Genomic DNA, 68,694 nt, shown 5'->3' with positions numbered 1-68,694 from the left:
GGAAGGGCAGACATGGCAAGGTCAGGAAATGTCAAAGCAGAGCTTCTCTCCTGGGTGCTAGCACTGTGGGATAAATGCTTCTGGCATCTGTGCACCAGGAAGTTCCCATAGGAAGACTATTCCTTATCCCCCAAATGCCAAGGCCAGCCTGGCTTGATTTAAGCTCGTGTGGCTGTCTCTGCCCCGTTGGAGAGATGGGCTCATCCCTGAACAAGCTGTTGGGCTGGTGCTGCCAAGTCCCGAGCACAGGAGGAGCCCTGCAGGTAGAACTCGCTCCTCGCAGTCAGCGCCGGGGCTGCGGGGCACGAGCGCTGGGACAGGACCCAGGTTGGCAGGGGTCAGTCCCTGGCTGGCACCTCTTGCTCCTCCTGTGGATCTTCTGCCGGCACCTCTGTCCTTGGGAGCAGCGTGGGGTCCCCCTGCTCGAGCAGTGGGAGCTTGGGTGGGAGCTTGGATGGCCTCTCTGAGCATCTCGGCTGCTTTCAGGAGCTCTGGCAGCTGACAGGGCTCTTTTGCAGGTCCACAGCTCCTCGGTGCTCTGGGCTGCTTTGTTCCCATATTGCTTTTGGTCTGGAGGGGGTTGCTGGGGTGCTTTTGTTTCGCTCCGAAGGACTTTAGTGCTCATTTACATCCTTATCTCACCCTGCCTTCAAAGCAGGAGGCAAGGTACAGGCAGCTTTTACTGCAGCCCATGGAGAGCTGGGTGAGGCTCTCTGTGAGGGAGAGAGGGTATGGGGCTCTGGAAGGGCTTCTGGACACAGTCCTGTGGGCTAAGGAGTGGGCAGACACACGGCTCTGGTGCCATGGTGCCCCATCCAGCACTGCCATCTCACCCACCTCACCACCCCTGTCTCTGTCCTCTCATCCATCCCTAGTGGAGATTAGGATTTCTTGCCCCATTCCCATCCCCTATGGGCTCCATCAAGCTGCTTTGGAGGGTGGCAGTACTGCCTGATGGGGTTGGAGTGCATTTGTCAGCACTTGGGGATGCCCTTGCCCCAAGCTGGAGCAGCAGATTTTTATCTAGATTTGAAACTGTGGTGTTGTGAGGTCAGGAAGGGCTTATTTTTACAAATATGTTGGGGTTGCTGGGTGAGGTCACCTTGTTCTGGCCCTAAAACAGCTCCTGGGTGCGTTGGTGTAGCCCTAAACCCGGCACAAGATCGGGGGTATGTGTTCTCCAGCCCTACTTTTTATTTACTGACAGGGAGAGGAATTCCAGTCCTTTTGACACTGTGGGTTAGGAATTACCTGTCTGTCCTGGTGGGGACCCTCCCAGAGCAATGCTCCCTAGTCAGGAGGCCGTGACTTGGCACCAGCTGTGCTGGGATAGAGTGGGCTGAGGCCGTTCAGGTGCAAGATGGCCAGGGAGATGTGAAATAGTAATAAGTGATGCCTGCAGTATCAGCTGCGATCTCCAGCGGTGCCCTGGGGTAGAAAATTGGCCCTGACAGGGCTGGCTGGTTCCAGCTGGCATGGAGAGCCCTCCTGCCTGCCAGCTTCTCTCTCTGCTGCTTTACCTGTGGTGTTTGGAGAGGTGGGCAGGGAGAGCTGGGCTACAGCATCCTTTCCCAGGCAGATTGGGTATCTCCAGTGGGAGATTTGCAGCTCCTCCCAGCTCTGCACCCCCTGTTTGAGTGCTGGAAATGAGTTTTCACTGCACTGTCCCCACCTCGAGCAGCTTTGAGCTGCAGATTCAAGTTTGCTGCTCCAGCTCTTAGAAAGGAAGGGCCTCTGAGGTGTCTCCCTGCAAGCACTGAGGTTTGAAAAGATGCTGATCTCCTTAGTTTTATTCTTATTTTTGCCTCCTCCCCTTCCAGCCTGTCCCTCCCTCCCTTCCTCCCTCCCTCCCTCCTCGGCCCACAACCCCTTAAAGCGGAAATTCGATAATGTCAGCAGTTAAATGTGGGGATGAGAACTCCTGGTAGCTGAGGCCTTTCTGCATTCTGCTAATTCTCTTTTGAGTAACAATGAAGCCATGGCAACTCCTGGAAAATGTCCCTTCCCAGATTAACTGCCTGACACCAACAGCTGGGGGACTGTGAGCCATCTCAGAGCCACGGGGAAATGATGCCGTGGTGGATGAAACACGTGGATGGGCCAGCAAAAATTGGCTTTGACACCAGGATAGGTTCAAGTAGCCATTAAGAGGGGTGGAGATAGCAGCATCTTTCCCCAGGTGTGGCTGAGCCCTGCTTGCCAGGGCTCAGAGCACACGGTGTGGTCTCTGCTGCTGCTCAGCAGCAGTGTACAGCTGGGAAAGGCAAGAGGGAAGGGCTGCTGCAAAGCTTTCTCCTCCCAGGGGGATGTTTTATCCCAAAGATGACACCTGGATATGCATCTGGGGGCAGTGAAAAAGCCAGGTGCTCCAGGGGAAGCCCAGATATTGGCCAACCTGCTCCCAGCAGTCTGAAAGTGGGCTCTCTACTGCTGCGGGTATGGCTTAAGGTCGTACAAAACCACCCCACTGGACGTAGAATGTGGCTCGTGGCTGTCTCTGATTGCATCCCTGTTTTTTAATTCCTTCTCTTCGGTTCTTGTGGAGATGAAATTTAGTCACTGAGGTACAACTGGACCCCTGTGCATGGGCAGTGTAGCAGAGGAGCACAAACTCGGGGTTGTGCAGGCGGGTCAGCCTGAGCCACGTGAATCTGGAGTGTTCCCAGTGCACGGTGCCATTGGAAGGCACAGATGCCCATGTGAAGACCCTTCTCAGAAAAGCCATTGCATTTCTTTCCTCCCCTCCTGCCCCTAACTGTTGTCCTGGTGTCTTGCAGGCACAGAAGAGTGAGGCAGGATGGATGTGTACGACCCTCAGACGCTGGGTGTTATGGTCTTCGGAGGCTTCATGGTGATCTCGGCCATCGGGATCTTCCTGGTGTCCACCTTCTCCATGAAGGAGACCTCTTACGAGGAAGCCTTGGCCAAGCAACGCAAGGAGCTTGAGAAGACCCAGCAGCAGAAATTAGAGAAAAAGAAGAAAGAAAAAACAGTTGAGAAAAAAGGAAGAGCAAAGAAAAAGGAAGAGAAACCAAATGGAAAGATCCCAGAGCAGCAGCTTGCTCAGGAAGTGACGGAGCCTCCCAAGGAGGTGGTTCCTGAGCCTGCTGTGGTGCCTGAGCCCGTAACCGTTGAGACTCCAATTGCAGCCATGGCAGTTGTCCCCCAGGAAAAGGAGAAACCTGTTCCATCACCTAAGGAGAAGAGGAAGAAGGAGAAGAAGGTGGCAAAGGTAGAGCCTGCTCCTAGCCCGGTGTTGGTGCCGCCCCCTGTCAGTGTCCCCAAAAGTTCTCCCGGCCGGGAGGTGGCCCCTAAGGAGGTGCCCGTTGTGGCAGTGCCCCCAGTTGGCACTCAGCAAAGTGCCCCGGTCATCAGCTCGGTCACCGTCAAGAAAACCGAGGCTCTTCCAGCCCAGGAGGACCAGAAGCATGATGGACCTGCCAAGAAAAAGGCTGCATCCAAGAAGAAGAGCGAGCCAGGTAAGGCCAGACTCCTCTGCCTGTATCCCCTTGGTCCAGCACACGGGTGCTGGAGAGTTACAGGTTCCTCTGGGATTTGTGGTACGGGCTCTGCAGATGGGAGTGAGTGGGAGCTACACGTCCCTGTCCTGGGAGAGGGACAGCTGCCAAGGTGCTGCACATAGGGGTGGAAAGCCAGGATGAGGTGTTTTCCCCATAGAACCCTGACTGTTAAAAGTCCAGAGGAGCTCTCCCACACTTCTCAGTGGAGCTGGGTCACCGCTAGCATTTCCTCCTCCTTTGGTGGAGGTGAAGAAGGATTCTTCAAGCAGAGAGGGTGGATGGAGTTTCCATACTGCAGGGGATTGATCGTAATTAGAGGGAGGTGACTTTGGGTCTGTCACAGGGAAAACTGGCCCATCATCAGTTGTGCCTTACTTGATTGATTCAGAGATGGAAAAGATCAGGTGGTCCTGAACTCTCAGAGTATAAAAAAGGTGTAGGGAGGGGAAAATCAGCTCTCTTGCTGGATTCTTGCCTCTCATTGTACCAGTAGGAACAGTTTGGGATTTATTTTTGATTAGTGATAGTTACAGACACTAAAAATGTGAATGCTTTCAGACCTGTGGAAGGGTTCCCATGTGGACACATGGCAGAAATCTCTCAGGTGTTCTCAAAGATGTCATGTGATGTGCATGGATTTCTTTCTTTCTTTACCAGAAGAAACCCCAACCCACCAAACTAAAATCCATCCCTTCTTGCTGCCCTTCTGCAGCACATCTAAACCTGCTGTGCAGCCTGGCAGTTTCCACACCCACATTTTGGAAGAGGGCCTGCCACTCAGTGGGGCATTTGCAGCTGCTGGGTTAAACCCCTTGAACCTGCTCTTCTGAGGGAAGGATTTTACTGAAGGCCATCTCCACACAGTGATGGGGTTTGGAATGGTTGGAGAAGGTGCTCCTGGAGGGTATTGCAGGGATGGTGGTGTCGGGAAACTGGAGGTGACTGGTTTGTTGCGTGCACCCATGTGAAAAGCACGGCCCTAAATCCGAGCTGTAAGAGCTGAGGGAATGTGGCTGGGAGGTGACCTTTTAGCATTTGTTAAGCTGGGAGGTTTTTGGGTGCTCCAGCTTAGATTCCCTTGGGTGTGAAGTGCCAATCCTTCATGTCCTGAAAGTGAAGAGTGATGTCTTAGCTGCCCCCGTGGGATTTTGCAAAGGAAAGCTCCTGGTAGGATTTGTGCCATGAAGCCAACTGCAGTCCGACCAAGGTGTTTCGAGCAGCCGTGGTCTCTCCTCCTCAAATGCAAAGGAACACATTATTCTGTGGCAGATAAAAGTGGGTGTTCAGAGTGTTCAAGGACACGTCCTCAGCGCTCAAACAGATGGCAAAACTGACAGGAATGGCTTGGGGTACTTTTCTCCTGCGACTCCACCTGGAGAGGGGCGGAATTCCGCTTGGTGTGTCCCTGCAGGCAGCAGGGCTGAGCAGGGGATGCCGTGTGCTGTCCTGCAGTTGCCAGCCTGAGTGAAGTGTGAGCCAAGGCTCGGGCCAGGTTGCACACGGGGGTGGAGCTGCCCCGGCTGTGGCTGGGGACAGACACGGCTGCTGCCAGGGCTTGGTGCTGCCCTGCCAAAGGGATCACTGAGCACTTACTGTCACTGGCCAAACAGACTCCACTTGGGGAAAACTAATTTATTCCCCATTAAAATAGATGAGAAACAGATTTTTTTTTTAGAAATTAAAACAATGCCTTCCCCCCCGCTCTTATTCCCAGGCTCAACTTCACTCCTTCCCTCCTGACTCCTCTGCCTCCCATCCCTGAGTGGTGCAGGAGGATGGGGACTGTGGACAGTTTGTTACAACCACCTTCTGCATCCCTTTCCTCCTCCTGCCTTTCCCCTGCTCCAGTGTGGGGCCTTCCATGGGCTGCAGTCCTTTGGGAGGAACCTTGTTCAGCGTGGAGTCCATTCTCTAGAGGAGAATCTCTGCTCCAGCACCTGCAGCACCTCCTCCTCCTTCTTCTTTGGGCCTTGCTGCAAAGCTTTGTATTCAAGAGACACTGGTGTTAATGACTTCAGGGGCTCTGGAGCTACTGGACTCCAAACTGCTTTTCCTTCTGTGGTTTCCTAGAAAGATGAGCCCACAGGGCCATAGATGCATGCAGGAACCCCTAAACCTGCCTGCCACCCTCTGTGTATCGTGACCATGTTCACTGAGGTCCTACCACAGCATCGTGGTCCCTGATGCTCCCTGGCTTTCCCAGCTTTGCAGGGCAAGGGTTGGAGCCATGTTGCTCCCTTAGCAAAGAGCTGGAACAAACTTGGCTGGTGAAGGGTGGGAGATGACCTCGCTGTCACCAGCACCACTGCGTGGAGTGACATCCTTCAGCAAGGCTGTATTTTGGTGTGGTCCAGCTTCTGACGCCCGACATGTCTGAGTCCCCTGGCGTTGGCAAAGCACTCCCAGCTCCTGCTGAGGGTCTCTCCGTTCGGTAGAGGGTGGTGGCAGCTGCTGGGACCAGCTGTTGAGCCAGGCAGAGGTGACACGTGTGTGGTGTCATCTCCAGCACTTCTGTTACTGTTCTGCCTCAGAGAGGTACCAAATGTGACTCTGGAAATCTGGGTGGATGATGGTTTGAGATGGCAGCTGCGGGCTTGAAGCCAGCTGAGATGGTACAATATTTCTGCTGTTGTCCCCAGAAGTGCCCATCCCTCCTCTCTCCTCCCTAGCACCCACGGATTCGGATGGGGCCCTGTACCTGCCCTACAAGACACTCGTGTCCACAGTCAGCAGCATGGTGTTCAGTGAGGGGGAGGCCCAGCAGCTGATCGAGATCCTGACGGAGAAAGCTGGAATCATCCAGGACACCTGGCACACGGTAGGGCTCTGCTGAGCCTCAGGAAGTGCAAGGGGAGGGAATCACCCCCGTTTCGGGCAGGCTGGCCCTGAGGGCGTCTGGGAGAACAGAGCTGAATTGTCCCTGGAGCAGAGGGCAGGATGTCGCGTGTGGGGTGCAGGGGATGGCTCTGGAGGTGCTGCTCCCCGCTGATGTGCCGCCCCGTGCTGCCAGGCCACGCAGAAGGGTGACCCGGTTGCCGTCCTGAAACGCCAGCTGGAGGAGAAGGAGAAGCAGCTCTCTGCTGAGCAGGAGGATGCAGCTGCTGCCAGGAACAAACTGCGGGAGCTGAGCAAGGTAAGCCCTGGTTGGCTCTCCTGGCATCTCTGGTGTGGCCTCTGCTCAGGGTGGCTTTCCATGTGCCTCCTGCTCCCCACATCTCAGCCCTCCTGATGGGGCTCTTTGGACCTTTCACCTGCTGGCTGTTTTCTTCCCAAAAAGAGGAGGAGATTCCCCCGTGCCCTCCTCTCTTGGGCCTGCTCCAGTCTGGGGAGGTGCCAGCCCAGAGAACCACAGGGCAGTGCCCGTTGGCAGCCACGGGAGAAGCAGGGGAAAACCCTTTCTGTAAGAGATTGCAGCTTTCTCCTCCTTCAGGGAGAAAAGCAAATCCTGCCTCATTTCAGCTCCCCTGAGCTGAGATGGTGCCTTTGTAAGGAACCTGATCCTAATTACAGTGCCCTTCCCTGACTCAGCCCCCCGCCCCCATGTCTTTTTGGGTGTTGAAGGCAGAACAGATCCCTGCCATGCTGAACTTGTGGCTGTCGAGTCCATCTGCTTCATTTTTCTTCTTTGCCCCAAATGTTGTGTGATGTTATTTATCCTGAGGGAGGAAAATAAAATTCCAGGCTGTCTTACTCCTTTCTCTTAGCTGGCCCAACATGGAACAACAGTGGCATCCAGTGGCCACAGAGCCCAAAACAAAATGCAGGAGGAAATGTAAGTGCTAAATGTACCTGGGCGTGGGGGCAGCAATGAAAGGGCTAAACTTTGTAGTCTGCTGAGCTAGGAGGCCACATCCTCTTAAAATGGGGAAACCTGTGCTCTGAGGACTAACTGGGGGCCTCCTTTCCTGGAAGGAGCTGGCGGCCGAGCGGGCCAAGGCGGTGGCCGTGGAGGGCAAGCTGAAGGAGCAGCTGCTGGCCCGCGAGCGGGAGATCGTGGCCGTGCAGGCACGGATGCAGGCCAGCTACCAGGACCACGTCAGTGAGACCCAGCAGCTGCAGGGCAAGGTGAGTCCCAGGCTGTGCTCTGCACCTGCCTCCTTCCTCTGCCAGGTGGCTGCTGGTGGCACATGTGTGACATTCTGGAGAAGGCTGAGCTGCGAGAGGGGCAAGGCCCTGTGGTGCTCCTGGGCCGTGGTGCTGAATTTCCCCCCCAAACCCCTTTAAGGGCCCCCTAAACACCCCTTAAACTCCCCCAGATTCACAAACCCCTTCAGGTCCCCCTACACCCCTCTAAGACCCACTTAATACCCCCCACACTCCCAAAATATCCCCCAACCCTCTGTCCAGATGTCTTTGGAGAAGAGGCACGTTGGAGCATCTTCATGGGATGTCACACCCCTGAGGACTGTCAGCATCAGCAGACACTTCCTTGCATTGCCAGTCCCTCCTGCTCATCTCTTGGGCTTCTACAGGGACAGAAAAAAGGGCAGCAGAAGGGCTGGTGGTAGCATTAACCCCTGTTGGGCTCCTCTAGATCCGGACCCTGCAGGAACAGCTGGAGAACGGCCCCAACACGCAGCTGGCTCGCCTGCAGCAGGAGAACTCCATCCTGAGGGATGCCCTGAACCAGGCTACCAGCCAGATGGAAAGCAAGTAAGGCTGGGAGGAGGGGCAGAGCCTGGGGCTGCCCTCTGGCAGACCTTGGCTTGACCACCCTCTTTCCCAAAGGTAGTTCTGCAGACACCCCAACTAGCTGGAGGTGGAGGAGGGAATGAGGGAGGCAAAGCTTGCCAAATGGCTTTTGGGGGTACACCAGGAGAAACAAGGGTGTTCTTCCTAAGTGAAAGGGCAGGGAAACCCTCTCTCCTTTGGGGTCACCTGTGCTGATGCCATATCCAACAGGCAGTGGAGGGGGCAGAGGGGATCAGAAGGCACTGTGGTGTTTTTCCCCCATAGGGGAGCTCCTACTCTCAAAGTTGAGAAGAAATGCAGGCAGCTCTTTGATGGGAGTGATGCTGCAGAGAACAGAGCCCAGCCCAGCGGGTGCAGAACAAATAGGAGCTAGGTAGAAGAATTTCACACTCCTTTTTATAGACAGTCTGAAATGACTGGTGATTAACAGCAGGCAAATAATTACAGAGTGGACTCCAGCTGTAGTGCTTCCTCTTGTGTCTGGGAACACAGATCCACGTGTCCTCTACTTCATAAGAAAGGAATGTCTCCTGTGATTGAAACAGGGCTTTTAAAAAGTGATTTGTTGGCTCTTCCACCCCCTCCCTGAAGGACCAGCAGTGTCCTAGAAACAGGCAAACAAAGTTCACCATTTCAAGTCCTGAATCAGGCCCACAGGAGGATGTGTTTCCCCCTGCCAGCACCAGGGAGGCTTGGCTGGCCTGCGAGCTGAAGTATCCCTGCTCCTGTTGCTGCAGGCAAAACGCTGAGCTGGCCAAGTTGAGGCAGGAGTGCAGCAAGCTGATGAAGGAGCTGTCTGAGAAGTCAGAGGTGCTGCAGCAAGAGGAGCAGCAGAGGAAGAGCTGGGAGATCAAGGCGACGGCCTCGGAGAAGCGAATCGAGCAGCTGCAGGTCAGGCAGGCGCCGGCAAACCCCCTCCCCTTGCAGGGCTGGGTGGCTCAGTGGCAGGGGATCCGTGCACGTGGGAAGGGCTAGGAGGGAGAGGAATGTCCATGGCTGGGAAGGAAGCTGCCTGGCAGGCTTCCTGGTTGCTCTCCCCTCCGTTAGCTTGTCACATTCCCTGTGGCCCTTGTGTAGCGTCACCGTCAGAGCCCAGCGCGCAGGGTGCCCTGGCTGAAGCCATTCTTCTGCAGGTGCTCTCTCTCTCAAACTCAGATGGTTCTAAGCTTGTTGCTCTCTCTCCCTGGTGTAGGAGATGGACTTTGTGGCTTTTTTGGTTGCCAGCAGGGAGTGGCTGGGTTTGGGGTTTTGAGGGGTGTTGAAAGGACACCTCGCAAGCAGAGCCTCTGAGCACACGGGTGTGTTGCTGGCAGGCAGGCTGTACTCACACAGGGAAGAGCATCTTCTTGGGATGTGACAGTGCTCCTGCTGGGATCCTGCTGGGATGTTGCTATGCTGTGTGCTGGGAGCATTAATCCCAGTGTAGCAGGCAGGGTGAGGGATGTCTCTGAATTGCTTTGGCCTCTTCAGGAAGGGGCTGTGGTGGAAGAGACCTTTATCTGCACATGCCAAAATAGTTTTGTAGAGGAGTTCCTAGAACAAATGGCCTTCCATATCCTTGCTCTTAATTTTTTGTGTGCCTGAGGATGTAGCTCTCCTTTTGGTGAGCTGCATTTGGCTCCTTCTGCTTTTGCAGGTGAGGAGCTAGGAGGGTGATGTGAGCTCACAGCTGGTGTGAAGGCAGGAGCTGCCTCTCTGGCTCAAAGCAGGAGCTCCTAGACATACTTTTGGGAGAACTCCAGGGCTGTCAGCTCGCTGCACACCTTAAATGTTAATTAAATAAATCACACTAGCTGACTCTAAAGTCAGGAATGTGCTTAAGGTGCTAGGGAGAATGTGTTCCAAAGCAACACCTGGAGCTCTGAGCTGAGGATACTGAGTCAAATCCTCAAAAACCAGAGCAGCTCTGCTTTCCTAGTGATGCTGAAAGCATCCCTTGGACAGAGGCAGGCCTGCTGGTTTACCCTTTCTTGTCCCTGCCATGCAAAGCAATTTTTCTCCCTCTGCAAGGGTGCCCCTTGTAAAGCTGCAACTCATCCTCCTCTTCCTTTGCCTTCCCCCTCAAAAGGCCTGCACTTTGCCAGCCTCTTCTTTGCTGCTTTCTATGATGGAAAATAAAAAGTATTGCCTGGCCCAAACTGCAGAGACAGTTCCTCCTCCTGTGGAAACGTGGTCGGGTGTCTCTGTTCTGCAAAGCCCTGTGCCAGCACCTCTCCCTGCTGGGCTGGGGTGGTTTGAACCGGGGTTCTGGGAGGTTTTTCAGAGCTCTCCAGAGGAGAGGTTGGCCATGGAATTGGCCCAGGACTGAGACATTTGGGTATTGTCTGCTTCCCAATGTGAGGGCTGGCACGGGATGAGATGTGAGCCCAGCGCGTGCTGCTTCGTGCGCAGGGGGAGCTTGGTGGGGGGATGACTTTAATACCCTGAAACACAGCTTAAAAATAAGATTATGTGACACATGAAGCTTTGCTTCAAACTGGCTGGGGTGTCTGTCGTGCTCCAGGAAGCCTTCTCTTCCTGCCCTGCAGGCTTACCAACGGGAGGCAGAGGTGATGCTGCAGAAGAGGCTGGATGAGGTCAGCGACGAGCTCCGCAAGACCCAGAGCAGCTACAAGAGCCTGTTGGCAGATGCAGAAAAGACCAAAGGGCAGCAGCAGAGCATTGCTGGTGAGGAACTGGCATCAGCATGGGGAGAGCTGTAGGGCAGACTGGAGGCTCTCCAAAGAGCTTGGAGGATCCATTGGGGCAGGACGGGTAGATCCAGGGATGAGTTAGGCTGCCTGGTGTGGTTGTGAGCAAGACACGGGCTGGTCCGTGGTTCTACCCCAGGGTGTCACTCCTGTGCCTCTCTCCTGTGCTGGCCTGCATCCCTGCCTGCCCTTTCTGTGCCTCCTCAAAGCATCCATGGCCAAGGCTTCTTTGGCTAAGATCCAGAGCAGGGTGGGGAGTCTCCAGGTCTGTTTGCACCTGCCCGACTGTGTTTATCACCCTTCCCTCCAACAGAGCTGCAGGCCAAGCTGCTGAGCTCCGAGGCAGAGGTTAAAAGTAAGCTGCTGGAGTTGGACAGCGTGAAAGGGAAACTGCAGGATGCCAGCTCGGAGAATGCAAAGCTTCTGGAGAGGATCAAGTCCATCGAAGCTCTGCTGGAGGCAGGCCAGATGCGGGAGGCAGAAAAAGACAGAGACCTGCAGGTTGTGTGCTCGTTTAGTTGGGGCGGGAGGAGGGGAGTGGGTGACACTGCTTGCACAATCCCTGAGTTACCTTTGCTCCCGGATCCTCTCTGGGATGCCACAGAAAGGGCTGACCTGTATCACATGCCTGGGGCAGGTAATCAAAGTGCTTCTCTCTTCCAGGCAGCCAATGAAGCAGAAATGAAGCAGCTGCAGTCAAGGTGGGTCCAGGTGCACATCTTGCAGTGGCACCTCCACTTTGCTGTCCATGTGCCCCAGGCTTCCTCCAGCACTGAGCCTGTGGCTGAGGGCTTCCTGCCTTCCAGGCAGGCTTGGGGCTACCCAGCTGGGGAGTCAAGGTCAATCCTGGCCAACAGTGCTGTGTAAAATATTATTTGGCTCTGGTGCTGGCCCCATACAACAGCCAGTCCATTCTGAAGGAGGACTGAATTGCAGGCAGGCACATGGAGCCTGGCCACTCCTACAGCACAGGAGGCTCTGCTGGTGTTGGTGCTGGGTGTGGGGTGTCTCTGGTCCAAGTCCCTGCTCAAGGCTGGGCCAGCCAGAGGAAGTTTTTTTTAAGATGTTTCCAGGTATCTCCAGGGATGGAGATTCACCACCACTCTGGGTCCCTATTCCAGTGTTAGATAACCTCTTCCCCCACCCCCCAGCACAGAAAGGTCTCCTGGCATTTAACTGGAGTTTCCCAAGTCATGAGTCCTGCCTGTTGTTCCTTGTCCATGTGCTGGGCACCTCCAAGAAGGCCCAGGCTCTGCATGGGGGAAGATTTCTCAGATGCCCCCACTGCCAGCAAGCATCCAGCATCCCTCTAAAGGAAAGCACTGTTGAGCTGTCCTGAGATCCCAAGAGATGTGTGTATTTCTTCTCAAAGACCTGAACCTTGGTTTGCTCAGACTGAGGGTCCCTTCAGTGCAGATGGGGGATATGAGGCTGTGGAGGGAACCTGCAGCTCTTTGCTGTCTGGTTGGCAGCCCTGATTGAGGGTTACTCAAGATAGTGGGATGATACATTCAAAATGCAGAGCTGTGGGCTCTCTCAGCCTAATGAGCCATGGACAGGAGCAGCCCCAGTTGTGCAAGCCAGAGTTCCTGGCCTTTATGTTGGGTTGCTTCTTCCTCTTTTTGTGTGTGTACAGCCAGCCAGTAAAGTGATTGCTTTTTATTGCTGGTAAGGGGGTAGAAGACCAGATCCCACTCCAGTATTACCATGGCTGTGGTTTTCAGTCCTGCTCCCTCTTCCTCCTGCTGTGTGTAGATCCCAGAGCAGACCAGGATAGGAAGGGCTGTGTCTCCATCTCGGGAGCTTGCTGCCCGTGAGGGAGGTGACTGCTCAGGCTCACTCCTGCATCCTGCCCTTCCAGACTCCAGGAGAAGACAAACCAGCTCTCAGCTTTGGAAAGGGAAGCCACACAGCTGCGGGAGGCAGTGGAGCAACAGAAGGCGAAAAACAACGTAAGTGTGTGTCAGACAGCTCATCTTGGTCACCTCCTGGTGGCTCCAGGGTGTGGCCAGAGGCTCTTGCTGCCCCACAGAGCCCTGCAGGCATTGCCTCATCTGCCAGAGAGCAGGAATACCCCTGGCAGGCTGTGCAGCTGGTGGGCTGCCTGAGGTGACACGTCTGTCCCTTGTCCTCTTGCAAGGTTTAGGACCTGGTAAGCCAGAGAGATCCTGCCTTGGTAGGGCCAAGGCAATCTCTGAGAAAGCTCCTTCACACCTTCCTGCTCCTTTGCTCCTTATCCCTCTACTGCAGGGCGGTGTCACTTGTGTGGAGGCCACCTTGCATCCCTGCACTTGGCCTGTGTCCCCTGCAGGCATCCTGAGCTTGCTTCTGGAGCTCCTGTCCCATCCAGGGCACTGCCAGAGCAATGTGGGGTGTGGAGCCCCTGAAAAGCCAGGGGAGAAAGGAATGCCTGTGCGCATGGGATGGAAGACTCCTGACCAAACCCAGTTCCCTAAGCAGAGGCTTTGAAATCCCCTGCAGTGCCAGCAAGCAGCTTTGTGGCCCTTGGCATGGCATGTGGCTTATTGCCCTGTCTGTGTGGTCTCCACAGGACCTTCGGGAAAAGAACTGGAAGGCAATGGAAGCGCTGACCACGGTGGAGAAGGCGTGTGAGGAAAAACTGCTCGCTGCTACAAAGGCAAAGGTGAGCCTGGCGTTTCCCTGCTGTTGGAAGGGAAACATTCAGCTTCCCCAAGCCACCGGGGAGGCCTGCCCTGGGTTGCCTGCCTGCTTAGGAACAGTGCTGGCCCAACTCTTCTGCAAGCTTCTCCAAAATTTTTCTTGAGGGCAGTGCATCCCTGGTACTGGTCATGGTTGGGGAACCGGGGACATGGTTGAACTGGAAGTGATGCTTTTGTGGTTCCCAGCACCAGCAGTTTTCTGTGTTGGCTGGTTTCCCCAGCCCTGTAGGCACAGAAAAGCAGGACCAGTGTTGTCAGCCTGGCCAGCAGGTGCCCAAGGCCTCCATCCATTGCAGTTTGTCCCTCTTTCAGGAGGAGCTGGCCCAACGGCTGGACGCGCTCCAGACGCGAACCCAGCAGACGCTGCTCTCCGCCCTCCCGGGAGTCACCGTGTCCTCACAGCAGGTGGGACAGCCTTCCTCAGACCTCCCCAGAGCCTCCCCACGTGGCAAAGAGAGAGGTCTCAGCATCCTCCTTCTTTCTTGTTCTCTTTTTTCCCAACTCAGGATTATGACATGTGGCTACAGGAGTTTAAGGAGAAGACCGTGGGTGTGCTAAAGCAGCAGATGGTCGCAGCAGAGCCACCCGTAAGTGATGGCTGGAAAGTGGAGGGGTGAGGGTGTGCTGGAGGGTCACGTGTCTTCTTTTCATCTCTCCTTCCTTTCCCTCTCCTTTTAGGATTCAGCTCTTAAATTAAAAGAGGCAGAGGAAGCGCAAAGCACTTTACAAGCAGAGTGTGAGCAGTACAGAACGATCCTCGCAGAGACCGTAAGTTCCTGCCCTTTGCACTGTGTTGGCTTCCCACTGGAAACCCCTCTGGAGAGGTCTCCTGTCAGCCCAGGCTGCCCATGAGCTCAGGGTGGGCATCCCTTGGTGCGCTGGGGGAGCTGCTGTGTGGTAGAGTATTTGTCAGTGAGACAGAGGAACAGGATAAAGGAGAATTTCTAGAGCTCTTCTTCAGCCTAATTGTGTTGGAAACCTTGCTGGTGGTGATGGGGTGAGACACAGCAGGGTCTCTGATGACCGGGGTGGTTGAGCCAGAGTAGGGATGAGGAGCCCCCAGCCCCACCTGATTCTAATTCTGTCACCTGTTGATTGGCCCAAATCCTTGAAGAGGCTTTGCATGTGCCGAGGCTTCCAGCCCTTGCCCTGCTCAGCTGGTGGGGGCTGAGGGAGGCTGGGGCTCAGCTGAGGCTCTGCCCACAGGAAGGGATGCTGCGAAACCTGCAGAAGAGCGTGGAGGAGGAGGAGCAGGTGTGGAAGGCAAAGCTCACAGCCTCTGAAGAGGAGCTCCAAAAGGTGCGTGTTGCTGACCCAGCTGGGTTTGGTGCTCCTGGAGCTGGACTTCAGGAGAAGGGGAATCTCTTGGCTATAAATTGGTTGGTGTCCCTCAGTGTTCCTGCCAGCTGTGAACACCGAGACACAGGAGCTTCCTTTTCTTCCCAAATCTACCCCTCCTGTCACCAAGCCAGCTGACAAAAAGCCCACCTCATGTAGAATCTTCCCTCCTGAATGCAGAGCTGCGATTGAGCTGTTTTCCATGGCCTGGCTGCTCCCCATCCAACACGTGGGGTTTTGGAGTTAACTGGGACTGCAGGGAGGTGGGGGAAGCTGTTGTACAAGAGATGTTTGATTTCTCAGCCCACTGCTGGCTCACTGCTGAGGGCTGGTGTGGGATTGCACAGGGTGACGTGGCCACTGGTGGTGTTTGTGATGGGAAGAACATCTGGTGCCCAGGGCAGCTCCCAGAGCAATCCTGCCTCTTAGTGGAGAGGGGGTGAATTCCTCCTTTCCAAAAACTTCAGCATCTGTAGAGTCCTCTTCAAAAACCAGCCTGGGTTTAAGTGCTTTTTCTGGCAGCTTGGCCTCTCTTTACAATGAAGTCCTTGCCACCTCACTGGAAAACTGCTGCTTCCAGACCAAAAAGTGCTTTCAGCAGGAAGCTTGTGCTGAGTCTGGTGCTGGTTTCTCAGGTGTTGAAACCCAACTGCAGCCACCTGAAATGCTGCAGGCAACAGCTGTTGCCTTGCTCTCCACCATTTATGGCCTGTGTATGTTAGACTTGTCCTCCCTGGGAAGGAGAGCTCCATTCTTCCTTTGGATGGGTACAGGATGAAGTGGGAAAGGTGGGAGTCAAACAGCAGCCAGTTTTTGATTGAGCCAGAGGTGCTCAGTGTCCTTCTCTGATCCTTTCAGTCACACCTGCAGCTGAAATCCTTGGAAGGCATGGTGGAGAAGTTGAAAGCAGATCTGCAGAGCACGGATCAGGTGAGGTTTTTGGGGAGGGCAGACTTTAGCCATAGGATGTTTGGGATATATTGGACCTCAAGCAATCAATCGCCTCCTGCTTTCTTCTCTTTTAATGCAGCTAAAGGAGTACACCTCTCTTCTGGAAACACAACTGGAAAATCACTTGGAGACAGCCAGCTCCGAGCGCCAGAACTACACAAAAGAAGTTGAAGCTGTGAGTGTGGAGGCTGCTGCCTTCTTCAGCTTTTTCTAACCCTGACTCCCCACCCATGCATGTTTTGAGGATTTGAGGAGTATCCTGGGCATCTGGGAAGTGCCCCAGGGATCTGCAGCTTTGCAAAGAAAGAGGAAAACAGATGGAGATTGCTCCAGTCTGGGTTGTAGACTCCTAAAGCTAAGAGTCATGGGCAAGGTGATGGGTCATGGAGGTGCTGTCTGCTGCTCCTAGGTAGCCTGTGTGGTTTCTGTGGCTCAGGTGAGACAGACCTGTCCCATGGCTGTATTTGCTTGAGCAGGCATCAGCAGGCAGGTCAGCACGTGATGACACCATGACCTCTTTGGGAAGATGTTGCATCATAAAAAAACTTCCTTGGGCCAAAGAGTTCCTAAACCAAGTGCATAAAAGGAGTTGTTTTTTTTTTTTCCTTTCTTTTCCTCCTTGGCAGCTGAGGCAGCTCTTGTCAGAGTCCCAGGAGCAGCTGGAGGCAGCAAAGACTGAAACACAGAAGCAGAGCAAGGAGCTGGCCCTGGTAAGGAGGGACCCTGGGAGATGCTCTGCTGGGTCCTTGGGGCTGGCTTGCAAAGCAGCTGTGGGGCCAGCACCCTTCCTGTGGGCTGGGGGAGGGCAGGAAGGCACAGCCATTGCACGGGCTGACCTGGTGCTGCTGGGCTCCTCACGGTCAGAGCCGACTGCTGGGACCCAGGAGGAGATTTTTATTTGCCTGTCTTTCCTCCTGTGGTGGGGTGGGAAGGAAGGGAGAGCAGCAAGGCTTGCTCAAGTGGTGTGTAGCAAAAAAACCCAGCTGCCCCACCACTGGGCACTTGTCACCACAACACCACTCTGGGGCAGGGGTTTGGGTATCCATCCATCCATCCATCCATCCATCCATCCATCCATCCATCCATCCATCCCTCCATCTCTGTGCAGATGAGGTAGAATCATTTGCTCTGCACCCCTGGGAGCTGTTGAGCCTGCAGCTCCCAGGTCAGATACCACTCTGCTGCTCTGGCAGACACTGAGGTGGTTTTCCAAGCATTCCAGCTGGTGTGCAAGCCAAAGAGCTGGCAGGCTTTGTCTGTAGGCCCCTGTGGCTCGTGTGAGGGCTGTGGCACAGGGATGTGTCGCTGAGCCAGGCTTGCTGCTCATCCCTCAGGTCAGGCAGCAGCTGAGTGAGGCAAAGAGCCATGTACAGGAGGGAGAAGTAGTGGGGTTACAAGCTGAGCCAAGTGAGCCTGCAGCTCGAGGGGACGGTGGGGAGGCCACTCCTGGGAAGGCTCTGACCCTTAACCACGTCCCACGTCCTGTGTCACCATCTCTCGGCGCATGGAGAACTGCACACAGCTCTGCTCAGGGCTGTCACTGCTGTGTTGTGTTCCATCCTGCGTTGGGGGGCAGCCAGCCCAGCACGCCCCCATTAACCATGTGTCCTGTTCCCACAGGGAACGTAGCAGTTGATTTCACCAGGCTGTTCCCCTTGGGAGCCCTCTGGCAAGCTTTGGGTGATGCAGGCAGGACATGCTGAGAGCCCTTGGGCCAGCACTGCCATGTGACAGTGACCTGTGGGGTTCAGAGTCTCCTCAGAGGAAGGGGACAACACCCTGACAGAGCTGTGCCAGGATCCCTTCCTGGCCAGGGAGAATTAGGATTACAGAGGCTCCATAAATCCTGCTGCAGCTGGGCTGAGGGCATTAGCAGCAGCTGTTCCCTTCCAGGCTGACACCTCTCACCAGAGGCAGTGCTCTGTCTTTCTCCTTCAATGCTGTTAACTGTGGAGCCTTCTCCCAGTCATGGGGGCCTGCCAGGCACATCTTGCTCTATGGCATGCCTCTCGTCCCACATCCCAGCTGGTGCTGCCTGAGGACCAAGCAGAATTGGGCAGTGCTAAGGCAGGCCCCAGGCTTGGCATCAGCAATCTCCCTGTGTCGGAACCCAAAGTGTCCTTCAGACACTCTTGGATGTTCCAGGCCCAGGTCAGAAGCATTTGAGACCCTGGCAGGCAGCCAGAAACCCCTGTGGCTTTGAATCTGATCCATGGAACAATTTACCAACCTTGCCGGAAGAACAACAAATCACAAAAGTTTAGATATTATAGTAGAAGTAGTCTAAAGTGAAAGGAAGAATCTTTGAGTGCTGTACAGAGGGGTCTGAGTTTTGTACATGGGGGTCAGAGGTTCTAAGATGGAGGGATTTGGGCGTGCCCTGTCCTCCTTCTTTCTCCTTCCTATTCTCCATGTTCTTGGTGATGTTGGCACTCACAGATTGGTTTAGAGTAGAAAGTCACTGTTCAATATAGGTGATAGACATTGGGGGAAACCATAAACATTTAACACGTAATGTGTGATATAAAAGATGGCACCAGCCCCTGGGGCAGGCAGAAAGGGTCAGATGCAGAGAGGGAAGGAGTCCGAGACAGTGTCAGTGTGTGTGTGTGCCTCTGTCTGACCTGCTGAAAGAACCACAGCAGTTCAGGAAGAAAATCTTTTAGATAACATACAATAAACTGCCTTGAGACCGGGTGACTGAAGACTGCTGAGTCTTTCTTTGAAGGCCCGGGCTGGAGGAGAGCCTTTTCCACCTCCCGGGGTCACCCCAGTCTGGGGGTGAGCCCTGGCATCCCTGCAGAGGGGGGATGCTTGTACCTGTTGCCCTTTGGAGCTGTGGGGAAAGCTTCTGGTTTTATTTCTTCCGTCCAGCCCAGCTCTTTTGATGATGTCCCTGCTAGCTCATTTCTTGAATCTTTTTAAAATTTTATTTCTGGGTGTTTTCCCCTCTTCTCAACACAGTTGAAAACCCAGCTGGAGCAGAACGAAACGCTGGCAGAGAAGGAGCAAATGCTGCGGCAAAAACTGGCACGGGAGCTGGAGGAGGTGGGTGTGGGCGAGGAGGACACCAGGGTCTGCAAAGCCTTCCTGGATTCTTGGCTGCTAATGAAGCCCAGGAATTAATTAATCTGAAGGCTTTTCCCCATCACTGTCCACACCTCAGACATCACTGTGAGGCGTTCCCTCCCACATCTGAAGAACTTCTTACAGCAGCTGTGCTAAAGCCATGTGGCATCACTGGCCCCCCAAATTCAGCTCTCCCAGTTCCCCCCTGTCTTGTGCCAGCCTTTTCCTTGGAGGGTGACGGGCTGGAGCTGGGTTTCCTGCTGCTCCAAGTGAGAAGTGCCATCTCCCTGGTGGAGGCAATGCCCTGTGTGTCTGCACCACCCAGCTCCTCAGCAGGACACACCCAGCGGGCACTCGGGGATGGCTGGATCAGGATGTGTGGGAGATGCTGGCACTGTTGGCTTCTGTGCTCACCGAGCGTGTCCCTTTCCAGGCCCAGAGCTTAGCACGCAGCTTGCAAGCAGAGCTGGAAAAGCTGAGACTGGCTGAACATGCAGCAGCTTCAGACAAGGAGGAGGCCCAGCATCTCAAGGTGAGTTGGCTGTGCCACGACAGCAAAAGTCACGTGCGAGCAGGACCACGAGCACGATTTATCATTTCTGAGGAGCGAGGCCCATCCCATGGTTACTCTGCAGGAGAGGGCTCAGAGCTCCAGCGTGGCTGAAGGACAGCAGGGCCACAGCCACTGCATCCTTGCAGGCTGAGATCAGTGTGATGCCCTGAGCAAACACTCACAGGCTGGGCTTATCACACACTGGGAAACCATCCAGTCCTAGCCCACGGCATCTCCAGGGAGCCAGAGAGAGCTTTGGGGGGTGCCTGTTCTCCCTGTTGAGGGGGGGACTGAGTGTTCCCCTGGCCTGTGGTCACTGAGACAGCTTGGTGCAGACCCGAGGTGGCCTGAGGCGTTTTGAAGGGGGGAAGGTCACCAGGTTGCAAAGGGAGGCTCAGGCAGGTGCCTTCTCTTGACTGCCATGTAGGAAAGACTTGAAAAAGAAAAAAAATTAACAAAGGACTTGGGCCAGGCAGCATCCAAACTACAGGAGCTACTGAAGGTTTCCCAGGACCAACTGGCCAAAGAGAGAGAAATGGTGAAGAAGTTGAAAGAACAGCTTCAGGAAATGGTACTGGTGGTGGCCATGTCCCTCCCCTTGGTGCTGGTGGAGGCCCTGGGGCAGTGTGCAGCTGGCAGGGGTCGGCAGGGGTTTAACAGTGGAGGCAAGGTGGTCCTTGCTGCCAGAAGCCATTTGGGTGGCTTTTGGGAAACGCTGAGACCACACGAGATGGTGGTCAAGGTCCTCCCTGCCCCACAGGCAGGACCTGGCCCATCTGTGGAATGCTTTGGGCCTTGAGCTGCCATGAGCATCAATAAGGGTGAGGCCCAGCTGAGTAACCCACTTCTTTTTTTGTTCTCCAGGGGAAAGAGGACAGCTCAAAGGAAGGGACTTCAGTTTGATGAGTCTTCACCCTGGACCTTACAGTTAACTTACCAAAATGCCTTACACATTCCTAAAAATAAAAATTTATGCTAAATTTACTGTAGATAAAAGATACAAGCCATTAGTGACCCAAAACCTAGTTTTGAAACTTACAAGAAAACATACAAAAAAAAAATCCAAAAAACCAACCAGTAAACACTGCAGTTTGTAAGAAAATCTTCGTTCTGTTTTGTACAACTCTTCGTTTCCTGGGGAGCTGCTGTGGCCACGCTGGGCACGTGCTGGGGCTTCACCCTCCTGTTCCAGCAGAACCCACCAGTGTGTGAAAAGGGAAGACTGTGCTTGTACATCAACCAGTGCAATTATAATTATATATTTTTTTCCTTATTTTTTTCTTTTATTTTCTTTTCTTTTCTTTTCTTTTTTTTTTTTTTTTTTTTTTTTTTTTTTTGAGTGAAAGGAGTGTGACAGTAAGACCCACCATGGAAGGATGCCCTCTTGGACGGGTGGCTCTTGGCACGTGTATTTCTGGCTGTTGATGCAATTAAAATGATGTAGTGAAGAGAGGTTGTCCTTGCTTTATTTTTCTTGGAGGTTAGTTTGTGTTTTTTGAGTTTGCAAGCCAGGTAGGGCTTTGGGGTCACTGCCTCACAGAAGCCATCCCCTGGTTTTTATTCACTACACACAAAGGAGAGAAACTATTTGTTCCCACTGTGTTTTCCCACTGATGGTCCAGAGCTGGCCTCCCTGTGTGGGGTTTGGCAGAGGGGTTGACACTTTTGCCATGGCAGTAGGGGCATGGTGGGGACAGGGACCATTCCTCCTACTTGCTTTAAATCTTAATGCTCCCCTGTAATCTGTCCCTGTGGGTGCTGTGTGGTGGTGTTGGCCCTTGGTTACTGTCAGGCTCTTTAGCCCTCTGCTCTCCCTTCTTGTTGCTTTCCTTTTTATTTTTTTTCATTTTTTAAAATTTTATTTTATTGGGTTTTTTCCCCTTTCTTTTTTATTTTCAAGCTGGTTTCTTAGGAAATGGCAGAGCCACGTGACAGCTTGGTGCCTGTCTCCTCACAATAAAGCTGCTGAGCCCAGTGCTGGCATCGGCAGACTTTGAGAGAGGGGAGGAAAAGGCCCCTGCAAAGAGCCAAGGCCAGGAAGGAGGATGAGGGGCAGAGCTGCTTCCATTTTGTTCCTGGGGAAGGCCAGTGTGTGACCAACCCCTGTACTGCACACCTGAGACTCCACAGGACTGGGACATCCTGTCCCTCCCCAACACTGTGGCTTTTGGGGCCATGATGAAAGGTGGGGGAGGACTGTGTGCCTCAGCTGGGACCAGGAAAGAAAAAGGGCCAAGAAAAGGGGGAGCTGAGAGCCACCCTTGTGTGTGTGCCCCCACTCCGGGCCCCAGCACAGGTGGCAGAGGGGCTGCTCTCCCCATCCTGGAGGGACAAACTCGGGAAGCAGACCTTTGCCCCACAGCCAGGGTTAGCCTGTGGATTACCTTCCTGGCCTTTGTGGCACACGCAGAGGAACGCGTGAATCCAGGGCCACTGGTGACCCCAGCCTGTCAGCACTGCCACTTGCCCCAGCCCAGCACGCCTGGCCTGTTGGATGGAAGCTCCCCAAAGGCGAGGGAACGCCTGCATTGTGTCAGGACTGCACAAAACCCCCACCCAACCCACAGGCTGGAGGGGGCTGTTGAGCATGGCAGGGTGGCTCTCACCCCAGGAGCCACGGGGAGGACGGGCCCGGCCGCCGCAGGTGCCGGGAAGTGACGCGGGTCCTTTGGTTTTGCAGTTTTTATGCTTTTGCAACAATTCTTGCCTTTATTGTGAGCTGCTGTGCACAGACAGCAGATAGCCAGGCCTGCCCACAGAAGCAGTAACAGGCCCCAGAACAGCCAGTGCAGGAAGGGCAGGCGGTGTTCCAAGTGCACCACGGAGCAGGTTGGCTCCAGGGGGGCTCCAAAGGCTGCCCCAGAGCAGGTCCAGTGTCCCCAGCCCCTGGGCACACGATGCCCTTCTGGCACACAACACCGAGCTGGCTGTTTTAGGAAGAGAGAGAAGGACTAGTCTTGTAAAGCAAAGCTGAAATAAAAGAACTCTTTTTGGGGAAAGTTTATCAGACTTTTTTACCCCTGGAATGATACTGTTGCCATGTTTTAATTCCCTTGGCACCTTGATGGAAGGAGAAAGCCATCCTGAGGGGCCAGGAGAAAGCCACACCTTGCCCAAGAGCACACGGAGCTGAGGCTTGGCCAGCCCCTGCTTTCCCCACAGCTGGTGGGATTTTGCCCTGTGCCCACCCAGAGTCACCTCCTTTCCTACAGGAGAGGCTTGGTGCTTGTCTCAGAGCATGGGCATTGGTGCCCATGACTCAGAGTAGCCCCAGCACTGCAGGCAGTGCTACCTTTATTGATAAAGATCAAGCAGTTGCTCAGCTGGAGTGACTTGGAATAAGAACACTGGATCCTTCTGCTGATTCAGCCATGCCTGCAATTACCTTTCAGCCTGGGTACCTGGGCTTATCAAGGCACAGATGAAGACACTCAAATTTAACCTTCCTTGTAAATTACATTTACACTGCCTGCTGTTTACACTTAGGCCTGAATTATCAGTCTCCATTTCCTGTTCCCATCTTCTCACAGGCCAAATGGACAAAAATGGCTTGGGAAACCATTGCCTGCATGTGTACTTCAAAATGTTCACACTACCTGAGCGAGTCCTGCTGAGCTTGTGTGACTGAGCTGCCTCCCTCACCCGAACTCCTTCACCTTTTTATTCATGTGCCCCTGTTAGGAAGTGATTTCTCCCACCAGCAACCAGCCAAGTTATAGGAAGCATTCATCATGTTGTCTCTCCCTGCTTGTCTTGCCTTTTTAGAAGGTCTGGGAGAAAACTTAAAAATAGTCACAAGTTTCATCCCCTCAAAAAGCAGGAAAAACAACCCTGAGGGGAAGTTTGGCCAGCAAACCCCACAATGTGTGTAAGCCCACAGCACTGTAGCTCTGAGGACTGAGTTACTGTTAGTTCTGGAGCACAAAGATCAATTCACTTTGGGACTTCTTGTGAGAATCCTGAAAGCTCTCCAGCTGCCTGAAGCTATAGCACCACACCCAGCCAAGGCCCAAAGTGCCACCTCTTATCACGCAGTTCTAGGACTAAGATTCTGGGACTTTGAACCCAAGTCTCTGATCCAAGGGCTTTCAAATTGTGGGAAATGCTCTCCTACCTTACAGGTCTGACATCCTTCCTCTTTTGCAGTGTCTTCTGCTCCATTTTCTGACCAAGGAAGGAAATCTCAGGCAGAAGTGACCACAGCATCACCTGGGCTAGATAAAGAGATGCCTGCAGCCTGGAGGCACCAGCTATCAGCTGGATCTTGGCTAGGAGCTGCCTGTTTGTCAGGCAGCACCACTCCCGGCGTGTCACACTGGTTTCCTTATCTCCACCTGGACTTTGGACAGAGATCAGTACTGCAGACACCTGGGCAAGGAGGAGCTGTTTATGAGGATCATTACACACTTGGGTGAGGCCCCAGTTGACTGAAAGACAGGCTAGAAGCCCCCGCAGAATCCAGGCCAGTTTGCTTTGCTCAGAATCAGGAAGCTGCACTCCGATGGGTCCCTTTGCATCAGAAACCTTGTGCTCCCAGCCCTGTGACCCGCGGGTGCCAAGCCAGAGCGGCCAGTCAATGCCTGTCTTTAATGAAGGGCTTCAACCACCCAGCCTGGCCAGAGAGGGCACATGCCCCGTTAGGGTAATGGCCCATTATCGCCCTGGCCCCCAGACACAGCAGCACAGCCCTGGCACTGCTCTGCCAGGAGCAGACACTGCAACTTTCTGTCCCTGCACAGCTGGGAACAGCTCAGGGAGGAAGGGCCATCCTGTGGCTGCCTGGGCTCCACCGGCCTGGCCAGAGAAAGCCCCCTCAGTCCCCGCGGGGAAAGCAGCGCAGAACAACCATGGCTGGGCTCCTGCTGCTCAGACTGCAAACAGGGACACGGCTCCCAGCCCATGGGAATTTGGGCCCAAAGCCCAAAGGCACAGAGAGGTGCTGTCTGGGAGCTGCAGCCTGCAGGGGATGCAGAGCCTAAAGGGAACACACTGCAGAGACAAACCTGCTTTCCCCCCAGATCTCTCCAGCTTCACCTTGCAGCCTGTTTCCCCCACTCCTGCTCCCCAGAGCAGAGCAGGGCAGTCGCTGCAGAAGGCAAAGCAGCTCCCAAGTGCTTACCCAGATCCAGCAGTGCCAGCCCCCTGCACGAGGGCTGATCCCGAGGCTGGAGAGCAATCAGTCACTGACCCAGGGGAGGGAAAGCCCATTTATTTAGGCTGTTCAAATTTGGCACGCACAGAACATATCACAGTAATGCACTGGAGGCTAAGGGTTTTGGTTTTTTTTTTCTTTTTCTCTACAGACATACAAGAAAACTCTATGCAACTCCCATGTACACATTACACAAAGGAAACAGCTTTAATCAACCACTGATGAAACATGGAAGCTTTTAAGATCTCTGTAGCTGGCACAGGAATGTTTTCTACCCCCCATACAAAAGGCATTTCAGGTCAAACTTTCTAGTAGGTGATATTTCCATGCATTTCTACAGAATTAAAGAAGCTAACAGACAAAAAGCCCAGATCAAGCCATATTAGTCAGGCTGATTGGTTCTACTAAGTTAAATCAATAGTAATTATGGACAAATGGACCAAGTGACCAAAGACTGGGGCTGAAAATACCATTTTTTAAGTTGTGGTTCTTTTTCATTTTACTGCCCATAACTGGAGAGCTCTGATATACGAACCTGCATTTATAAAAGCCTCAGAAGCATCTGATCCACTAGTCAGTGTATATTACAGAAAGGTACTTCTAAATTAAACTGTGTCAACAGAAAAAGCAATTTCTATAGAATCACTCAGGAGGAAAGAGACCTCAAGACACTTCATAACAAGAAAATTGAACCTACAGAACAAGTGAACCTTTAAATATTATTACTGTACTGTGAGTTTACAAGAGAGTGGATTAGGACTACTTCTCCAGAAAAAGTGTGTCTGTTTTAAGTCTAGCTTCATAATTAGGCTTTTTTAGTACAGCTCTGCAACTGAGAATTTAACCCAGTTTTGGTGCTAACAGGTTGCTTTAGCTGAAGTTAAACTACAGGTTTTAAGTTTTGTCTTAAATGGTTACAGGGGAAAGTTTTTGAATTTCGCTTGATACTATTTAGAAAAGCAAGAACAGGAACCAGATCGTTCTCACCTCTCCACCTTTCATGATACACTGTTCAAATTTTTGGAGACCTTTAGTGTTAATCCATTGGGGACAGTACTGGGCTGGACAACCAATGCAAGTATTAATACACCAAGATAAATCCTTAATTTGATTTATTTAGGGTCATTTGTACATACAAGCTACATCTCCAAAATCTACTTTATTCTACAAGACAGCTTCCCTACTGTTAGTGAAACCCTTGCCTAGAATGTTTGCTTTATATAACTGATCTATTAAAACATGGAATGCTTGTAGAGTTGTGGCACTGTATGACATCTACACGGGACTTCCTTCAAAAGCTACGACTAGGGAGCCTCCTAGCTTCTCAGCAATGCAAGCTCGGTTCAGGTCCTCTGGCCCATTTGCTTGGCATTCATGCTTTATGCCTAAAAAAAGAGGCAAAACACTCAATAATGCAGTATTTCAACATGCTGGTAAGCAATCAAAGAAACATACCTGGTAGTAATATTAGAAGAAGCAATGCAGTCACTCAAGCAGACAAGTCCTGCCTTAGCTTAGGGAATTTGACGGTTTTTCCCTGACACATCCCAGGGGACATCTGGCTGCACACCAAATGTCACTGAAGGGACATGAAGGGAGAAATTTGTCACTAGCTCAGTGCTCAGGCTGTTGGCCTTTCACGGCAGGCTCTTAGGTCAAATCCCTCATTTCTTGTGCTGCCCTGGATACAGCAGGGGAGGGAGCTCCAGGCAAGCACACAGAGAGGGCTCACTCAGCTCCCGCTGCCTCTGCAGAGGTGGCTGACAGCATCACACTGCAAACCCGACAGGCAGAGACTGAGCTGGGCTACACAACCAACAGTGCTTTATTTTCCTTTTTAAGGCTGGGGAGCCCAACCCATGTCTGCCTTATATGGTGAAGAGCAGAATTTCCTCGGGATTTCTTTTTCTCTATTTCCACATGTGCAGCACACAACATATTCCCATGGCCATTCCATCCTGTGAAGGCTGGCGCTGCTGCACAAAGATCCTGTCAGTCTTGCACAGGGCAAGATTTTGGCCCAGGGCAGCCTGAGAAGCTGAAGAGTGCTACCTGGCTATCAGCCAGACTGACTTACTACAGCATAGTAAGTTTATGAGACTGCATTTGAACAGACACAGGGATGAAAGTGCTCTGCCACTGAGGCAGCCCTGCACAAAACCCAATGTGGTGATATAATCTTAGGGTTTCTAGCCTGTATGGTGCAGATGTGCTGCTCCGTATTGTCCATCACACATTGCAAAACCTGCTCTTGTCCTGAGCACTGTCCTAGTGCCTCTGAAATTTTGTCAGATAATGTAAATTTGTGCCAAAGCTCATTTTAGCTCTGTCACATGACACTTCACTTCTCACTAGTATCTCAAAACAACAACGACAAAAAAAACCCCAAAACTTAAACTAATTAAGCCTTGCTGTGTACTCCCAGAATACAGCAGAGTTAGGAGTATTAGATGCATTACATACCTTGAAACTTCTTTTTGATTGCATCCTTGGAGCTTGCGTAGATCATCTTACTTTTGAGAGGTGCTTGTTCTGGTGCCCTAGTGGGAGACATCACAGAGAGTGAAATTAGTGACACTGAATATCCACCCCAGACAGAAGCAGTATCCTACCCACCATGGACAAGTGGAACATCTCATGGCTCCATCATCAGGCTGCCCAGCTGGCTTTAAGCCTGCCATTTTTCTAGCCTGGGCAATACAAAGGCTGAGACCTCACCCACAGAGCCTGGACTGCATGCTAGGAATGAGAGAGTTGGGAAGGTGGCTTACCACAAGAAAAACATCAGCTCTTCTTTTTTGGATTCCTTGGTCTCAAAGCTTGCATCATACAAGGCATAGCGGCAATCCTTCTCAGGAAGCATCTGCACAAAGTGCTTGAAAGGGTCGGTGACTGTCACTCCGACATCTCCCACCAGAATCTCTTTGCCTTCCTCCACAATAATGCACTTTTTGTCTGGACTGAGGCAGAAGATGACAGCCTTCTTCCTCTTCTTGATTTCCTCGGGCGTGGAGCACTTCCGCACTTTCATGTCGTAGAAGATACGGCACACCTCATCGGCCACTTGTACTCCGGAGGCCTGCAAAGACCACAAACACCTTCAGGCCTTCCACCCCTAATTTTCCCAGCTACATTATGGCACTGCCTTAAATCCAAGGCTAGAAGACAATAGGTTCTTGCAACAGTCACTTGTGGCATGAGAGTCTCGTCAGAAAAGGCTGCAGCCCCCCTTTTCCAAAGCCAAGTGAAGAATCTGGAGTCTCCCTGCTGCCCGCAGCCGGCTGCCAAGCCAAAAACTAGTCCAAAGAAGGCACAATCCCACTTACACCACAACATTGTTTTGGGGGAGTTTTACAGGCACGCCAACCCCTTGTTCTCTGAGATTCAGTTGTGGCAGATCCTTTGGCATTACAGCAGCTTAATTTTCTTCCCCGTTTCAGGCTGGCTGGACAAGCCCACAAGGATCTTCTGTTCAAAGTTTCCCAGCCATTTCCAGCAGGCTTGCTAGCAGCTTTAGGAACAGAGGTAAAGCTGGCCAAATTCCAGACTTGTCACATGGACTTAGTTTAGAGATCAAGGGAAATGTAGTGGGGTACTGGGATTGCAGTGGTAGTTTTTAGCTGAACAAGCCAACTTTGGGAAGCTGCTCCAAATTCAGTATTTCAAACAGAGAATTTGCAAGTCTTAACAGTTAAAGTCTCTTCTTCTCAGCACCTACTCCAGCAGTTTTTAAAGCAAGCTCAACCCTTCTCAACCTTTCTCCCCCACCTTGGAGTCAGCTGGGAAATTGTAGTGAGTGGTATCGTATTCCCCTGTGTAAGCTGGAACAAGAGGTGCACATGCAGCATTATCAATCTGATGTAAAGGCAGCTGCACAGCATAAAGAGACAAGACCTAGCAAGAATGACAAAAGGCTGAACTGCATTTTCAGTCTGATGCTTTTCTGGGAATGAGACAGAAAAAAAAAGTGGGAAGTAGAAGCATTTACATATGAGTTTTGTTCTTAGACTGCACCAAGTTGGAGAGTTTAAAAGCAGCTGTGCAAGAGTGAATACTGCAAATGTGGGAAGCCAGCAGGCACTGCTGGAAGGACATCATGGCCAGAGCAGTAAAGACCAAATTGAAGCCTGTCCAGCACTGAACAACTCTATCTGTTCAAAATGCTACACACAGTATAAACAATGAGATTCCTTTAGAATCCTGCTTCCTCCCTCACTGCTTTTTTGTCTTACAAATTCAAATGACATTACTCATATCCATCTATCAGAAGGAAAACTGCTTTACTCCCTCTGTGTAAACCACGACACGTCACTGCTATGAGCACAGTCAGCAGTACCAAGTCAGGTACAGCAGCAGGTGAAATACACAACTCAAAAAGGCTAAAGGCTCTTCGTAATTTTTTTAAACTTATCTTCAGCCCCAAAATGTGAGCTCAAGGGATTTCTTTTGCATTTTGAAGGAACAGCAGAGTTCAGCTGCAAAACCAGGGGGACAGAGGTGCAGGGGACCTGCTCAGTGCTCAGGCTGTCCTTGAGAGATGGTTATGGAATGGACACCTCCTTTAATGTGTGGGGGTTTTTTGAAGTCTTGATTAGTGCCTACCACAGAGGACTTCAGATAAGCCCAGATTCTCCTCTTTCTACCAATATCCCTCCTCCTGTAACTCTGAGTGGCTGGTATAGCCAGCTAACCCAGTGAGGAGAGGTGGCACAGCTGGCAGAATCTATTACCATGGAGTTTGGTATCTAGAGCTCCCAAGTGCTGGCCACTGAAACCAGGACAATCTCATACACCAGCAATCTGAGACAGCTTTTCTTTAGGGTGGAGAGCAGTGCTTTCTCAGGGTTTACCTAAATACAAGGGGACCTCCCTCAAGTTTTACAATGCATGGTCAGTCTGTAAGTGGTAAGCTATGCAGAATTGCTTACACTGACTTTGGGACAGGAGAACAGCAATTCAGTCACCATGCCTCAGCTGTGTGGCAGGCAGCCATCCTTCTGTGTATCACCAATAAGGTGAGGAAAGTACATGGAGAAAGCCTATTCCAGGATAAATTCAAGCTACAGTGCAAACATGGGCTCAAAGTGACTCATTCCAGTGTCACCTCCTCCATACAGACACTGTACTTTGTCAGAGTGTGACTGAGAGCTAATGAGGAATAAAGGTCTTTCTCCTCCTGTCCCAGTGTTTGGTGTGGGCAAGAACCCTTTTGGGAAGATTCTAAATAACACAAAGTTAACCTAATAAAGCAAACAGTGCAGGAACTACAGCTATTTCATCATTCACTAAGGACAAATCCACAGTGAATTCAAGAGAAGCCTCTTTCTCCCCGAGGTTTATTTTCTAACTAATGGTACCTAAGTAGCTGGCAATGGGTGGCAAGACTCGAGTTTTAGTCACAAAGCCCTCGAGGTTCTTAGAAAATGCACAGAAAGTCTGAACTGGCATGGAAATGAGGCTATTTATAATGAAAAAGCAGTACACGTCACCTACCTCCACCTTTGTAAATTCTTGAGCATTGCTCAAACACACAAGTAATTCCCTTGCACCAAGTCACGTTAACTTTGAAAGCACAGGTTAATGCTCAGCTTAGAGCCAGAAGCAGCAGCAATAGAGCTGCAGGTTGATGCAAACTGTGCATTTGCTTGTGGTACTACACAGCCAGAAACATGTCTCCAAGTCAGGAGACAAGTTGTTTCTTTAAAAAGAATCTGAGCACTGCTGGCAAGTCAGTTCAGATTCCAAAAATGTTGAAAGTATTTAGTCTGGAAACTCAAAATTCACTGTAAAACTTCAGCTGATAACTAGGACTGACCAGCAGCTGAAGGGACAATACTGACAACTGGATTTTTTAGCTTTCCAAAGCAAAAGGCTGTTAGTAGCTGGTGCTACTCCTTTTCACAGCTGCTGTACAACCCCTGGATTCATCACACAAGCTGACATTAGCAGCCATTGTGTTGCCAGGGACAATGCAGATTTGTTCCATCTGAAAACACCCTATAGCTGTGTTACAGTATGGGCTGAGATGAGACAGTGCAACAAACCAATTCCCTCCGAAAACTGCAGGGCTCCCTCTTCAACCCTGGGCCTGTACCAGCCACAAATGGCTTCACAAACATACTTAAAAAGGAAAAAACTCAAACCCCAGGCAGCTTTTGTTTTAAGGTAGCAGCAACCACTCTGTGTAGAACAGCAATAGGATGACTGCTAAGAGCACTGGAACAAGGAGAAATTCCAGACTCTAAATATGTGTCCTCAAGCGACATTTTAACCTTGTCCCTGCTGCCTTGTCCAGAAGAAGAGCTGGTGAGAAGCCTCCACCCTCCCAGTAATGACAGAGTAAACACTTGTTAAGTCTGGATTTTCCCTCTTTGGCCTCTTACAGCACTGCTCAGGAGTCAACACAGCACATTGGTTATTATTTTGTGCATTGTGTCTTGAACACTGTAGAGCTCCAGCAGCCAGCCTGGTCCTGTTCCTTTCCAGGATGGAAGCAGTTATCCAGCTCTGGACTGGCACACGGGGGTTGCTTCAGTGAGCAGCACATACTGCAGGCACTTGTGGGATCTGTGACTATCAGCCAGCTGGTGACATTTCACCGTAGGGGACAGACCCTTAATTGCAACAAGACAGCAGCAAGCAGGCAAGCCACCTAATTACCAGATGGGAAAATGATGCCAGGACAGCACACTCAGGGAGACATTCAGGAAAGAAGAGACAGAAGTTTCTCTGAGGCAATCAGCACAAGTGAGTTGTCCCCCAGCACGTCCATGCAGCTGCTGCAGACACAGCACATGCTGGGGGCTGAGCCCCTCACTCCTTAGCCCATGGCACTTGTGGCAGTGTCCCCCTGGAGCTCAGGCAGCCTGCTGCAGGCACCTGAGGCAGGGACTGCCTTCACTGCCTTGTCAGCAGGACTGCAGGAACACAGCGGCTCCTGCTCACAGAGCCTCGCTCCTGCCTCGAGTGCAAAGCTCTGCACAAGTCTTGGGAGAGCACAATGCCCTCCCTCCACTGGGCAGCCCAAAGAGGGAGCCTTCTGTCCAACTGCAGGAACCAGACCCAGCTGCCTCCACTAAGAGCTCCCAACATTTAGCCTCCATTGCCAAGTAGCCAAACCGAAATTTAATCTAAATTGGGGAAGACTGAAGAATAATCCAAAGCTTTCTCAAGAAAATCCCCACATACAGAAAAGCCATTCCAGGAGTGAGACATGCCAGACACCTGATAAACTGGAGTTGTAGTGAGCCTGCACTAAAACACAACTTTGACACAATGAAATTCAGCTTCTCTTTTGTTAGGAAGTGAATACTGTGAGGACCAGTATTTCTTGAATACTTAAAATATTTCACCTAAGAAGAGTCTTCGTCTTCCTCAACTCTAAGACAGCTAAGACCTTAAACTAATGACTTAGTTTGCCTCAAGACAAGTTTGAAGGACTAAATTTAAGTCTTGATAATTTCAGACTGTTGGTTTTCCCTCCTGTGATTAGAGACCAAGAACTCTCCATAGTGGTGCCTGGGCAAGCATTATCTCCAGAGACATTTCAAGATGCAGTTCTTGACTTGTTTTATCTGGGAACCACGTACAAACATTGTACACATCAAGGTGAACTATCCACAGCTACATAAGTGGAAACATTTGCTTCTTGGAAAAGCATCATCAATTTTTTCCAGAATCTGACACCAAGAATGTATTAAAGCACACCTTGCTTAACTGCAAGGGCAGATTTGAGAACGCTGTGCTCCCATGTTTGCTGGTCACATTATTGGCATGTATTTGGTTCTTGGTTTCTTCAGCAAACCCTGTTTCTCCATGCCTGGCTTACCCTCCCTCCTATCTACCTCTGAAATTCCCTGCCACTGCCAGAGCTGCCTGTGGAGCCATGTGGCATTTCCCTCTGACTCACTAATGTGTCACAGTACATCTCTGCAATAAATACTTTTTCAATTAAACCTATTTCCACCCTATTGATCTGGGACAGCACCCTTCAGGGACAGAGCTGTCCCCTGCACTGCCACACACTGGAATGTCCTGGGCCATCACCAGCAACTTGAGGGGAAAACTAAGCCAAGGTAGTTGTGGGAGCACTTAGCAGAAAGGGAGGGTAACAGCCTGGCTGAAAGAGTTTTGCAAATCGGGCCTCTGGAAAGGTGTCACCTAAGGCCGACAAGCCAACTGAGAGTGTATGTGGTCAAAAAACCATAGAGATATTAAATACTGCTTGGTGAGCACTCAAGAAAACACATCTGATGTTAACACCCCCACTTTACTGAGCAGGAAAGGCAGCAATGCAAGGAGGAAATGCAAGGAGTAGCTACTTTAACTTCATCCCAGAGACCAGCAACACTGTGGGAACACCAGTGACTTCAGGAGTCTGGAAAAGCCCACATTCCCTGCTTACCTACGGCTGGACAGAGACACCTCCATTTGCAGGGGACAGCCTGTACATCTGAAAGGCCAAGGTTTCAACTTGGACCTGAAGGCTGACAGGAAACAGAACTAACAGCCTTTTACTGCTGTTGTATAAGAGGCCATTATTTGCACACCATAAACCAGCAAGAAGTATAGAGACATCTGCATATCAGTTGTAGAAAGATCTTGCCAGCTAGACTCAAGTTTGTATTTTGCATTATTTGGTCTCTTTTGGCAGGGGGAAAGTGTGAGGGAGAGAATCGAAACTCTATTCAGCTTTTATTTTTTCCCCCCAACAAGAAGAAAGGTTATTGACAAGACAAGGAGAGATGAGGAGGAAAGCAGTTGTTAAAAAAAAAAAAAAAAAAAAAAAAAAGAAAAAAAAAAAAAAAAAAAGAAAAGAAAAAAAAGAAAAGAAACCACTATGATTTGAATTCCTGAAGGTCATTTCTTCAGCTTTTAGCCAAAGAGGAAATTATCTCCTTCTCTGAGCCACCATGAAGTTCACTCCCAATTTAATTATCAAGGTAGGCAGAACAAGCAATATCCACAAAAGGCAATCCCAGCAACAGTACTGAAAAACAGGAACTGCAGTGGCCACTAGTAGCAGGGCAGAAGTTTTGAGCAGCACCCATTCCTGTGTTGAAATGTAAGTTTTTAAGGTAATACAGGTGGAAGCTGCTGTGTAACAGGACTCTTGCAGAAAATCAAACCTTTTCAGAAACACATTCAGCACACAAATCAGCTGTTATGAGTCTAAATGCCTATAAGAGTTTTCTTGTGGCCCTCCAGGCACTTATAGGAACCTAAAACTTAAACGTCACCCTCAAAATCAGGCTCTGAAGGCCAGCTCTGGGCATCCCTGATACTTGTTATTGAGGGATCCTCCTGTCCCGAGGAAACTGCTGTGAATACTGAACAGCCAGGTGAGGAAAAGGCCGAGAACAGCCTCACAAGCAAGTCCTGGTTGTATTCAGGCTCTCTCACATGGGATTGCTTAGGTCAGCCATCGCGCCCAGCAGGAACCTCTTGATAGTGATTCTGCCAAGGCGAGTAGGAACATGCCAGACATCAACAGCACCAATTGTCATGAGGCTGTTATCTTGTATACGAGGCATATGTACCTTGTAATTACACAGATCTGGGAACAGCACTGACTAACAACCAAGAAAAATCATTTGCACGGTACTCCAAAGACCTTGGACTCATTTAATCCAGCAGCAAAGAAACTGAACATTGTGGCAAGACACAAAAGCTGAAAATCCAAGCTCTTTTGATACCAAAGGATGCCCTCCTGCTGGCACTACTGTACTTTGCCAGAAGGCCTCCACTCTGCCTAAAACCAAGTTCATTTGCAGCCTCTCAGAAAAGCCAACCTAAACGCTGTTGCAAAAAGGAGATCACTCTGAGAAATAGTAGTTTTGACTGACTTGGGAATTCCCTGGTTCCAAAGCAGGATGAAGCCTGACATGCTGAGTAGTCACACTTAACTAGGTTTGCATACTGCAGAGGTGGTAGCTGGCTTGTTGAGACAAGCCTCTTTCCAACAAGAGCTGCGAGTCTCATCAGACTTTTTAGCAGCTTCATCTGCAACTCTCATCAGCTCTGCTCCACGCTGCAGACCAGCCATAGATGCTCCAGCTTGGGTGTTGGAGAAAGCAGGGACATTAGTAGTACATCCTGTCTGCCACCCCTACGGATCAAAATTTATTTCCCGGATATACCACACGTTCAATGAACTAGTAAATACCAAGGGAAGGCCTCAATATTTAACACCTCTAATACAGGTAAATAACCCAGGCAAGTGCGTGTTGCTGGACAAGTGCTTGTGTATGACTCAAGCAAAAACAGGGCAGCAGTTAAAACTGCATGAGCTAATAATTGAGGCAAATTTGCCAACCTCTGTCTCCCGATTTAAACAGAGATGCAAACTCTGAGCATGGGCAAAGCAAACAGAATGAGCCACCATGAAACTGAACACGCGTTTGGTCTATTCTGCCCCACTTATGCAAGGAGAGCCCTAACACTTTTTTTTTTTTTTTTTGAAAGCCACGAAACACAAGCAAATCAGTGCGGATGCTCAATACTTTTTTGTTTCTTTGCTTCCAGCGTTATGCCTTGGATGAATGTTTTCAGCACTGTGCGGAGAAGCAAAACAGAAAAAAAACCTCAAATCCTTGCAGCAACTACCTCAAAATTTCAGCTTCCTCGAGCGGCCGCTGCGACACCCTGTTTTTTTACAACCAGCGATTCCCCTCCGCGGGTTCCGCTTCCCCCTTTTGTCCGCCGCCAGCGCTGCGGGCTCCGGCCGGGCCCGGCGGCGGGGGGCCCTGGGAGGGCCCGCGCTGGCCCCCGCTGCCCGCGGAGCCGCCGCCGCTTTCTAGGCCAGGCCCGAACCCCCGGGCCGTGGGAAGATGGCTCCCGCCGGGACCCAGGCGGCGTCCGCGCTTCCTCCCGAGCAGGGCAGCCCCCGGCCTCGGGGGAAGGGCGGGCTCGCACCAACACCGCCCGGTGCCTTCCTGCGAGGCTGCGACCCCCGCCCGGCCAGCCCCTGGCGGGGAGCAGCGGAGCCGCCTCCCGTCCCCTCCGGGCCGCGCCCCGCAGTGCGGGGAGGCGCCGCGAACAGCTCCCCCCCCACGGCCCTTTCCCGCCGCGCCCTCCTCACCAACCCCCCCTCCCAGGGCCGAATGGACGCGCCCGCCCCCAGCGCCTGTGTGCGACGCGGAGCGTACCACTACCTTACGGCGGGGGAGAGGAAAAGGAGGGAGGACAGTTCCATCGCTTCAAGGCGGGGTGGGAGTAACCTTCCGTCGCCTCATGGCGGGATGGGGGCGGGGGGGAAGGGAGGAGAACGGATCCGCCGCGTCAAGTTCAAAGGCGAACGGGAAGGACCGGGAGAAAGGGAAGGAGAAGGAAAAGGGGGCACGATACTGCCAGGCACAGCGGCGCCGCCAGCCAGAGAGCCGGCCGGGATGCGGCGGGCGATACCGCCGCCCGCCTCCCCCCTTTTTCCCCCAGGGATGAAGGCGGAGGCGGGCGACGGAGAAGCCAAAGGCCCCTCCGGCGGCGCGCGGTGCCTACCATGGCGTCGGCGGGGCGCGGCGGGCGGGCGGCGGGGCGCGGTGCGGCGGCGGCGGCTCCCTCGGCTGTCTGGGCGCGGCGCGGGCTCCGGCGGCAGGAAGAGAAGCTGCGAGGGCGCGAGCCGGGCGGAAGCGCTGCCGACGTCACGGCCGCCGTGCCCGGAGGAGGAGGAAGCGGTTGCTATGGCGGGAGCCCCGCGTGGCGACGCCCCAGACCCGAGCGCACGCGCGTGCGGGGCGGGAACCCGTCGCCATGCGGGGCCCGCTCCCCTGCCGAGTTAACCAATCACAGGGAGAGTCCGGCTGATTGACGTGGCGGCTGGCCAATGGCGCGCGCGCTCAGCCGGGCGGGCGGGGTTAGCTGCCCCAAGGTGCGCCGGTGGGGTGCGGGGAAGCTCCTGAGGGCAGAGCTGGGGCGCTCGGGGAGCCGGGAGGGCGGGCGGGCGCGGCGGGCACGAGCAGGGCTCGGGCTGCTGGGAGCGCGGCTGGAAGGGACTGGGGCGGCCGTGAGGGGAGCGGGGAGCGGCCGAGGGGGCGGCCGTGGCTCTGGGGCGGGCGCGGAGCCTGCGGGAGCGGCGAGGGGCGGGCAGCCGGGCGGAAGTGTGGGAGTTTTTCTTTTTTTTTTTTTTCTCTTTTTTTTTTTTTTCCCTTCCTCCGAGGGTTTTTCACTACCTACTTTGGTGCGATCTCGGGCAGGCGGTGCTGATTGGCTCGGCTGCTGCGGCAGGGCCCGGCGCTTCCCGCGGGCAGCCGCGGATTCCGGATCCCGGCGCTGCTTCACCCGGCGGCCGCAACAACGAGCGGCTTGTCCTGGGAACAAAGGCGGCCCTGAGAAAACGCTGCTGCCGAGGCCGGGGAGCTCCGACCATCTGCTCCTCGGTGTTCATGGGAGTCCTGCTCGCCCTGACGAAAATACTCGTTCCTTAATGTTTCTGGCCAGCGAGGCTCGGGCTGCATGTAATCAGAGTACAAAGGCATCTGCTGATGGTACGAAATGTATAGAAAGTTAGGTTTTTATCACCGAATTCTGACTGCAGTGATGTTCCCGGCTTGAGTCAATGAGCAAAAAGCTGCCAGCATCAAAAGCTTATTTGTTGAGTATGTGCCTTCCTGTAAGAAGGAAACAAAACCAAGACTCGATTTGCAGGCCTGGGGTATGATCATGAAGCTTCACTATTAAAGGTGTGAGCAACGCTTACACACACCTTACAGTTCTCATCCATATTGCTGTTCTAGTTAAAGGGGGTTAATTTTTATTTTATTTATCCCCTCTTTGGAGGACACCCCAGTAGATGCTCCTTGTAGATGTTTTTAGGCCTGTTCACATGAGAGAGAAGTTGCTGAAAGACTCCATGCTGAAGATGGGTGCATTGAAAAAGTCATCCTGTTTCATTAGGCTCTTGTGCTGGGTCCAGACTTACTTCTGCTAGGGGTTCCTTTTTTGCAAAAGCTCTTGCATCAGATTTGTAATGAAACTAGCAAAAAGACCTACCAGCATGACTCAGACTCCAATTGACCTGAGTGAATAGTTCCCTGATACATTTAATCAACGAACGCTTAAATTTGACCCCAAATCTTGACTTACTTTGGAAGTATTAACAAGAAATAAACAGGGACATGTTTGGGTTTGTTTTTTTGTTTTCCATTTTGAAATGTAGTTCTAAAACAAGTCAAATAAAGTGCCTGTGTAATAGGGAGAGCTTCAGTCATGTCAGTAAGTTTCTCTGGACAACTTCTGGTCCTGCCTCTGCTGTGATTGTGGCTTGGAGAGGAAATCAAGGCAGTGGTGGTCAGCGCCATGTGGCAGTGCCACAGCAGACCTCCGTCTCTGGTGGTGTGTAGCAGAAACCTGGGGCAGCTGAGCTTTCTAGTCGTAATTGATGTGGGTAATTTGTCTGTTACTGTTCCTGGCTTGCTCTTTGTAGATGGGTTTCGCTCTGACAGAGGGGTACAGAAGTGAGACATCCTGGGGAAGAGGGGAGGAGATGATGCAAGGCCACGAGAGCAGCTGGGGCTATTTCATGCTGTGTACTTATAAGGGCAAATGAGGTGGAACTGGCCTCTTGGCTCAGTCTGTTCTGAGAGGTGGTTTTGGAAATGTTGCAGTGGGTTGAGAAAGTTTCTAACTGGTTAAAGGAAATTCAGCAGGGACAAGAACTCCTTCACCAGCAGAGTAAGAGAAAACTTGCACTTTTAACCTGCCTCATGAGAAAGATGTGCCTGCTCTGGGAAGGGCACTCACTCACCACCAACCACAAGGGCTTTTTGAAATGTTTAATTCCCCAGAAGACAAAACAGCATAGCCCAGTGAGGATAAACAACGCGGATGTGGTGCTTTGAGGCAGGATCTGTGCACCAAAATACACGGACGGGTGTGTGGTTATGGTGGTACCAGCCTGCCTTAGCACAGGGCTCCACAGCCCTGCTGTTCCTGCACTGGGAGCTCCAGCCCTGCCCCAGGGCTGCCTGCTGGGGATTACCAGTGTGTATGGCAGGGCTGGGAACCCCTGCCGCGGGCCAATCCTGTGTGCCTGGTTCTGCAGGGAAAGGGAGCCTGCTTCTCCAGCCCAGTGCTGCTCCCTGACCTGACAGCCCTCTCCGCATGTGCCTTTAGCATCACCCGACCCTTTGTAGTGCTGGGGTTCCCTCAGCCCGGGCTTGCAGCAGGGTCCTGTCAAAGCTGTTCTAGCTCTTGCCTTGGAGCCTGGACCCAGGGGGAGCTCCCTGGTTTGGGGAGGGCAGGAGGAAATTTTGTTTTTATTTTTTCTGAGTTCCCCTCTCTATCAGTGCCACCTTTGGATGGGACAAGGACCCGGGCAGAGGTGAGGAAGTTCCTCCACTCTGACACCAACGCCTCTGGCTTAGTGTGTTGCACACCCTGCTGCACCCTCTGGTGTGTGGTGAGCGAGGCTAAAGCCTTCTTGGGGTGAGACCTCTTTGTCCCCAGCCTCTCAGTGCAATGTGAGGTTGTCGCAATGACAGACAGGAATTGCATTGTGCAGAAGGTTTTTTTTACTAGCTTTTCTGCTTTTCATCACTGAACCAGCTTTGCCCCTTTTTCTCACAGTGTTAGTGCTATAAATAAGCTAGGCTGGAAGCTGAGGCTGTACATGTGGATGAACCATCATGAAAGGTGAATCCCCCTCCTGCTCTTCAGGCAAATGGTATTTGCAATCAGCCTGAAATTTCCCACACACACACACGGCCCCCAAAAATTCCATCCTTCAGCCAGGGGAGACTGATAGATTCCAGCAATCCTGTAGCTGGTGGTGACCACTTAGGCTCCTGTCAGAAACCCCGGTGTGAACTGCAGCTGGCAAATGTCAGCCCACTGAAGGATTGCTTCAAAATCCAGCATGGTCAATATAAAAAGTCACCCGTGGTCTACATCAACAGAAACCTGAGATCAATACATCCATTTTGCTGACTTTGTAGCTTTTGAGATGCTTGCTTACTTTATATGCCTCAGCTATTTGAACTCCCCCTCCCGTCCTCCAAGCTACTGACTCATTTCCTCCTCTAAAACCTTCCTTTTTTAGCCTTTCGCTCTGAAGTATTTGGTGTCTGTTTTGAGCTGCATGCTCCATGCCTTACTTAGGCAAACTCCTACATCAAAGCCCTGCAAGCCATGGTTTTGTGCCATGGAAATCGTTTGTTTTCCCTGATAGTTTCAGTCCTGAGGGGCAGCCTTGGCTACTGACTCTGCTCGTCGGCAAATTGCTGCTTTGCTGTTGCAAATCAGGGAGGCAGACAATCGGCAAAGCAGCTGGTGAGCCGAGGCTGCCGCTGCTTATGCTAATTGCTGTTGTCTCCCTCTTAGCCTCGCTTCCCCCATCTGCCTGCATCCACCTGCGGTCTTTTCATCCACTTTTGCCCTGATCTCGCAGTTGGGGCAGGGATCGCCGAGGCTCCTGTTTGGCTGAACAGCCACAGAGCACCCAGACCCTGACTCTCTGCGCTGTCTGATGCAGCAAAGGAACAGGCAGTGTCCCCTGGTGCACGGTGGTGACCCAGAGCTTTGGTCGTGGCTGATGGATGCTGCTGTAACAACACTAGCTGAGTGTGCCTGAAATACAGTGCCTTTTTCTCAGGGCTTGTGGAATATTGGCTCTGTGGTCTTGGCGTCGCAAGGATCAGCAAAGATAATTTTAGATGGGAACAGAAGGTCTCTGTAAACCTTACAGTCATAGCTATTTCACTGGCAGAAAAAAACCCCACGAGGAGCCCATGGCTGTGCATTGCTGAAACATTCTGCTTAGCAGGTGCACTGGAGTAAAAATTTAAAGGGAAATCTGGGGATAGGGGAATCTAAGGGTGATTTCCAGATTTCCAGGAGCTGTGCTGCTCCATCCCTTTTCTGAGGAGGTGGTGCAGCAGACAGGATGCAGGAACCAGAGCCTGGTATTTGGTCCAAAGCCCTATCCTAGACCACGGAGTCAGTCTGGACAAGCTGCTTTCCCCCTTTGCATTAGTTTCCTGTTTTTGAAGTGTTAACTTTGTTCCTGCTTTTTCTGTACTGCAATTTGAGATTTAGTGCAGATCAGAGCTACGTGTTGCTTATCAATACTTGCTATTTTTACAGAAATGAAAAGGCTGTTCCTAAATTGCTATAGATGAATGCCAGAACTCATATTACGTTTAATCTGCCGTCAACTTCCACAATTGCTGCAGGTTGCAATCCTTATGACTTCTGCATGGTAAGAACTGCAGGCCATAAGCAAACAGACTTAAATTTGACCCTGCTTGCTGCTGTAAAACTGGGTGAATTTTATCAGCCTCATCAGAACTGGCCTGGATTGAGTGGGATGGGGAAATGAGCTCAGTGCTTCATTACACCCGGGGCATTTTCTCCACTAGAAAGACAAAGGAGGAAATAACACAAGAAGGCAGCTCAGCAGTGGAACAGCTTCATGTTAATTTAAGTAAGCAAGAATGTCATCAAGCTACTCTCCTACCTGGCTTGCTTTTTTTTTTTTTTTTTTTCCCTTTGGTTTTGTTGCCACTAAAGTCTGAAATACTTTTTATGGTGAGAATGAAATGCCTCTTGCTCCCGAATCAGCTTAAGGGCTGGCCACTGCTCAGCTTTCACTTAATTCCTCAAAACAGGCAATGTACAGAACTTACAATGATATACTTCCCTTGCATACACAGGGATTAAATCTTAAATCCCTGTCAGTCTGAGAAGGGAGGCTCATGTTGAGTACAACGAGGCCTTGAAGCAGTGGGTAAAGCTTTAAGCAACGTCTCTGCCCGCATTACCCGAAGGCGTTGCAGCGCTCCCTGTGACTGTGCTCCGGAGCTTTTGCCGCGACACAGGGCTGTGTGTGCAGCCCCTTCGCCAGCGGGGGAGGGCAGAGCCCTGAGAGCCTGCACGGCTCCCACAGCCTCGGGCAGGAAATCTGTGGCGAGCGTGATAAATTCTTCGCTGCCTTTACAGGGTAACACCCGACCCTTCGGGCCATCTCTGCTCTGTGCATGTAAGAAGATCGTGCTGCTACGCCGAATGCGGCACGACTGCGGGGATTTCTTGGAGAATGAGCATTTGTGGCTCATGTGGGCTTTGTTCCAGGTGTGGAGGTGGTTGCTGCTGATGCCATTAGTAATTGCTATCTGCAATGCCATTAATAATTATTTTATTTCCTGAATTAGTGAAGCCCCACTCCTCACACTCTGTAACCCAGACAGAAGGTTGTTGCAGCAGTTTAGTTTTCTTATGACAGGGTTTGTACTCAGCTGCATCAGAATAATGAAGCCTTTTGGAGATGTGTTGCTCATGCAGGATGGCCCCTTGTTTTGGCTTGGGAAGTGCAGGCCTGTCTGTGTTTGTCAGGGCTGTGGCCACTTACTGAACCTGTCTGAGTTTGGCACTCTGGAATGGGGGGAGCTTGGCTCTTGTTTAAATTGGGAGTTCATTTTAGGGAGGGCTTCTATGGGTAAGATTAGATGGGAGGTGAATTAGCCCTACCCCATGTATAGGGCAAGGTGATGTACAGGCATAGACTGGAAAATCCCCACCCCTAATCTGCTTACTGTCTAACCATAAGAAATGCATGGGGTAATGAAAAAGGAAGCAATGAGACATATTAGTCAGCATGATGGATGTTCATCAACAGCAGCCTTATGGCTGTGGAGGATTTGCTAGAGGGTAGTGAAAAGCCCTTCAAAACTGTCATAAGATAATTAAGTAGCATTGACTATGATTTCTGGGGAATGCTCTGAGAATTTAGGGTGGTTACGGGAGGCCTGAGTTGCAGAGGTGGGTCTGGAGAGGTAAACACTCATTTCCCAATAGCAACCATGGCTGCTGTGACACTGGCGAGAAGCCACAGCACTGGCAGTGCCGTGGAGCACAACTGGAATGGGCTGCAGGACAAATCTGCCCAGAGCCTGGGTCTGGATGGGTCTGAGTGCTATGGGAGCTGGCTGTGCCAGCACCGATGTGGATGGTGCTGGGGAGAGCAAGCATATCAGTGTTTTTGCCTTCTAATACATCAGGTAGTCTCAAAAAGGGCTTTGCTTTCCTGGTGAACCTGAGCCTCACACACGGGTGGATAACACTCCTACCACTACTGCCACTTGGGCTGTGCCAGGTGAGGTGGAGGAGTAGGAGGACACTGCAGAGGGACACACTGGGAAAGAAGAAGGTTTTGCTGTGTTTCCTGTGAGTGTGCAGTGGAAGGGAATCTCTGACAGTTTCCTTTACCTCTCTCCTATCTGTGTTGTGGGCTTGCAGGATGTGGACAGGTTATGAATGGAGTCAAGAGTGGCTTGATAGCTGTATCTGTGCTCTAGCTGTATTTTTAGCTCTGGGTTGACAGCTGGGTCATGGTGAGCTATATATACCTGCTGTGGCTGGTCTTGTCCAGGGAAGTGGCTGTGGGAAGTCTCCACTGAAAAACAGGGTAGTGTGAGCGGAGCATTCCTTTCCCACCAGCCTCCTTAGATCTGTTCTGTGTGCCTGGATCTGTACTGGTGGCCTGTGCTTGGTGTGCTGTCTCTCTTCTGGCACACAGGGTGTAGAAAGGCTGGCTGCTGTGGGGCTTGGACCAGCTGGGTGAGCCTGTGTATTCCCAGGCTTCAGCAAGCAGCAGTGTCCTTCTGAGCCTTTGCATTGCCTGAGTGGCACAGCTCACATCTCTGGATGGGTGGTCACCCAGCAAGCTGCATGTGGGTGCTGGGAAGGAGCATGGTTACAGCAGCACTTCTGAAGGGAGCCAGGAAGCACAGCATGCCAATCGATGGTGTATGGGCTGAATCTGGCCAGCCAGAGCAACTTCTTCCCTGAGCACGCTACCCTGTCGTCCTTCCCTAGGGCTCTGACACTTCTGCTGGATCAAAAACACTTGAATGTAACCAAAACACAACTCCTGGCCAGTGCTTCCCCTGCCAAATTGCCCATCACAGAAGTCTTTCTCCCAACATACGATGCTTTGCTCTTGCAGTGCTCAAAAAGGTACTCCTGACCTTCTCTCCAGCTCCATGGGCTTCCAGGCTCATTTCCCCCCTCCTCTCCCGGATCCCGGCTGTCTCAGGCCCAGATTCACCACCAGCCCTGCCACTCCAGGGTGGAAGTGGCCCTGCAGCTGGGAGGTGTCCGGCTGGGAAGGCCGGGCCCTGGGCAGAGCGAGGCTGTCTCTTCCCTCCCCAGCAGTTTGAGGGCAGCGCCCGTCGGACACCGCTGGGCGGAGGAGGGCTTTGTCCCGGAGCAGCTGCCTCCCGGTGACTGAAGGCACGGCACCATCTGGCGGCATGAAAGGAATTTGTCTGGAAGTCTGTCAGCGAGCAGTCCTGACTTTCTCAGCCAGATGTAAACCAGCAGTTTCCAACTATTTTTTTGTCTCCTTTTTGTTTTCCCCTCTTCTGCGGCTTTGGGTCCTTCTGTGGCTTTGCCCACCTGTCTGATGTTCTTGTTTATCCCCAGCTCCTGTGACTATTTCTTACAGAGACAAACTTGTCCAGCTCTGAGTCATTCCTGGATCATGGTGCGATTTCTCAGTCTGGGAAGAAGTATTAGAGAGCTGCAGAGGCCACTGCCCAAGGGCAGGCTGCTACAGCCTGGGACGTGACAGCTCTGCTCCCGTTAGAGCTGTCCTGGGTCGGATCAGAGGTCTGTCTAGCCTGGTGTCCTCTTCCTGGCAGGAGATTCCTGGGGAGGATAGACAAAGGCAGTCAGCTGGCAGCAGGAGATCATCTAGATGGTCTGCCAGCCTCCCATGTGCAGGCAGGAACGTCCTGAGTTTGGCGTTGTGCCTCTATTTTGGCAACCTTCTGTGGATTTCATCCTTTCTGGTTTTGGCTCATCACCACCTGAACCCATGAAGACTCCTGGCATTTGCTACACCTGCTGGAGTGCAGCTGGGCAGGAGACCTCTGCCTTGGGCTGGGGGCATAAAGAGCTGTCCAAGGTTGCATGAACATCGTTCATCCGCGTGCTGGGGCTGCAGGGCAGAGCACCAGCCAGAAAGGATTGGTGATATGTCACTGTTGTCTCTCTTTTCCAGGTCCCTTGGAGGCACTAAATATGCCAGGAGTGTCCAGATTGTGGGTCTGCTGATCTTCAGGCACAGAGCAGTGGTGGCACCCAGCTCAGAACCAGATGTCAAGGTGGGCATTAAGGTGTAAACCCTCTATGTCAGCTGTCTGTGTGAGATGGAGTGGTTCGGTTCCTCCAGATCCCCTGAGACCCAAACTGTTTAAAGGGCTGCTGGGCACTTGATTTGGACTGTTGCCTAAGAAGGCAGTGCTAAAAATCAGGTAGGAAAAAGTGGAGGCCTCTTGTTTTGTGCAAATCATGGCAGTCCAAGCTCTTTTTCACCCAAATTCCATTGGATTTTGTCTGGGTCTTGCTCCTAGTTTGGGGTGTCATGAAACCTGGATGGGTGACAGTAATCTGGTTGGTGTTGATTTTGTCATTAACCAAACACAGGTACCTCCTGGCCTGTGAATGTGTGTCCCAGCACAGCTTGCATGCCTGGGCTGGAGAAAGGGATGCCAGGTTTGTGAGGAGGAGCTGGGAGTTGTGCTGGGCTCTGAAACAGGCATCCATGCACTAGGCACCATCGTGTTCAGTGTTCAGGTCTGACCGGTCTCGGTGCACTGGGAGGGGGCGGCACAGGACTGTGTTCCTGTTATCCCGAGGGTTCCATGTGAGCAGGGAAAAGCATGGGGCCACTGAAAGCCCATCTCTGCAAATTCACGTTTTGCCACCAGGGAGCTCCCATTCCTTGTACCAGTCCTATTGGTGAGAAAACAGAGTCAAACATGGCAAAAAAAAAACCAACAAAACCTCAGTCTCCATCGGATCCCAGCTCTTGTGTAAGGGCTGGACTCTGTGGTGCTTGCTCTGGCTTTAACAAAATATTGATTTAGTGCTTGGATGGGTTTTGCGCTTTCATTGCAGGTTTCTTAGGAATGGGAGAACATTGAGGATGGGAATATTGAGGCTGGCTAATGTCAGAAAACACAGTGAGCAGGTGGAAATGTGGTGACAGCGATGCATTTTTCCCTCACTCTGGTGGTTTTGGACAGTCTTGATAGAATAGCAGAGCTGGAGAGGGTCTGCCTGCAGCCATGCCCTTGCTGCTAGTTGACCTACAGAGAAGAACGTGGCACTTGTGCTTCTAGAAAGAGTGTTGACACATGCAGTAGGTTTAGTTTGGTACTAATTTGAGTTTTAATCACCAGTGATAGGACCTTTTTTGGTTGATTACAGGGTTGAAGCATTTACTCCCCCAGACAATGTAATTCTGACCTTTCCCATCTATTCTGCCTTCCAATGCCTGGCTTCTTTCCTGCTCTTACCTGGCACTTTCACAAACACATTTTTCAACCTCCCACATCCCTACATTGCTGAGGAGACAAGTCTTTCACACTTGGAGGAAAAGATAATTGGTATAGTTGAAATATGATCGGTATAATTGAATAATGATTAATTAATAATTGGTGAAAAAATAGTAGTCAGAATACTACAGTGAGTTTGGAAAAATGACTGTGCTCCCTTTTTGGGGGCTGGTGTGATTGATGTGAGGTTAGCTGTGGCAGAGTAATGTGTTCTCTGTGTTCCTGCTAGCTGTATTAGTATTAGATCACAGCAAGGGACATCAGAGTTTGCAACCAGAAAAGTGTTTCCAAGGATGAGGATAGCAAAGCAGTAGACCAAATTACTGGGGCAAGAAATTAATGTCCTTTCTTGGAGGTTCTTAAAAAGCAGCATAAAAAATGGGTGTAATTCCTGTCGCTGTCCTCAGATAGTCTGTCACAGGACATCCTCAGCAAAGGTTTCTGTTGCACACAGACAGAAGGATGCAAGGACATCTCTAGAGATCTTCCTGGCAACTCTCCTCATCTTAGGCCTGGACTCTTTCCTGTCATGGATCCACAAAGGTTGTGTGCACTGTCTGCTGGAAACTGAGTCACATCATGCCAGGGAAGAGAAAAAAGTCCTTCAAAATGCAAGCAGTTCCCAGGAGAACAATTTTTCTCCAGGAAACCAAAGACACAGCTCTGGCACTTTTCAGTCCAATGTGGCTTCCTTCTGACTCTGGTTGGAGTTTGCTGTCCAGGGGAGACAAGGAGAAATGTTTCAAGTTAGAGTGAGTTTAGGGACATATGTTGGAAGACCAGCATATGCTGGCATGCATCTGTGTGGGGATATCTATGGGCAAAAAAAGCCAAAGCTCTCCTAAAGCGGGAGAACTTGCTTCATCATTTATTTACATGCTTCAACACTTGCATTTTGATGAGGGCTTAGATATTTTGTGTATTAGCCAGAACAAACACAGCAGAGGGCTCTTCTAAACTGTTGATGAAATCATTGAGGGGCTTTGTGTCTACCTGTGATTTTCCACTTATTTGAGTTTCCTTTGAGATGTGAACCTAAAATCTGGCACTCATGGGCCACATGTGACTTTGTGCTGTTCTTGGGAGCACTGCTTCTCCATAAAACAATGTCTTGACCCCATACAAGCACAGATGTTTGTTTGTCTATGACAGGTGTAGTATCAATGATATTTGCTTGTTGAGCTATCCAAGCCATGCTTTAATGGAAATTCTTTAAAGAAGTTAAAAATAGTTCATTGTAGTACACTGGTTCAGCAAATACTGCAGTAAAACATTTGGAATAGAGACTGAATGACAGAAATAAGTGAGTTATGTGTGGAGGGGAAATGAAAAGCATTTTTTATGGCATGTTGCAGTGGTTACTAAACCTTATGGCTTTCTCAGCAGTCTCAGGATGTTGTAATTTTGTTTTTTTCCTTTAAAAGCTGCTGGAAGAAAGACATTGCATAAGAAACTCCATTTTCTAATTAAAAAAAAAAATTCTCTCATGGTTGCTTAGAAAAACATGAAAACATGAGCTGAATATTCCAGATAGGCTGTTGAAATCAAAACCAAACAGGATGGAAATCTTGGTTCATAGATTTATACTCCAGCCAGCAAACAAACAGCCTTAGATTGGCTTAGAAATTCTGCAGTTTGGAAATGTATCAATGTCTGAATTTTGGGACCTGACAGCAGGCATGAGGGCACATGTGATTTTATAATCAGAGTTTAGTCTCTTTTTTGTTAGACAATATTGACTTTATAAAAAAGTCAATACTTTTCAAAGTAAATACTTCTGTAAAATAAAAGATTTTTTAAAAAAATATTTCTCTGGTGAGAACACTTATTTTTCCAAACTTTCCTTAGCATTACTTGAGTCCCTTTTTGTCTCTCTTTTTGTTCCCCAACTAATTTTATTCTGTTCTGAGTAGAGAACTTCATCCTGAAACTTTTTTGGTTCATTCTTCCTTCCTTTTGGACTTCAATGTTTCTGTCTGGAGATTTCCATTTGGTTAGATTTTGATGTTGACCTCAGATTTGGTGTTTTCTTCCATCTCTTTTTTCTTTGTCACTCTGTTCTTTGCTTTCCAGTTTTGTTTTGAGCAGGTGCTGTACAATTCCACCTTGGGTCGTGGGTGATGTTCCACCTGGATGTTGCCTTTTACCAGCTGAGCACGGGATGTTTCCAAGTGGCTCAGTGCAGCCACCCAAAGTCACATTTGAGCTCATCTTCTCATGACTGGGAAAGCTGTTGCCTTGTTTTGTTTTCCCAGAGGAGATGACTGAATTTTTGGTGAAAAACTTGCACAGTGCAGGAATTCAGAGAGAGGGAATTACAGTTCTCCAAGGAGAGCAGGCCCTGAAGGTCTGTAGAGACAAACTTTGTGGCCCCACTCCTGGTGTGAAAGTAGCTGGAGGATGAAAAACATTCTCTTTATCCCCCACTGTGTTTAGACCTGCACCATCCATTGCTTAGGATATACAAAGTACTATCCCTAGTGTGATTTTTCTTTCCCAGATGTTTTTTGTTACTTTGCTAAGGTAAGAGCTGCAGCTTTGGGCATCATATACACGAGATAGAAATGTCTTAACCATAGAAAGGCTGGCTAGATCTTATTTATCAGTCCTTGTCTTCAGAGCCTAAGTGTCTGTATCTATCATCTTGTAATTTATTCTGTAGCAGACCCCTGGCTGTCCAAGGCTTCAAGGTCATATGGATAATTAGCAGTCAAGCACTTGCATTCCACCTAATTCAGGCTTTTCCCAGTATTATTGACCTCATATGGCCCCGTTTGTGCTGGATGCAAGACAAGGGCCAAACCATCCATTAAACCATGTATGTCAGGCTGCCAGAAGGTAGGGGCAGGGGTAGATGCACTCCCCTTTTAAACCAACATTCCTTTGAGCCATACATCAGGTCATGCCTCAAAACACTTACCTGTCTTTGCCAGCCTTTAATAGGGGCTGAGCACACACATTTCAGAGGAAGCTATTGGGTGGTATATGCTATTAGAAGCACTTGAGCACACAAAGAGAGAGAGAGGGAGTTAGAGGTGGCATGGCCAGCTCTGTAGAGATCTGTAGTGCTTGCTGGTCTCCAAAGCAACTCATTAGGCCTTTTCAAAACACTAATTTCTGAGTTGCTACTTCAGATTCCTAAGTGAGGACTTTGTAGAAAGCATGACCGTAGAATGGGGCTGGTGGGACTCAGAATTCTTGCTGGAGCAAGTAGGAGGTGGAGGTTTGGAAGAAAAGGAGACTACCTTTGCACGCATCCTGAGATGTGTGTGAATTCAATGACTCAGTTGGAAGGAGCCCAGTGAGAACACAAGAGCAGCACTAAACTTTTGTCCAGGTGGGAAGGAAGCTTGGGAAAGAGCAGATGCCTCGCTGGCTTTTATGTCTTCTAGTAGCCCTCAATGCACATGTATTTTTGGAGGTATATCCCTGAAGCATCCAGAAAAGTCAAAAAGATACTCCCCAGATAAAGGAGAAATGTGGGTCCTGTGTTCCGTAGTTTTCCAGCGGGTGTTAAGGAGAGGTGTGGAATATACTGGCCTTGGCACAGTTGCAGACAGGACCGTGGCTGTGGGGATTTGCAAGCAATGTGACCTCACTTGTGACCCCAGATGCCTTTACAGAATTTGGCATCTCCCTGCACTACTTCCCCTTCTGTGTCGGGTTTGTCCTGACTCCTCTGTACTTGGCATTGGGGATGTTGTGTTGCAAAGACACCTCACTGGAGAACATTTCTGTGCTTCCTCACAGCCATGCCCTAAGTCAGCGTGTGGCTGGTTGCCATGTTTCCTGATTTGTGTTTATTGCTGCAGAGCCACTGCTTCCTCCTGGCCTTGGCTGACACCACAATCTTTACTGTGGGCTTGTACTCCACATAAATAAAAGGCCTCCCTGGGACTGCCTGTGGGGTGGGCTTGCTCAGCCTGAACCTGCCAAGGCGGGGCACTGAGTCTGTCTGAGCCACAGGGCTTCCTTATCCTACTGTAAGTGGCCACTTGCAACATCCAGAAGGGTTGCCTGACTGCTAGGGAGGCCAAGAAGGGAAAGAAGGCAATTTCCTGGCCATGCTGTGAATTGTAACAGAAATAGGTAGGATTTTGGGAAAGCAGAATGACAGACTTCCATTCAGTGGGACACTTGGGCAGTGGAGTTCCAAAGAGTGCTCCCTTGTCATGCAGTCAGAGGAGTGAGCTGGGAGGTTGGCCAGAGTTTCCATGGCTTGGGAAAGGAGGCACTTGCCAGCTTGTGTGGAGTATGTCTACCTGCAAGAAAATGTGAGGTGTCTTCAGTGTTTTATAGGACTGGTCTGGCCCTAGAGGCCTCGCAGAGAAGCCAGAGTAAAAGGGACAAAATACGTGTGCTCTTGAAGGGCTGTGTCATCTTTTGCAGGGTAACTCTTCAGAACACTTTATGCCCCTTTGGAAGTCAGCACTGCTGGTGCTTTTTGATGTCACGTTGCTGGATAATCACTGGCATTGTCTGCTCAATGTATTATACAGCTACAATTTAATTTTTCCCTCTGAAAATTCCTGCTGAGAGAATTGGTGTGCTTAGGCAGGTATTCAGCTGTGTCAGTCTTCATGGGATGCCTTCTCTACAAAAAAACCAAAATGACAATTACAACTAAAACCTCTTATTTCTTGTGTTTAATGGTGTATGGCTGGCAGCAAGGATGGCAATGGAAAAGCAGCAAGGTTCTTTTAAAATTGGTATTGATGGGAACAGACACATGGGGAGAGATAGATGAGAACTGCTTCCAGCCTAAAAGCAGCTGCAGAAACAAGAACAAGTGTTACTTGTTTACCAAGACTGTGTATGCCCAAGAGTTAAACAATGCATGGGGCTGGGATTGAACCTTTGGGTTCTAGGTCTCAGCCCTGCTAATGATTGCTTGAGAACCCTCTGTAAATCATTTAATTTCTTTCTTTCTGGCCTGGAACTCAGTTGAGAACAACTGTTGGTTTACTTCTACTTGTTTTTGGTTTTTTTTTCTTTTCAGAATCTCTAATCTCAGCTGTTTGGTGACTGCATGACTCCTAAAGTGCAGGACCATCTTTCACCATCTAAATCTAAGAGTGTGGGCTTCACAACAGAGGATGGCTTATTGAGGGGACTGGATGGGCTGTTCTCTTGAGCATGGGTGAGAGGGTTTTGGAGAAGTGGCTTTCATGTGGGCTCAGGGAGTTCTGCAGAGGCCTCTGTCTTCAGTGGGATCTCCCCTCTGCTACAGGCGTCAACTCAGCCCAGCTCTGAGTCCCACACAGTGACTGAGCTGGTTGGGCCCAGGTAGAGAAGGGAGAAGAGCAAGGGGTCAGAGCTGGAGGCATCTCTGGACCCTGCCCAACCCCAGTCTGGAATCAGAAAGGGAGCTAAACAGGGGCAGCTTAGAGGTCTCTCATGATTCTTTGGCTGCTCTCTCAGCCTCCTCTGTTCTGTGTATTCCCAGCAAACCTCAGCTTCTGCTTCATGCGAAGGGCTGTGCTTCCCCTGGTATTACTTCTCTCACAGTGAGATTTTTTGTGCTCTTTCTTCCCCAGATCTCCTGCTTGGGAATGTCCAGTTACACAGGCGTTGTGACTCAAGGAGAGTGATTCACTGACCACCCACATGATTCCACCTGCCCTTGGCTGATTCTTACTTGGCTATAGAAACCCACTTAGAAGGGCCCCAGTGTTGCTCATGATGAAGCAGATGGGAGTTTCTAAGTTGTGTCTTTAAAGACTTGTAGAAGCAGGTGTTGAAGTCACTGAGTTTCAGGCAGGTGAGGTACCATATAGATATTTTCTGCATTTTTCTGCAATGATCTCTATGATCCTAAGAGGTCTTCAACCTTCTTTTTCTCTTCTAAAGCAGCCTGCAGGCCAGGCTTTCTTATTATATTCCTATTCCTATTATATTATATTTTTTATAATAGGAAAGGTAAGACTTTCTTTAGTTTCTCTTATGATTCTGGAAACTGGGGCCCTAGCAGCTGCCTTGGTCTGGCTGAGGAGAGGGTAGCCTGGTTTTCACCTGAATTAAAACACCCCTTAACCTTGTGCAAGGCTGTGTCAACAAAGGAATGAATTACATTCAAACTTTAGCCTGTTGAGGTGACCTTGAAATATTGGACCCTTTTACAGCCAAAATCCTTCAAGGTGGTGGGGAAGAGAGCTTGCATTCCTGACCATTATTAAAGTGGACATTGTTAATCACATGTGAGGTTGGATTATTGCATGCATGGAACTAGTCCTTGATGTTGATCAGTCAGAAGTACATGAAATACACTTTCAGTTTATTAACAAGGACCTCCTGGAAGGACTCTCCTCCTGTGGCTGAAAGAAAATATGCTGAGGGAAGAAATAAAGAAATGCTCATGCGATTAAATGAGAGGTATTATGGTGTATTTTCAATTTCTTTCTCCAGATTCTGGTCCTTGAGTCAAATCTGATTCAATGTTTTCAGCTATTTTGTGTGTTCTTGGACAATAATCGTGCTTGTACTGGCTTTATAAGCCATCAATTGTAATAGAAGTTCAATTAATGGCCATATTGCCAGCTCCTCAAATTCACAGTTCACTTCTCCAGGAAGGCTCAGATCTTCTAGAACAATGTGGAAAGATCCTACAGGACAGTACTCACCCAGCATGAGCTGATTCAGTCCTGTGAACTCCAAATGATTTCTGGGGTTGTGGCATGTAAACACTGAACTCCTTGTCAGTGTCTGCAGATGCACCAGCCTAGGAGAAGGAAGCAGCTCTTTTAACCACTCTGAGTTTCAACTCATTGTATAGCAGGAACAGCAAGATCCAAGAAGAGGGACAAGCAGCAGAAAGATATGGATTTAGTGCACTGCCTTCCTGCCCACTGCTTTTGTTTTTCATCCAAGCAAAGATTTATCCTAGAATTTGAAGGAAAAAGACAAGATGTCTTTGTGAGTAGTTTAGATGAGCATTTTGGGGGAGAATTAAATTTTTTCCTGGGAAGCCAATAAAAGGTTCAGGAGATATGTCCTCATTGTTGAAAGTTAGGGATAGCTAAGGTGTTACTCCTGCTTCTGCTGTTTGCATCAAGAAAGCATTACCCGACCTGAGAGAATGGTATTATGTGGCTGCCTGTGTGTTTTCAAGCCCAGAACTGAAGTGCTGGGCTGTAAACCCTCCAGGCTTCTTCCTTTGTACCAACAGGGACTGGGCACAGTGAGGCTTCCACTTTGCTTAGCACAGCAGGACCTGTAGGTGGGTAATGCTGCCTGGTGCTGAAGTGGCTGTGATGTCCTTCTAATGACTGCCTCTAGGCATGCTCAGCTGCTCTCTATTTTCCCAGTGAAGTGCAGCCATGGTAATCAGGCCTTTTTAATGTTGAGTGATTTCCTACGACTTAAAAAAACTGATCAGCTGGAGTCCTGAAGCTTAACAGCCAGTATCCAAGTGCCCTATGGAATACTTCAGACTGATACCAAATGATTCAGAGTAACTGGAAAGAAAACACCAAGTGCCAATGTGGTTACTTAATTCCACACCCAGCTGCCTAACTTCATTCTGTCCTCTCTGACTTTGGAGGTCACTAGAAGAAAGGAAGGCCTGAATGCATAATGTCAGTGCATTATCCAGACTGCCTACCTAATCAGAAAGTAAAGCTCAAACAGCTGAGAGGCATTTGGCCTTCTAAAAATCTCGCAAGCATAGAGGAGCATGCATAATTTTCTCTCACTCAGGAAGGATTTTGTTTATTTGATAGGTGCCTGTGTGTGTTTGTATGTGTATGGTTTTATTAGTTTACTCTTAGTCTAAAAAGGAGCCTATTTTGCATAATAAGTAACTCTGCATATGACGTGTCACTGCTGGGCTGGTGCAGTGATGTATCATCACAACCTTATGGATTTTGTTTCCCGTCAGACATCTCATAATAAATTGCAGGGGTTTTTTCAGGTTCCAGCCCCTGGGACTCATGTGAACATATGCAAACTTTGATATTCATTATACTACCTTATGATCTGACTGCCAGTTTGACAGAGGAAAACTTGGAAATCTAACCTTGATTTATGATTGATGTATTTCAAAAAGGAGTCAAAAAGCAGATTAAAAAGGCACTTAGAGTGTACTGGGTTTGAGATATTTCAAAGGTAATCTCCTACCTGTAGGGAGCGTGATTATTTTTTGCGATCTGAGGTTTGCTATCCCATTCCTGAGTGACGACAAAAGCTGTTGTTCCTCCTGCAGGCCCCGTTTCTGTGCGAGAGCCGTGCAGAGATTAGAGCTCTGCAGGCTGTGCTTTCCAGCCCTGCAGGAAGCAGCCAAAGGCTGTTATCTTTAGCCAGATGCAGATAGCAGGCCTGGAGGAGAGGTACTCAGATAAAGTGTGAGGGGCTGCCACAATGGAGATTTTTCTGGGAAGTTCAACCAAACTCTGGAAGCGTGTTCAGAGAATTGCCCTGAGTACACGTTAGGAATTGCCAAAGGTTGTGGAGTTTCCCTCACTGGAGATACTCAGGAACAGTCTGGACACAGTCCTGTGCCATGTGCTCTGTATGACCCTGCTTGAGCAGGGACCACAGGGACACACTGGTTCCTTCCAAGCTGACCTGTCCTGGGATTCTGAACTGTGGTCCACCAACTCGGCTGCACTGTGGCTGAGCTGTTAGCAATGAAACACCCGTTCTATGCAGCTATTCCTACAGGAGCTGGACACAACTCCCCAGTTAACTGTAGTGAAACAAAAGCTTCCTTGTCCTTGCCCTGTCATGTTCATCAAAGTCCAGTTATTAGCGAGCAGGGAAACTGAGAAGGAATTTTTATTTTTTTAATATTCCCAATTTTATTTTTTCTCCTTATGTTTACACATTTCAATTATTCCTGCTCAGATTAATCTAGTGCATTAGGTCTGTTTTGTACAGGCATGTCTTACATAAGATTGCAGGGAGAATGTTGTGCAAGTCCTTGTGACCAGCTCCACTGATAAGTGTTGCTCTCCTAGGTGGTGTGACCCATTCTTTGCTATTCCCTCCATCCTCTTAAGATTTCTTTTTAAGGCTTGTGCTGGTGACATTTCACAGCTCTGTGTCATCCACTGTGTTAGGTGCAGTGATCTGCTTTGGCTTTCTGTCTCCTTGCTTGGATGACTGAAACTTTTGAACTGGAGCGAACTGACAGCAGTTACTGGATACAAAGCAGTTGCCTCACTCACAAATAACCACTTCTTGGAGTAAAAATGCTGCTCTGAAAGTGAGTTTTTACTTGTGCACTTGAGCTGAAACCTGAAGGATTGATAACGATAAATGTGGGCTGCAGCATAGCTTGTAGATTAAATGTATGTTAATTAAGTAATGATAATTGATGCAGTAATCTTATTTATATGTGACAACACGTACTCTTCTGCAAGGCCCTTTCATGTTTTGGAATGGGCTGGTCTTTTTGCTGGATGTGCATGCACAGAGCAGCAAGTGAGCCACTGGTGGGGTGAACTTTGAGGCCATTCACAATTTTGCTTCCTTCTTGAGGGAAAAATCTTAGTGGCCAAGTATCCCAGTTTGTCTGGCACGGGTGACTGGTTTTATTTGCAAGCTACCTTGATGATTCCTCTCTTGCAATTGTTAAACACAGCAGGTATCCTGGCCCCTTCCCATGCTTCAAATCCAACAAGCACAATGTAGAAAAGAGTTTAAATCCTTCCTAATGAGAAGCAGTGAGGAATCCTGTTGGCAAGTCAGCCCCTTGAGAACAGGCTGTTCTCAGCACTCAGATGTTTCATAGATTCAAGCCTTGCTTCCCCATTCCCTGCAACAAAGCCTTAACCAGGCAGAGTTTTCTGCTCTGAAATGCTGGGCAGACAGGAACTGCAACCACTTGTATGTATGTATATGGGGATTGTGAAAATATCCAGGCTATGCACCATTGATTTGTCTTTCAATAAGAAGTATTTTATTTGAGAGCACAACAGTTGTCTCTTAAAAACAAAACAACAAAACCAAACAAAAAAATCAAACACACCTCCCCAACCTCAGAATAAAAAAAACAAAGCAATTGCGTGTCTGTGCAGTGCCATGCAATCCAAGGCAGTCTGGCACCTGGCTTGGCTCTGCTGGGATCATAGCAGAGGAACTGACTTGAACCAATGAAAACTTGAGGTCCTGGATGGCCTTTTAATTGTTTGTTCTTGCAAGGATTAGGGATTTGTAGTCTTGCTCTTGGCAAAGGGCCTTCGTCATAAATAGGTGCAGTTAAAGTGTGATACCATGCTGAGTGAACACTCAAATTTGTGCTATGCCCTGAAGCCCTTGGACTTGGAAGTAGTGGAGTTACACTACAAGCTGTTGCTGAGGGAGGAGAGAAATGATTTGATTTAAGGAGAGAACAAGAGTGGTGTGACTGTGGACCAGCTCCTGGGGAGCTTGGGGGAACTCTGCATGGACACAGTGCTACTGATTTCCCCTCTGGGCTTCCAGGGATCTGCAGAGCCTCAGAGCTCCACTCTTTGCATCCCAGTCTAGTATCCCAGCAGGCTGCTGGAGGGCCAGTTTCAGCACAGCACACAAACAAACATACACTTCACTTAAGGCTTCTTCTTAGTCATGTGAACTCACTGGTGTTCCTCAGAAGCTAAGCTTAAATACACACTTTATGCTTTGGGTTGGACTGGAGACCAAGGACAGAACTCATTTTCTTGTCAGCTCTGGGAAACAATTCCTAGGGAAGAACAAAACATGTAATAAGAACTAATGAACACAAATCTTACACAGCAAAGCTATTTCTCCTGCAGGCTGAGGCAAATACATAAGATGAAGAACACAGGGGAAAAGGGAATGGACAAATTATTATTCTTAGTAAACAGAAGCTAATATAGCCATCAAAGGCACCAGACTGCAGAAAATCTCTGGTGATAATTTTGAATATATGGTATTGCTGTGCCAGTATTTAGATTTCTCAGAGTAAAAAAAAAAAATAAAAGGATTCTGCTGCAGAGGGACTTTTTGCTAAAATCCCAAGTTCACCAGTACTTCACTTAAACCAGCACCCACTTTCAGTACTGTGGGTTCACTGTTTCAGTTGCACAATCTGACCATAACTGATTGCATGCAGTTATTTGAAATGCAGCTTTTCCTGCTGCCAATTACTTTGTTTACTGCTTGTGTGTAAACAGCAATGCCTCCCCTCATGGCCATAAGGGCAGATTTACTGCAGTAATTACTAAGCAGATGTCTCCAAGTGAATATCCATTTCTTAGAGGCAGATTATCTTCTGCTCTGGGATAAGGGAAAGGGATTCAAAGCAGGTGCTGCTGTCATCCCACAAGTGATGTGAGCAGCTTGGGACTCAGCAGAGGGCTGTGTAGGTCCCACGCCTTTGCAGGGTGATAATCATTGACCTACTTGAGATCAGTGCTGAGAGATGTTTGGCACTTAATTCCTAAAAGTGACCACCAGTGGGTGAATAGCCCTCAGTGCTACCTGCACTTCTTTTCTGTTCCTTGGTTTTTCTGTTCCCAAGAAATCTAAGGCTGTGCTTTCAAGAGGGCTCAACACCCAGACTGAGAGCCTGTGTTTCCCAATAGCTCTACTCCCACGAATTGTACGAAAGGTGCACTCAGCACTAAGTGCTAAGCTTATTTAGGAGTCTTTGAACTTGAGAGGGCGGGTCTTTACTAATCCACTTGTACTGCCAGCACAGAAATATGTTTAGAGCAGGCTTTTGGTGCCCTTGAAGCCTCTCCTGGCATATATTTTTCAGCTGGGCAATCACCTTGCAGCCTATCCAGAAAAGCCACTACTGGGTTTTGGCTTGTGGCAAGAGCTTGCCAGTATGTGAAGGCATGCGTACATGCAGAAGAGATGTGGCTGTATCCTATTTCATTGGGCACTTTCAAATCAGCTGTCTGCATTTCAGAGGCCACTCTTTTGAAACTGAGAGACAAGACAGAGACCTGGTTTTCTTTGCAGGGACAAGTCATGGCATTGCCTCCATTCCTCTCCTGAAAAAGAACGCCTCTGCATGCTAGAGCAGGGAGTGGTGACCACAAGTCTCAAAGGCAGGCAGAGACTCTTTCTCCCACCATCACTGAATAAGCTCATATGGGATGAGCTCATTTCCATAAGCAGAGGACACTCTTCTACTGCAGTGAAATAGTTTTGCCTTTGGTATTAAATCACTCTGAGACCCATCTCATAAACTGCTGACTGTCTTGCTCAAGAGGCCTTTTTTTTTTGTGAGCCCCTGGGACTCATGTGAACATATGCAAACCCTGCATTTGGTTCTGGTAGCCAGTTTGACAGAGGAAAACTTGGAAATCTAACCTTGATTTATGATTGATGTATTTCAAAAAGGAGTCAAAAAGCAGATTAAAAAGGCACTTAGAGTGTACTGGGTTTGAGATATTTCAAAGGTAATCTCCTACCTGTAGGGAGCGTGATTATTTTTTGCGATCTGAGGTTTGCTATCCCATTCCTGAGTGACGACAAAAGCTGTTGTTCCTCCTGCAGGCCCCGTTTCTGTGCGAGAGCCGTGCAGAGATTAGAGCTCTGCAGGCTGTGCTTTCCAGCCCTGCAGGAAGCAGCCAAAGGCTGTTATCTTTAGCCAGATGCAGATAGCAGGCCTGGAGGAGAGGTACTCAGATAAAGTGTGAGGGGCTGCCACAATGGAGATTTTTCTGGGAAGTTCAACCAAACTCTGGAAGCGTGTTCAGAGAATTGCCCTGAGTACACGTTAGGAATTGCAAAGTGGAGAAATTGCCACATTTAAAGTTACTCTTTCCACACAAGCCCCCAGGTTTATCTTTGTGCCATGAAAACTACCCTGGGGACATGGCCCACAGCAACTCTACCCATTGATGTTGCCATCCAACTTCCATCTACCATTTCTATTGTCCATGTCTTTATGGACTTGCTCCTACAAATCTTTCCAATGGATTCAATGGGGCATTTTATCTTTCAGTCCCACAGACACAGAGCTGTCCATATAACTCCAACTGGACAGTGGCCTGGCTGACTGTACTTCACAGGAACTCTATGCCCATACAGATGCTTTGGCTGGAGGCTACAGAACATTTATTTGAAGGATTTTCTGCACATATGCACATATTGTAATGGTTAGAGTTGTAAAAGAGAAATTTTCATGTTTGACAACTATACTTTTGAATGGTGAAAGAGAGATGAGTGACGTCAAGAGAAAGGGCAAGGGATGTAGCAGTTATCTGGAAAAATTAGTAAGCCTGGTATCATAAAAGCTCACCAGTCCTGAGTGAAGTTGAAACACAGACAAAAAGGCAGATGAAAATATGTTGGATATTGCTCAAATATCAACCACAAAAGAAGATGCTAAACCACTATTTTTCTAGTTATACTGATGGGACAAAGCATTACAAACTTTTGCAGTGTTATTATGAGTCTTCTGCTGCTTGGTAAGTTCTTTAATTACCAGCTTCTTTGTTTATCTGGTTATTAATGAATTTCTGTTTTATATTTTTAAAAAAGCACCTCTGATAGAGCAAGATTACTGCACCCTGCAGAAACAAATGGACAAGATGCAGTTTTATTTCATGAACCAGGTGCCCTTTATTCATCAGCTGTAGAACATAATTTTTTAGCCAACCAGTTTTTCTCCTCATAATTGCTTTGTTTCAAGTCCTGATTTCATGGGGTTTGGACTGGCAATAATCAACAAATGCAGCTTGTTTCTGTTTGAGTGTCTGCAGGTGATTTTGGTGGTGTTCATCCTGGGACTTTGAGCAGCCTGGAATAGTGGAAGGTATCCCTGTCCATGGCAGGGGGGTTGGAGTGAAATGATCTTTGAGGTCCCTCCTAGCCCAAGTCATTCTATGAGTACTCCTCTCGCTACAAGAACGACCCCAATGTCCTGTCGGTGTTGACAGCTCAGCTTGTTGCCAGCTGCGGGGATTTTTCCATGCTGGATATTGCTGGCACGCAGGCAGCCTTTCCAGTCAGCAGACAAGCCCTTTCCATTAAACGGCAAGCTGTGGATATTCAGGTGCAAAACCTCCTCCCCTCTCAGCCAGCAATTCCATGAGGCATTAAATCTCACTGGAGCTGGCTCCCTCATGCTGTAATAAGTCCTGTCTTTCCAAACTTAGGATTTCTGATGGGACGAGGGAGATAATGTTGGTATTTAGGGAGCAGACGGGAAGCGAAGCCGTCTGTCTGGGAAGCCGCCTCGGCCCCTCGAAGCGTAGGTGAGGCAACACCAGCGCTGCGGAGGCAGAGGTAGGAAATTACTCAAGGTGTTTTGTGCTGGGAACACAACACCGGTAGCTTAAAATGCTCTGTGGCTTTTATTTTCCTTTCGCAGTAGAGGGAAATAAGCACAAGAATAACCCACGAGGAGGCAGAGTCTGGAAAAAGCCTCCAACTTCCCGCGCCCGTGCGGGAAAGCATCTTCCTCCTCCTCCCCCTCCTCCTTGTCCTCCCCTTTGCCCCCCCGCTCCCTGCCTTGCGGACGCCCTCTGCCAACGCCGCCGGGGCCGGAGGGTCCCGGCCGGGGCGCGGCGCGCCGGGGCTCGGCCCCAGACACCGCCCGGCCCGCCCCGCCCCGCGCCTTTAAAATGGCGGCGGCCGTGAGGCGGAGCGGGCAGAGCGCAGCCATGGCGGCCGGCAGGGTGTCTGTGCTGCTGCTGGCGGCGGCCCTGCTCTTCTTCGCCGGCGCCGTGCGGGGCGCCGGGCTCCGCCCGCGGCTGGTGGGCGCCCCGCAGCCTATCGAGGACCCCGAGAACGACGAGGGGCTGGAGCGGGCTCTGCAGTTCGCCATGACGGCGTACAACAGGGCCAGCAACGACATGTACTCCAGCCGGGTGGTGCGGGTCCTCAGCGCCCAGAGGCAGGTGAGCGGCCGGGGGCGGCACTCTCTGTTAGGGGGCTGGGAATATGCCGGCCGGCTTCCTCTGGAGAAGGGGCAGAGCGCTAGCCTGGGGGCTTCTGCAACGTTTTTCCCCCGCAGAAGGCGAATAAAAGCCCTTTTTTATATCTTGGCTTCTCTGAGTCTGAGTGACCTTGAGTGCTGCGCGCTGTGGAAGGAGCCAGTGGCTTCCCTGCGCTGCTCATGAGTTAACACATGTCTCTGTTTATTGCTAAGGAAGCTGCTTTGTGGGACATGTTTACTTGGATTTTGTTTCCTGTTTCGAAGGGGGTGCCAAGTGCCTCTGTAGTGGAGGTTGCCACATACAATTCCCTCTGTACTTTCACAGTCTGTTTTCCATCATGTAACAGGAACACTGCCTGCCTTTCTGCCAGGCTTCTCTCGGCAGAGAGCCCTTCTCCGTGTGCTGTGAGTAAAGCTGCCTCTGCCGACTTGTCTTGTTGCAGATCGTGGCTGGAGTCAAGTACATAATGGAAGTGGAGATTGCCCGGACAACCTGCACAAAGCCAGTGACTGATATCCAGCACTGTGCTTTCCACGAGGAGCCCCAGATGGCCAAGGTAGGCTCCAGGGCACAGCCTGCCGACCCCCTCCCTTCCCCATTTCCAGCCCTGTCCCTCTGGCTGGCTTCGTACAGATGGCTGTGGTGTCCCCTGTGTGCCTCGGCCAACATCAGAGACCTTAAGCTTAACAAGGCAAAGCAAGTTTTGCCCTTGCAGAACTTGTCTTGCCAGTTGATGTCAGAGAAGGCAGGGCCTTTTGGCTGTTTTTTAAGTGGGGCTCAGGCTGGAGCAGTGCACGTGTCTCAGGCTTCTTAAGAAGTAGTCACGGTCTGGATCAGAAGGATATGTGGAAGAAACTCTGTCAGACCTACAGGCCTCCTGGCTCTCAGTCCCCATAGAATTCTCATCTCTTTTTTTCCCATGGTGATGTAAACATGCTTGGCAAGCTTTCCTGTGGGACTTGTATTGCTGTGAATGCTTTGGGCAAAGCAGTGCCCAGAAGAAGCAGATCACCCCATCTCTCTGTGCCCACCAAGCAGTTACACAGGCATTTTGTAGTGAGTAATTGAGCTTTTTGGGTGGGAGCACCAAACATCATATCTGCCTTCACCTGGCCTAAGTTTTCCCATAGTGCTTCATTCCTTCTGCTGATGGCAGCAACAGGATGTACGTGCCCTTTGTTCCTGCTTGTGTGAGAGGTGTAGCTGTGCATAAGAGAAGCACAGAACTGGTGTGTACCATTATGGCAACTGCAATGATTTGTCACACGTGGCTTAGCTGTGCCTGTGGGCTTATGCTTGAGTGTTATCCATGCTGAAAGCTTTCCTCTGTGAGTGGATAAAGGAGATAACCTGATTGTCAGCAGTGCTGATGCTCAGCTTTATTTCTTAAGGTTTATTTAAGAGATGTGACTTGCTCTGAGCACAAGAATGCTGCTCCAGAGTACTTGTCTGGAGAGGGCAAATCTAGAGAGCCACAGGAGTGAAGAACAGTGGTAAATGACGCTGTTTCATGCTCTTATTTTCCTAACTACTTTTTTCTTTCTTTCCTTAGCACACGATTTGCAACTTCGTAGTGTTGAATGTTCCTTGGCGAAACCAAGTGGAGCTGCTGGAGAGCAAGTGCCAGTAAGCCTACCTAGATTCCAGCAGAGACCAGCAACCAGTTGTTCAGATGTAAAAGAAAAAGGCAATAACACAAATTGAGATGGGCTTTATCAACGCCTGTAACTTGGCTACTGATGTATGCTTGTGCTATGCAAATTAAACCATGTAACTTCACTTTTAAAGCACAGTATGATCTCATCTTTTTCTTCCTCAGAATTATTATTTTAGAGCAGCTGTTTTGGTCTTCTACAGCTTTCCCAATGAATTCACTCCAGTATCAGAATTCTTATTAAAACCTCTTGGTATCCATGTTAAGTGACTACTGTAAACATAAAAACTTAATTAATTAATTGCCATGTGTGGTTTTCTTTGATCTTCTGCTCTCTTGCAGGGAGGGTTTGCTTTTAGTTGTCACCTGTGCTATCCTGCCCTAAGAATGGGATGAGAAGGAATATTGGGTCGTGATCACAGAGGAGACAAATCATGCTTGTTCCTTAGCTTGGCCTCTGGTTTTGAGTAAAACAGCCTTAGCTGTTTTCATTTGAAGGAACTCTACTCTTGATTTTGGGATGATTAGCTGAAGCTGTAATGGTTTTGGGTCCTGGCTGCTGTACTGTTCTAAGGCTGTAAGGAAGGAGGAGGTTCCCCATGATAAAATTACATTTTCAGGTAGTAGGGGAAGGTGCCAGGTGAAGAGAGAATCTTGGGACTGGTTGAAGGTGCTGAGGTGAACAATGGAGGAGCTTCTTGTTTTTTCACAGTCCCAATAAAGTAAGAAATGCTCTATCTTGTGTTCTTGCTTTTCTGTATTTTGAACTAAACCTTTTCCTTTTGGTGTGAATCTCACCCATGGATACAGTGAGCCCAGCTCCTTTGGGAGTGCATCTTCTGTGGGTTGTTCCTCCCAAGGGAAATGCCACTTCCCCTCATTGCCAGGGTTTGACAAGCTTGCAGTGAACATTAGGCAACACCTTGGTTCATGTTGTAGGGAGGATGAGCTGGTTGCATGACACCAAAGATCTACATCTGGGTTGTGCTGAGATGCAATAGGAATAAATCCCTGCTTTCCTTCCTTGTCACCCTGTTCTCAGTGTGCTGCATGAAGGTGGCCTTGTTTTTCTTGCCAGCCAGGTCAGTGACTCCGCATGTCTCCATCTGCTGACCCAGGAAATCCTGGGTCAGGCTGCTCAGGTGCCCTCAGTTGTCCTTCTCTATCTCCTCAGTTCATACGTGGTTATTCCCTGGCTTCCATCTAGACAAGCACAAGGCAGAGGTGGAGGGATTCCCTCATGCTTTAGGTGAGTTTGCCTCTGTTAATCTTCTGTCCTCTTGGCTTGAGGGTGGGTAATTGCACAGGTCTCCTTCAAGGAGAGTCGAGGCAAGAAAGGAAGGTGCAGATAGACAAAATGAGGCATTTCTAGCACTTTGTTGTATTTATTATCCAGCAGCTCAGAACAGCTCATGGAAAAAAGTGGCTGTGCCAGAGGAGATGAGAGTTAGGAGCTCCTGAATCCGGAGGTGCTGCATTTTCCTGTTGAAGTGCCGGTGACTAAGGGCATGAATGAATGGCACAGATTACTGCATGCTCACAAACTGCTGAGTGTCAACCTTGGTGATTATCCCACCTGGAGAAGTGCCAAAAAAAAGCCTGACCTAATTTAAACACCTTCCGCTGTGGGCTGTGTTACTTTGCATTTGCAACAGGCTAAGAGCATTAGTGGAAGTTCCCCTGCCAAGAGCATTTTGCTTCTCAGGTCTTTGCTTGGCTGGCTGGCAGTGACTGCCAGCTGAACACTGAGCCCTCATTTTTTAGCTGCATTCTCTGCCTGACTTTTTCAAATGTCGGTGTCAGATGTGAACAGGTGACCAAGGAAGTGCTTGTTTCGTGTAGTCTCTTGCTTTGCTTGCATCTCCTACATCAATTCTGGGGACATTCTTCCTGAAACTTAGGGTCAGAGCTTTGCTCTGCTACAGCTCAAGAATCCAAGGGTTTTTCCTGGCTCTGGTTCTCAGGGACAGATTTAGGGCCAACCATGTGAGAAGTGTAGCTCTCCTTAGCAGTGCCTGCCCTTGCAGGCCTGTGCTCACGTGGACTTGTGGCTCCCAACTCCTGGGTCATTGTTCCCTGCTCATGCTGCTCCCTGGGTCATTGCCCTACAGGGTTTTTCTGAGAATCTTGAAGTTGTATCAGCACTCCTTCCAGGTATGGACACTTCCCTGTGCATGCAGCTGAAATGGCAATTTCCTGCAATTATGGGAGGAAATGACCACGTGAGGATTTGGATCACCCTGCAGCCCTCAGTCTGGGCCCCCCCGGTGCTGTTGCTGACGTGAATGCACTCAGGATGTATTCCTTAGCCTAAGGCACGGAGACCTCTTAGTGAGTGTTTAAAAATGCATGGTTGTTTGTGTTCATTGTTAACGTGCAATGCCTTAGAATCCCTCGTGTGGCTCCCTCAGAGGGTCAAATTTACCAATCAAATACACATCCAGTTTTGAATCTTGGTGCTTTATCTCTTGACACGGGAGAGGGAAGACTTCATGTCCCTTTTCTTGTGGGATGCAATGGTCACCTGGAGATAACTTCTGCGGTGTTGAGTAGGAAAGTGTCCTAAACTGGATCACTGCTGGCAATGCTGAGCCTTTCCATAACTTGTCACTCAGCTTTAGTGGTGGCCTGCAGGTGAGAAGGTGGGAGGGCAGGTGCCTGTCTTTCCTCTCTGGGCAGCATTGTCCCAGCTGGGCAAGGAAGAGTGAGGAGGAGGAGGACTCTTCTTGAGTGAGAAGAGCAGCAAACCTGCAGGCTCCACGGTGCAAATCCCTTCTGAGTGTCTCCCTGCTGACCCTCTGGCATGAGTCATGGCTCACTGGGACAGCAGACCCTGGGGCAGGACCCAGGGCTTGAGGTGACACATGCTAAAACCTCTCTTCTGTATCATCACTCACTCACAGGGCATTGCCCAACCTCCCTGAGCTGATGGGCTCCTGCTGGTAGGATTTTGCAGCAGGGAAGAAAAGGAGAAACTCAGCTGCTCATCCCTGTGATAAACTGGGGTGTGTGCTGGACACTATTTTTAAGCTTTCTGGAGGGAGATGTGGGTGTGTGTGAGCACAGGGCTGATGATGGGGAAAACCTTTCCATGTTTCCAGCTGGAGAAGATCCCCCAGTGGCTCAAGATGCCCTCACTGTACCATGCCTTGCAAGGAGGTGTGGCAAGCACATTTCTCTCTCTCGGGATTTTTCATAGAGGTGCACAGAGAGAAAGAAAGAGAAAACAATTTCTATCTCTGCTCCTTGTTTTTCCCATGTGGAATGTGTTTGGAGAATTGTTTCCCTGGGGTGATTGCTTGATTGGACTCTGGTGAGGATTGTTTGGGGCTGGTGGCCAATCCAGCCCACCTGTGGCTGGACTCTCAGAGAGGGTCACGAGTTGTGAGTTAGTGAGATATGGGAGTTAGAACAAGTAGGTTTGTAGTTTTAGTATCTTCCTTTATATAGTATATGAATGTATTATAGCACAGTTATAATAAAGAAATCATTCATCCTTCTGAACTGGAGTCAGACATCAGCATTTCCTCCCACTGGGTTCAACTGCATTTTACAAAGGGAGGCACTGTCCTCTCTTCCCCACGAGCTGAGAAACTTCATACCTTGTGCCCTGCCAACTCCACAACTTTTCAGCATCCAGCGGCAGAAGAAATTGGGACTCAGGCCAGGTCAGGGAATAGATTTTATATCTGGAGCATAAAAGCTAACAAAAGAAGAGTTGTTTCAGTGAAATAGGGATGCTTACACGAAGCATGCCCCTCTCCCTTGTCCAAGGTGGTTTCTCCATCTGTAGAGGTGAGTAGTGGGTTTTTTTCCTTCTTGTGGGCCCAAGGAGGGAAGCCCTGGCATCCCTGGAGGAAAATGACCATCTCCAAGTGCCAGGACTGGCTAAAAGCAGGAGGAGGCTGGAGAAGAGATTGGCTTGAAGGGTGACTTTGGTTGACAAATGCAGCCGTGCAGTTCTGAGCACGTCCAGAGCCAGTGGGACAGATGCTCTTCAGACACCACGTTGCAGCTGACTTGGGTGACATTGGCTGTACCAAGCTCCATCTGTGCAGAATCACAGTTTGGTGAGCTTGGGGATCCCAGAGCTGGTTCCAGAAGGGGTATGTGGGAACTTTTCAGGAACAGCCTTCTCTCAAGGCAAGCCATGACCTATAAAATGAAATTAGTTCTGGGCCTCTGGGCATGGCTGGGCTGGGCAGGTTGGCTAATTACACTGACCTTCCCTTGGTAAAACACATGGGACTGGTTAAGATGACTACAGATTTTTAATTACCTGCTTTTCCTTGCTGAGCAGCAGGTCTTTTCACTGCTTTCTGTGTTAGCCAGATAACATAGATGGAAATGTGTTTCCTATATAATCTGACATTTTCAGTGTCTGCTGCACACCCCAGATGGTTCAGAGGAAATGATTTCTTCTGTGAGATGTTGAAAGAATAATGAAACATGATGTTTCTACAGCTCTGACACGCTTTTTGCCCAGCTGCTTGCATGAACAAAGCTGTCTGGGATCTCAGTTTGATAGGAGATTGGAGAACTGACAAGAAACTTATTTGCTCTGTGCTCTCGTAAACTGCTTTCCAAATGTAGGAAATGCTTCCTGCAGATGCTTGTGCTAGGAAAACAAGGAATTCAGATATTAGAGGACAAGGGGTCTGGAAGGCTCAGATTCACCAGGGAGGAGACCTGCTGTAAGCCAAAATTTTCACCTGGTCACAGAGAGTGTCAGCTCAGTGCTAACTGCAGAGCTTCTCAGCTGATAATGGGAAGAGAGGTGGGAGGAGAAATGCCTGACAGTTTTCCAGGTGCTCCACTGAGCATCCTCCATCTATCAAGAGAGCCAGTTCGATTGCGAAGTAGTGAGAGTGAGCAGCGAGTGTGAAATTAAATACTGGCCCCAGACTGACATGTTTTGGTCACATTCCACTGCACTTCGTCTGAAATACTGTCACAGGCAAGCAAGGTTTATGTATTTGGTTTTACTTTTTTTTTTAATTTTTATTTTTATAGAGAATGTTGAGGGAAACCCTACCATTGGGGAAGGTGCTGTGTGATGGCACCTGAAAGCAGCACTTAAGCTGCAGATGTGACCAGATATCCCTCTGGGCTGCTGTTCCCCGGGCTTGATCATTAGTATCTGCATTTTACTGAGGCATTGGTATTAGCTTGTGGAAGATACAGTTTCCTGAAATGCAGTGTGTCAAATCACACTTGTGCCTCCCAGGACTGGAAGAGAAAAAGGCACTGCTGCTGGTATTGTGAGCAGGGCAAGCAACAGTATTGGATGAATTTCCAGCATGGAAAAGTGGTCCCTGGGTCCCCCAGATAGCAGGGACTAAGGCAAGCCTTCCTTTCTCAACTCTTGTAGCCTCATACATGCAACATAAAATCTTTCCACAGGGGGTCGGCATCTTACAGGAGATGCCCAGGAATGGCAGACAAGTGCTTTCTTACCCTCAGCAAAAGGAAGGCAGCGCCAAGATCTGCCCTGTTCCTTATCCCAGCAGGTCATCGTCCATCTGCTTCCGAGTGTCTGCTGGAGGAAGGTCTGATCCAGCCTGCCGGGAGCCTGCTTTGCTCACCTAGGCAGAAGGACACCAGAGGGGACTGGTCAGTGTCCCCTGGTCAGTCAGGGGGACCGAGGGAGGGACTACATCAAGCATCCCCTCAGAATCCTGGGTGTCCACAACAGAGGCTCTCTTGCAGGGTCAGCACCCGTTTCTGCAGCTCTTTGCCTGGGTATTTCCGCTGCCAACAGACACCTCTCAGTCGTGTCCAGGTGTTGTGCAAACTGAAGGAAGTTACTCTAATTTAACCCCATCCTCTTGTCCTGCTTCTGAAGAGAATTGTTATAAGTGCGATGAGCAAACCCGAAGGTGTCTGCCCCTAGGTGGAGGAGTGTTTACAATGTTCTCTGAGATCATGATAAAGATTGCTTTTGTTGCTATGGGATTTCTTTTCTGTAATAGAAAATGTGTTTTTCCCAATAGCTCAGATGTGATGGAAACAGTTGGAGAGCTTCTGTCAGTCATGTCCCTGCAAACAGAAACCCTGAGGCTGTGTAAGCAAGTGTGGGAGGTGGGATATTGAAATATGAGCATGCTTGACCACTAATCCTTTGTACCTGGCAGGTGCCTGGAGAAACAGTCTAACCCAGAGACTGACAGATTGTATTTGTGGCTGCTACGGATTTTATACAGGTACCAACATAA

General features: G+C 50.0%; 3 protein-coding genes across 5 annotated transcripts in view; 2 read left to right on the top strand and 1 right to left on the bottom strand.

Moving 5' to 3' along the window:
• RRBP1 (ribosome binding protein 1) overlaps positions 1-20,943 on the top strand; it is a 23,675-nt gene extending 2,732 nt beyond the window's left edge. Inside the window, exons 2-24 of one of the 3 annotated variants that reach the window (XM_053937075.1) lie at positions 2,778-3,479; positions 6,191-6,339; positions 6,532-6,654; positions 7,434-7,586; positions 8,056-8,174; positions 8,951-9,104; positions 10,742-10,880; positions 11,217-11,404; positions 11,567-11,604; positions 12,765-12,855; positions 13,455-13,547; positions 13,897-13,989; positions 14,091-14,171; positions 14,263-14,352; positions 14,791-14,883; positions 15,781-15,852; positions 15,953-16,048; positions 16,500-16,583; positions 17,208-17,327; positions 18,838-18,921; positions 19,376-19,474; positions 19,923-20,066; positions 20,360-20,943. In XM_053937075.1, the coding sequence (XP_053793050.1) occupies positions 2,798-3,479; positions 6,191-6,339; positions 6,532-6,654; positions 7,434-7,586; positions 8,056-8,174; positions 8,951-9,104; positions 10,742-10,880; positions 11,217-11,404; positions 11,567-11,604; positions 12,765-12,855; positions 13,455-13,547; positions 13,897-13,989; positions 14,091-14,171; positions 14,263-14,352; positions 14,791-14,883; positions 15,781-15,852; positions 15,953-16,048; positions 16,500-16,583; positions 17,208-17,327; positions 18,838-18,921; positions 19,376-19,474; positions 19,923-20,066; positions 20,360-20,398 (3,024 nt within the window). In that variant the 5' untranslated portion in view covers positions 2,778-2,797 and the 3' untranslated portion in view covers positions 20,399-20,943. The remainder of the gene's footprint in view (positions 1-2,777; positions 3,480-6,190; positions 6,340-6,531; positions 6,655-7,433; positions 7,587-8,055; positions 8,175-8,950; positions 9,105-10,741; positions 10,881-11,216; positions 11,405-11,566; positions 11,605-12,764; positions 12,856-13,454; positions 13,548-13,896; positions 13,990-14,090; positions 14,172-14,262; positions 14,353-14,790; positions 14,884-15,780; positions 15,853-15,952; positions 16,049-16,499; positions 16,584-17,207; positions 17,328-18,837; positions 18,922-19,375; positions 19,475-19,922; positions 20,067-20,359) is intronic. The other 2 variants (XM_053937073.1, XM_053937074.1) reach the window with 2 other exon arrangements.
• A 3,740-nt stretch (positions 20,944-24,683) lies between these two features.
• DSTN (destrin, actin depolymerizing factor) lies at positions 24,684-36,252 on the bottom strand. Its single transcript, XM_053937076.1, has 4 exons — positions 36,144-36,252; positions 27,419-27,726; positions 27,111-27,187; positions 24,684-26,032 (listed from the first exon to the last, which is right to left on the bottom strand). The coding sequence occupies exons 1-4, from the start codon at positions 36,144-36,146 to the stop codon at positions 25,923-25,925; spliced, it is 498 nt and encodes a 165-aa protein (XP_053793051.1). The 5' UTR covers positions 36,147-36,252; the 3' UTR covers positions 24,684-25,922.
• Positions 36,253-60,495: 24,243 nt separating this feature from the next.
• Positions 60,496-62,784, top strand: CST3 (cystatin C). Its single transcript, XM_053939578.1, has 3 exons — positions 60,496-60,786; positions 61,268-61,381; positions 62,378-62,784. Exons 1-3 carry the CDS (start codon positions 60,511-60,513, stop codon positions 62,453-62,455), a joined length of 468 nt encoding a protein of 155 aa, XP_053795553.1. The 5' UTR covers positions 60,496-60,510; the 3' UTR covers positions 62,456-62,784.
• The last annotated feature ends 5,910 nt before the right edge of the window (positions 62,785-68,694 follow it).

This window comes from Vidua chalybeata, chromosome 3 (assembly GCF_026979565.1).
Source record: "Vidua chalybeata isolate OUT-0048 chromosome 3, bVidCha1 merged haplotype, whole genome shotgun sequence".
In the NCBI taxonomy this organism is placed as follows: domain Eukaryota; kingdom Metazoa; phylum Chordata; class Aves; order Passeriformes; family Viduidae; genus Vidua; species Vidua chalybeata.
This window is presented reverse-complemented; position numbering and strand designations above follow the sequence as displayed.

Bases quoted from the DNA above. Each gene is read 5' to 3' on its own strand.
- DSTN (XM_053937076.1), bottom strand. The intron at 27,188-27,418 runs GTAAGCCACCTT...GTCTCCCACTAG, and splicing joins GAGCTGATGTTTTTCTTGTG to GGCACCAGAACAAGCACCTC. The intron at 26,033-27,110 runs GTATGTAATGCA...CTCTTTTTTTAG, and splicing joins AATCAAAAAGAAGTTTCAAG to GCATAAAGCATGAATGCCAA.
- CST3 (XM_053939578.1), top strand. From the start codon at position 60,511: ATGGCGGCGGCCGTGAGGCGGAGCGGGCAGAGCGCAGCCATGGCGGCC. The intron at 60,787-61,267 runs GTGAGCGGCCGG...GTCTTGTTGCAG, and splicing joins TCCTCAGCGCCCAGAGGCAG to ATCGTGGCTGGAGTCAAGTA. The intron at 61,382-62,377 runs GTAGGCTCCAGG...TTCTTTCCTTAG, and splicing joins AGGAGCCCCAGATGGCCAAG to CACACGATTTGCAACTTCGT.